At 42.9% G+C, this 71,943-nt stretch overlaps 1 protein-coding gene across 2 annotated transcripts; it reads left to right on the top strand.

Moving 5' to 3' along the window:
• Window positions 1-17,504: 17,504 nt before the first annotated feature.
• Window positions 17,505-68,905, top strand: SEC63 (SEC63 homolog, protein translocation regulator). 2 transcript variants are annotated; one of them, XM_056856538.1, is made up of 21 exons: window positions 17,505-17,652; window positions 42,207-42,306; window positions 44,640-44,754; window positions 45,859-45,971; window positions 47,240-47,301; window positions 47,904-47,962; window positions 52,432-52,482; window positions 53,751-53,859; window positions 55,908-56,002; window positions 56,081-56,213; window positions 56,723-56,815; window positions 57,376-57,530; window positions 57,882-58,029; window positions 59,177-59,259; window positions 61,051-61,110; window positions 62,041-62,199; window positions 62,830-62,985; window positions 63,718-63,819; window positions 65,615-65,713; window positions 66,895-66,999; window positions 68,506-68,905. In XM_056856538.1, the coding sequence occupies exons 1-21, from the start codon at window positions 17,529-17,531 to the stop codon at window positions 68,647-68,649; spliced, it is 2,265 nt and encodes a 754-aa protein (XP_056712516.1). In that variant the 5' UTR covers window positions 17,505-17,528; the 3' UTR covers window positions 68,650-68,905. The 2 variants fall into 2 exon arrangements, with proteins under 2 accessions (XP_056712516.1, XP_056712515.1); XM_056856537.1 differs by having other exon boundaries at window positions 62,041-62,211.
• Window positions 68,906-71,943: the final 3,038 nt, after the last annotated feature.

Below are 71,943 nucleotides of genomic sequence, written 5' to 3'. Positions count from 1 at the left end.
GACCCTCCCCACTCCCGCCGGGAAAAAAAAGAGCAGGAAGAGGTGGAATGGATTCTATTTCTTGGCACATGCTGAAAGTCCTGCTGCCTGCCCAGGCTCTGCTCGGTCCTTTCAGCTTATATTCTAACCCTGCAGTCTGTTTTTGAAAAGTCTGATACAAGACTGAGCCATATTGAAAAGCAGACTCACTAAGATACTCTTTAAAAAACCCTGCAAAACGCTTAATGAAATTCAAATAATTACAGTAGTGTCCACTCTGGTGGGATGTTATGGTATACCAATCGCCATTAATGCTCACCAAATGATTGGAATAACTGGAATCTAAGCCATTTTGGGAGTGATAAATTAGAAGGAAAATGAATTGGTTGAGTCTTGAGCAATGATCTGTTGAGTTGTAAGCTTGTAATCAGCTTGGGAAACATCTAACCCATTCTTTTGCAAACGGCCTACTTATTCTCCCCCAAATTATAAGGTCAATTTTTAACAGATACTGATAAGAGAACTTTCAGTGCTCCCTGTTTGCCTATAGCATAAGATCTATTACTCAATTTGGAAGTTACTTAAAAAGATGCTAGGGGCACTGTTCAGATGTTGGCTTAAAATTGCTAATTTAACAAACAAGGGTAACTGAGAAAAGGGGCTTTTCAGATAATCCACTTCTTCATCTTTGTTGTCCCTCCTCCTCATAATTCCCAGGGCCCCAGTTGCTAGAATTAATCACAACCCTTGTTAATTTCTAGAGATGCAGCAGTGGCCTCTCCAGCTTTCATTGTACTTATTTGCAATATTGCTGTTCTGTTCTAATTCCTCTGAAACACAGCAGTAAATCCCGCACCTCTTAAAGTGCACAACCTTATTGGAATATTAAACCCATTCTCTCTGTGAAGCTGCTCTCTTTGTGGATGAGATGGGAAGGGAAGACGAAGAGTGGGGAAGGGAAGAACCAGAGCTGCCCCTTCCCTTTCTTATGAAGCTAGAGAGAGACGTCTCTTGGAGGGGGGAAAATATAAAATGGCAACTACTGTGTAGGTTTCCAGAAGTATTCACAAAGCTCTAGGTTAGTTAAACCAGTTGCTAGTGGAGGACAAACTTCAAGGAATAATACATCACATCTTCCTATTCCACTAAGGAAGATGCTGGAGCCATCGAAAGTGACCAGAGCATTGTTAGGCTAAACAAATCCAGAATCATTTGCCTTGTCTTTGTAAGCCTTGCTGTCAAAACATGAAACCCACACTGGGCAGGAGCTACTGATGTTTACAGTGTAAATCTATGCAAATCTAAGCCCTTTGCATACTTTATCTGACGTGTGTGTGCTTGTGTGTGTTAAGTGCCGTCAAGTCACTTCCGACTCATGGCGACCCTATGATCTTGCAAACTGAGGGCTGTGGCTTCCTTTATTGAGTCTGTCCATCTCTTGTTGGGTCTTCCTCTTTTCCTGCTGCCCTCCACTTTTCCTAGCATGACTGTCTTTTCCAGTGACTCTTGTCGTCTCATGATGTGACCAAAATACGACAGCCTCAGTTTAGTCATTTTAGCTTCTAGGGTCAGTTCAGGCTTGATTTGATCTATAACCCACTGATTTGTTTTTTGGGCAGTCCACAGAATCCGTAACACTCTCCTCCAACACCACATTTCAAAGGAATCTATTTTCTTCCTATCAGCTTTCTTCACTGTCCAGCTTTCTCACCCACACATAGCAATAGGAAATATGATGGCATGAATTAATCTAGTCTTGGTGGCCCGTGACACATCCTTACACTTCAAAATCTTTTCTAGCTCCTTCATGGCTGCCCTTCCTCGTCTCAATCTCCTTCTGATTTCTTGGCTGCAATCTCCCTTTTGGTTGATGGTGAAGCCAAGGAATAGAAAGTCTTGAACAATTTCACTTTCCTCATTGTCAACCTTAAAGTTGTGTAATTCTCCTGTAGTCATTACTTTTGCATTCTTGACGTACCTGACATATAGACTACCATAAAAGAAAGCTGTATGTAACATTAAAGGTGCAAGATAAATTGAATATTGGGCACAATACTCTCCTTTCCCATCTATAATCCATGATCCAGTTTCTATAGTCAGCATATTCAATTGATAAAGCCTTTCTAGACCTGTACAACATTAAACTGGAATTGTGCATGCATTTTTTCTGTGCACAGGAGGAATTCTGTTTTAAAAAGAGGCATCAAAAGCCTGCCCTTTGACCAGCAGAATGAAGTGGTACACTCCAGGAAACCTTTGGCATGTATAGCTGATCCAGATATACCTATTTTGGACCTTTTGGTTGAAGATTATAACTGAACCATGTAAACCCACAGCCTAGGTAAACTGAAGAATAAGCATGTGCTGTCCAGGGACCACTGATTAATTGGTGACCCCAGCCATGGGGTGTTCAAGGCAAGAAATGAGCAGAGATGGGTCGCCATTGCCTTCCTCCATGTAGCAGTCTTCCTTGGTGGCCTGCCATCCAATTACTGACAATTGACCCTGCTTAACTCCCAAGCCCTGATGAGCTCAGGCCAAACTGGCCTCTGCAGGCTAGGTAAGCTGAAAGTAAACCTAATTCTGTTCAACAAGTTGGGTCCTTCCACTCCCTTGTACTACCAGAGGAGTCCTGCTCTGACTGAGGAAGTGTTCTCCTCCAGAGCAAAATGTATCACATAGAGCAGCAGTTTTCAAACTTTGTGAAGTGGAATGCATTTCTTAACTTCCTGGAACTTTTGGCACTCACTCTCAAAGTAACTCCAAGCGACTTTATCCTTCACCAAAATCAAATGCAGGAATTGCACACCCGTTAACACTTAACAAGTTTATATTTATTTTTCATGTTTTTGTGTTTATAAATGTATAGCAGCTCTGAGTAACAAGCCATATTTCATGGCCATGCCACAGATTATACAGAGGCAACCCCAACTGTGTCATCATGGAACCTCCCAGAGCATACTCTTCCAGCCCATCTTATTCCTCCTCCTCCCTCCTGGCCTTGCTGTTTGAAAAAGAAGTTGGCGCTAGTCAGCTTCTGTCAGCTGTGTTTGCTTTGCCAACTTTCTCTTGCATAGACTCAGCCCAACTGGCTACACTGCTTCATCCTTCTGTAACCTCATGGCTGGATTACTTTAAAGGGGCTGTATGTTGGGCTGTCCTTGAAGACAACCCAGGAATTGCATCTGGTTCAGAATGCAGCAGCCTAGATATTGTCAGAATCTAGCCAATGGGCCCATATCTATCTTACAATGGATGCCATTTGGCTGGTGAGTTCAATTCAAGATGCTTTACAGCCCTTCACAGCTCAGGACCCATGCATCTAAAAGACTGTCTCTTCCCCTATGTCCTAGTGTGCCAACTATGATCCTCAGGTTGCCACTTACTGGTTGTTCCTCCATTTAAGGTAGCCTGAATGGTGTCAACCAGATCATGTGTCTTTTCTATTGGCGCTTTCATCCTATGAAATAGGCTCCCTGAGAAAGTGACAAGGGCACCATCTCTAGAAATTTTGAGGTGACACTGAATGACCATTTTATTTGCTAGGGCTTTTGATGAGGTATTGGCTGCAAGCATTTTAGGGGGAGGGGGTTATTTGGGGTCGTATCACATTTTGTATGTTTAGCATTATGATTTGTAAGTCATGGGGAAAAGTTGGGGTTATAGATATTTCAATTCATAAATAAAACCACTTACCAGAGGGCCATGACAGCTTTTGGGCCCCAACACCTAGTTTGAGAATCGGTGACCTAAAGGGAGTTGTAGGATCCAATTTACTAACTTCAGCAGGATCGAAGAGGCTCACATATACATATGTCTGGCATTGGACTGTGGATTTGGTTAGTAGTTCTTCCGGTTTAACACAGGATTCAGGGGCTGCAAAGGTTAACAGAGAGATCTGTTAACTTGATCTCAAAGCTAAGTCTGGCCATTCAGATCATGTTCCAAGATTGAGGGTCCAGTTATGAATTAACATCTGGCACATGGAGAATGTCTGAAATAAGGCATTGTTTGGCAGCACAAAGCTGGGTGAGCTTCAAAAAACCGTCTCAATTAACTTAATAACACATCTTTAAGGTTGGTAAGTATTCTTACAAGGGCCACAGGCTATAATTGGCAGAGAATTCAGCTAAAGCATTACTTGATTAATCGGAGGGGGTTAATTCTGATTGGTTGGGCTGCACGTTAAGGGCACACTTGTTTACATTTTTAGGCTATTTTTGTTTCCGTTGTGTTACTGTAATAAAGAAAGAATAGGAAAATATTAGATGGCCTTTCCTTCAGAAAATGAGTGGTAGTTTACAGTTTAATAAACAAAAGTGCTATTATATTATGTTATGTTATGTTATGTTAGTGAAGAGCCCCATGGTGCAGAGTGGTAAGCTGCAGTACTGCAGAATGTCAGCCCTTGGCTTTTACTGGTCAAATAGGCATACAGTGCAAACGAATAAAATGACAGCTATGAGAGACTCACTAGCTGGGAGATAATATAAGGCTGAAAAGGCGGGAGATTACAAGCATAGGCTGAATACAGTTTCCTAGGAGCTGAGTTCCCAGGCCTAGGTATGCGACCTTGAGGGCTAGACAGTACAGCGCAGAGACAGAGGCAATAACGAAACCGAGATAGCAGCCTGACATTCTGCTCCCCTCAAGGCCCCCTCCCAGTTCGCAAGGGGGCTGGCTTATCCGGGTAAGCAATGTGAAAGGCGTTGACGAGGTCGGGGGCGGAGACATCCCGTGCGCGCACCCATTCGTCATAGGCAGGGGGGAAATGTTTCCAACGGACTAAATACTGCAGGTTGCCTTGGGGCGCGTGTCCACGTTCGCCCGATCCCTAATCCTTGCTGCAGCCGCCCTGGCTGCTTCCGCAGCTTCTCTCTCTCTTGCGACCTTAGCCGCTTCGGCGGCTTGCTGATCCGCAAGAACTTTGGCGTTCTCAAGTCTTAGGGCAGCCTCTGCCGTAATGCGCGGCAAAAGTTCTGTTTCCAGGAGTGAGAGTATGGGGTCGGGTTCCCCGCCCAGCAGAGGTTGTACTCGAACCGCCAGTGCGGGTGCCTCGGCTCCAAAAGTCGAGGTCAAAACTTGAGCCAAGGTGGCTACCGGGGTGTCCTTTGTACATTCCACAAGGAGAAGAGCGGTGCTAATAGCGACTCGCTTGGCCTCAGCCTGACAGCTGGCTGCATCCGGGATCAGGGAAAAACCCTCCGGCGGGGCTCCCGCCATGGTAGAAAGAGTTTCTCGAGAAATAAGATTATCCAAAAGTCCAGTTAATATTTGTAAATCCTCAGTTGCCAACCGGGCATCGTCCAGTAATTGATCCAAGTCTTGAAGATCTAAACGAGTATCAGTATCCTCCGACGTCAACATCCAGAGAGTTCCTTTAAGAGATTGCCACTGTTTCTGTACCAGTCCCCTCAAGCGGCAAACCTCTCGGGCAGTCCGGAAAAGTTCAGCGATTAAGTCTTGTAACAGAGTAGGATCCTCAGAGAAGGGCTCCAGGGTAGTAGATCACCTGGAGAGCTGCACAGCTCCCATCCAAGTGGCAGGCGAACCCCCCTGGGCTCCAGCCTGGCTAGTAGAATGGTGAAGTGATAGCTGTCATAATGTCAGCCCTTGGCCCACAGAACCAGAAATCACCACAAAGTCATATAGAGTCCAAACAGATGGCTTTTACTGGTCAAATAGGCATACAGTGCAAACGAATAAAATGACAGCTATGAGAGACTCACTAGCTGGGAGATAATATAAGGCTGAAAAGGCGGGAGATTACAAGCATAGGCTGAATACAGTTTCCCAGGAGCTGAGTTCCCAGGCCTAGGTATGCGACCTTGAGGGCCAGACAGTACAGCGCAGAGACAGAGGCAATAACGAAACCGAGATAGCAGCCTGACACAGTCCAAGCTCTGCTCATGACCTGAGTTTGATCCCAACGGGAGTTGGTTTCAGGTAGCCGGTTCAAGGTTGACTCAGCCATCCATCCTTCTGAGGTCAGTAAAATGAGGACCCAGCTTGCTGGGGGTAAAGGGAAGATGACTGGGGAAGGCACTGGCAAACCACCCCGTAAACAAAGTCTGCCTAGGAAACATTGGGATGTGACATCACCCCATGGGTCAGGAATGACCCGGTGCATGCACAGGGGACCTTTACCTTTTTATTATATTTGGGTATCTCAAAAAGCTAATAGGCAGACTTATTTATACTTGATTAACTACTTGATAATAATTGAAAAGCAATTTAATCAATCAGCAGCTCTCACTCTTTTCCTTTTAGAGATGGGTAACTGAAGTGGATAGTAAAATAAAACAGGTGGTACCTTAAAGACTTAACATTTATTCCAGCACAATAGTACTTTTCTAATGCTAGAGCAGGATTTGAATCCTCTAGGATGATTTCATGCAATGCAGTGAGCTTACATCCTTTTGATTCATTTTCGTCCCACTCTTTCTCCATCCAAATGAGATCAAATAAAAAGTGTGCATGAGTGGCATTTGCAGAGTGTTTCCTGAACGGAAACAGTCAGACTAGAATGGTGGCATATCCATACACAGCACAGATAGATGAAAGGGAAAGTTGCCTAATTCAAAGGGCTAACACACTCACTGTTTGAAACGTTTGTTGAGACGTTTTATTGATTCATGATCGCATCTTCCCCCCTCCCTTTGGTGGTGGAACCATTTCACTGTTGCTTAATCCATGCGGTTTCCAGAAACACTTATAAGGCGATCTTTTTCCTTTCTCCGTTTCCCAGACGGCTTCCCCTGAGATGCAGATAGCTTTAAGGCGCTGTTTATTTCCCCGCCCCTCTGCTGTCCACACCCATTGTGTAGCTCATGTCCCCTCCCCTTTCCCTCCGGTGGCCATTTTCTGAGCCTTTTTAAAAAAAATGCACTTGGAGTAACGTTGGATCATTCCTCTTCTTTTTAAAAAAGGGATCAGGATGTCAAGCATGGTGTTTAAAGCCTGCAAAGAAGCGACCCATTCTCCAGCCAGTCTCTTTTGTTTCTGTTGTTATGGAGGAGGCTGTACTTGTTGCTTTTATTCTGGCCGCAGTAGAATGATTGTTTCAGTTTCTTCTCTCCCCCTCCCCCCCGCCCCTGTTTTCCTCCCGGTGCAATATCCCCAAGGTAAGATGGGAATGATTTCCAGCTTTGAGCAGTCTTTTGTCCCTTTGAGTGTAGCTTTTAAAAAAATAAATCCTCAGACACCCGACTGTGCCTAAAGTGAACTAAAAAAAAAGTTGCAGAGAAATTTGGAGAGCAGTTATGCAAGCTCTCTGAGCAGAGATTCCTTCAGGACAGGGGCTTTGCAGACACACCAGCAACTTTGTGCAGTGTTTATTATAATTAAATGAGTTCTGTGAAGACTGTGGGACTGCAGTTTTCAAACGAAGGTGGCAGCAACGGGAGACAGTTCCTTGCTTGGTCTTGCAGTCTCCCTCGGTCAACCCTATACAAGTTCTGCTTGGCTTCTCACCCTGCTTGTCCCAATTTGTATGTGCTTGTGGACATTTTTATAGGGTCAGCAGGGGACCTGAGTGGAGATGCAGTCCCCAGGCTGCAGGCTGCCGGGGTGAAGTTTGCAAAAAATTAAAAAGGGGGAAAGGGGAGCTTGTCGCACATCCATGACATCATGAATTATGTGATGTTCCCCGGGGAAAAGTGCAGGCAGGCAGTTGTAAATACAGCGATGAATTTTGCCAAGGTGCGGGGCGGGGGGGGGGATCTGACTGCGCAGCCAAGCCACATAGTTCGACCACGCTAATAATGTGGAGTAAATTAATGGTGCAGTAAGCCTCTCAATCTCGATTGCTACTAAATCCAGAACAGTTTTGCTAGACACTAGCCCAGTGCAAATGAATCTGATGGTATTCATTCTATGAGCACCATTCCAATGAGAATTCCTCTTCCAGTCTGATAACGAGCACTTTATTTGGAATTAAGTTCTGTACCTTCTGTGGAAGCATGTTTAAGACTGCAGGCTGGGCACATCAGCTAGGTGAACTGCAGGCTGAAATCCAGAAATAAGCAGGTATTGCTTATTTCTTTTCATGTATTGAGATACAACCCTTCTGATGTTTGCAGAGAAATGCCCAGCTACTGGGGCAATTTCTCTAGTCATACTTGATATGACTAAGTTAATTTTCCTCCTAATGTCCAAAGTAATTCCATGGAGTACTGATGACAAGGCTTTACCCATTGCCATTTTCCTCAGAGAAATAAATTATTGATGCAGTTTGGACTAATACAAAGAATCCCATATAGTTGCTATGAATGGCAGAAAGGCTAAAAGAAGATGCAGAACAAAAAGAGCCTTCTACATTGTGGATGGAGAAGTCATTGCCCAGAGAAGAGCCCTGATATGCCAAAATGATCTGCATGGTGTTTCCTCTGGCTGTATTTCATCAAGTTACAGGTGCTTCTGATAGGGTCACAAAGAACTATTTTATTGCTTGGTTCCATGCCAATGAAGTTCCATGTCACATAAATCTGTTCAGGAACCCTTCTTGCTCTTCTAAATATATAAGAAGCGATAATGTTCCTTCTTGTACTCAATGTACTAAGTTGGGGCAACATGCTAAGATAGTTGCTCAGTTATTTGATTTGGATGAAATTTAAGTATTTGTCAGGTTTACAGCCAATACACCCTCCCCAATCTTTTTGACCTGTTACCAAGAGCAATGGAATAAGGATGTTAGGTTTAGTGTAGTTAGAATGCCATCTGCTGGTCACATACAGTTCCTGAAAACTCTGCTTGCAAGACTATTGATATTGTGGAAGCTGCTTCTTGGTAGTAGCAGTAAAATCAGAGCAGCAAAAACGAGTTAGGCGGAAATTGCACGTGCACTTTCAAGTGCTTTCCAGTACTTTAATAGTCACTCAAAATCATCTGCTACAGTTATGCATTTCTACAATTCACAAATAAATGTTTTTGCTGCTTTTAATGTCCCCTCGCTTCTTCCAGCTAACAAAAGATACCACCGTCCTCCAGCATCTACCCCATATGTTGGTACTATGGATGGAAATTTTCTGAAAATCAGGATGGGTGAGAAGAGTAGGCGAATCCTATTTCTAAGTGGCAGAGCACAGGGATATAATGACTCCCTGTGACTTCTGAGTTTTCAGAGATAGAGTGTCCTAGCCTAATATTTAGGGTAGCCAACCTCCAGGTGGCAGTAGGAGATCTCCTGCTATTACAACTGATCTCCAGCTGATAGAGATCTGTTCACCTGGAGAAAATGGCTGCTTTGGCAATTGGACTCTGTGGCATTGAAGTCCCTTCCCTCCCCAAACCCCACCATTCTCAGCCTCTGTCCCAAAAATCTCCCACTGGTGGCGAAGAGGGACCTGGCAGCCCTCCTAATATTGTGGATTACATGCTGCCTACACCTGCACCAAATCATCTTGAAGTACTGTAGTATTAATACGGTTGCCAACCTCCAGGTACTAGCTGGAGATCTGCTATTTCAACTGATCTCCAGCTGATAGAGATCAGTTCCCCTGGAGAAAATGGCCACTTTGGCAATTGGACTCTATGGCATTGAAGTCCTGTTGTGCCCAAGCATAAGGGTTGATACAAAATGCACACACATACACACTTTGTATTGTTTGTGGAGGTTGGCACCAAGAAACACAAGCCTCGACACACATTCAGGCTAATAGGGCCCCTCAAACGTGAAGCAAAACCGTCCTTGATTTGACAGAGGGGACTCTCTTATCTGTCGTTAGGAATGCACTTTCTGTTTTCCGCTTGCACGGTCAAGCGCTTTCTAGGAATGCCTTCAGGCTACATTATAGGCTATGCTAATTAACAGTATTCGTGTATCTAATTGTGTATTGGCTCTTTTGTCTTCTTGTTATAGGAACTGTTTCCTTGTAAGGCAATGTACCTGTCCTGATCCTAAGGTATAAAAGATCCCTCTATCTCTTTGTTCCTTTGTGGAGACTCTCTGCTTTGGTATTAGCGGATAGCCCACCCGGCTCTATTATTAAGCTAAATAAAGAACTGGCTGCTTGAATCTTAACCTCCTCCTCATTGTCGGTTTATTGGACTCTACGGGCAATTAGGCACTTCAGTCCCTCCCCTCCTCAAACCCCGCCCTCCACCCCGATAGCGAAGAGGGACCTGGCAACCTTAAGTATTAAAGATGAAGCTGAACTGGAACACTACTCAAAAGAAAGGAACTGTTTGTCTTTTTTAAATTTTTCAAGTAACCTAGGGGTGGGACATAAACTTTGGCCTGTGAATATTTGCAAAAAGAATTTTATATTCCAAGAAGCCACCTATCTTGCTCTGCACTCTCAAACATTCCTTTCCTTTCACCTTACTAGATACTACTTTTCAGAAAGTAGCAGTAAAGCAGGACTATGCTAGGTTTCAAACTTTCACTTCCTTGGCCTGGTTACTGCTCAGCTGATGGAAAGCCCAGATGAGGCCACCTGGATCCCTTAAGCTGCCTTATACTGAGTCAGACCACTGGTCTTTCAAGATCAGTACCATGTAATCCAGGTCTCCTCTATTACAACTGATCTTCAGCCAATAGAGATCAGTTCACCTGGAGAAAATGGCCGCTTTGGCCATTGAATTCCCTCCCCAAACCCTGCTCTCCTCAGGCTTTGTCCCCCCCCCCCAAATCTCCTGCTGGTGGCAAAGAGGTGTGTGTTGGCTTCCTTGGCTGGCTCATGGGCTGGATAAGAGCTCTCAAGGGGCCAAATCTGCCCCCCAGGCTGTATGTTCAACACGCCTGGTCTACTCTGGTCTACTCTGTCTGGCAATGGCTCCTCAGGGTCTCAAGCAGTGGTCTTTCACATTACCTGTCATTTGACACTTAACTGGAGATCCCAGGGATTAAATCTAGGACCTTGGCAATGCAGAATGAAGGTGAAGAAACAATTGGTGCAAGGGAAATGACACCTTAATATGTTTTGTAATTCCAACGTGTTTCGTGTAAAGCTTCTTCAGGGGGAATCTAATAAATAACAACACAAAGTATTAACATAGATATATGTGATACAGGGTTAAAAACAATATTTTTCAAAATTGTAAAGAAATTACATATAGGATAATTCATAAAGCATGAACAGAGTGCAATATCTGAATACAATTTAATATAGAAAAGTATTAATATAATACAAACAACACCGTGTTCTATACAAATTTGCAAAGAAATCATTTCTTTACATTCACATTAATTAATACTGACCTTTCAGATTCTACTTCAGTGTCTGGTGCAAGCAGTAAAGCAAATGTGAAACTGTTCCAGCTGATGCCGGCTTCTTATCTACAGCTGTGCTTGCCAAGAAATGTTCTCACTTTACTCCTTAGGGTGCAGAGTATTTAACCTCAGTATCCACTTGGCTTCTTTCCTTAACAGAATGCTCTCATCCTGTTTATCTGATTTATATTTGACCCAAAACTAGAAATCAGTGTGTTTATGTTTGTACTTTAAGACATGTTCCACCAGAGAAGCACCAACTCTTTGGCATGTTATGTTGCTCTTATGTTCAGAGAAACTTAATTGTATAGGTCATTGGTCGGCAAACTCATTAGTCAACAGAGCTAAATATCAACAGATTTCTTTTGAGAGCCAAATTTCTTAAACTATATAGGTAGGTACACTGTTTATTAACTTAATAAACTTAATAATAAACTCGCTGACTTGGATAATTCATCCCCCCCTTTCCTCAACACCTTTTAACAACCATTCATGCACGGGAGGTTTTGCCTTGGATTTGCCGCTCTCTAGGTATACATTTACCCCATCTGCATTCTCAAAACTCTGCAGGGGGCCTTATTGTTGAGTTTTGAGAATCTGGATGGGGAAAATGTGCATCTGAGTGGGAAATCCAAGGCAAAACCTCCCTTTCATAAATGGCCAATAACCCCCCATGCAGTGTTTGGAGAATTTGGCTGGGGAAAATGTGCATCTGAGTGGCAAATCCAAGGCAAAACCTCCCATTCATAGGTTCTTGTAGGATATCTGGGCTGTGTGACCGTGGTCTTGGTTTTTTCTTTCCTGACGTTTCACCAGCAGCTGTGGCAGGCATCTTCAGAGGAGTAACACTGAAGGACAGTGTCTCTCAGTGTCAAGTGTGTAGGAAGAGTAATATATAGTCAAAAAGGGGTTAGGTTTGAGCTGAATCATTGTCCTGCAAAAAGTATCAAAGGTAATGTGCTAATTATTGTCCTGTAAGTATCAAGATAATGTGCTAATGAGGGTGTGGTATGTTAATATGGAACCATTGTATCCTGAAGTGATCTGTTAATGTGTGAATCCAAAGCTAATCTGCATGGCTATTGTGGACTGTAGTCTTTGTTAGTCTGGAGGTTTTCAGGACAGGAAGCCAAGCCTTATTCATTCTTAAACTCTCTTCTTTTCTGTTAAAGTTGTGCTGATGTTTATGAATTTCAATGGCTTCTCTGTGTAATCTGACAAAATAGTTGGTAGAATTGTCCAGTCTTTCAGTGTCTTGGAATAAGACCCTGTGTCCTGTTTGTGTCAGTCCATGTTCAGCCACTGCTGATTTCTCAGGTTGGCCAAGTCTGCAGTATCTTTCATGTTCTTTTATCCTTGTTTGTATGCTGCGCAGCATACAAATGCAGCATACAAACAAGGATAAAAGAACACTGTCCTTCAGTGTTACTCCTCTGAAGATGCCGGCCACAGCTGCTGGCGAAACATCAGGAAAGAAAAAACCAAGACCACGGTCACACAGCCCGGATAACCTACAAGAACCAATGAACTCTGACCGTGAAAACCTTCGACAATACTCCCATTCATAAATGGCCAATAATCCCCTGTCCTGGGTCGCCCTCCCGCCTGGGCTCCCCGGGCGGTCAGGACCAACCCCGACCCCAGCGCCAACCCCCAGGGGAAGAGGGAAGAGCCCTCGAGCCTCCACTCACCAGGAGAGCAGTCGGGAGAGGCGGCGAACGGCAGCCGGCTAGAGCCTCCTCCCAGCGTCCGGGGGGTGGGTGGGCCAGAAGCCCCCACAACCACCGACAGGCCCGGGCGGACCGTGCCCAGCCGACGGGGTGCCTCAGTGGCTGTGACATTCCCCGGCCCCCAGGCTGACCAGCCAGCCGGGTCCCCAGGGAGAGGCCAAACAGCCCGCCCATCAGCTGGCCGGCGGAGGGGGGAGCACGCAGAGTCAAACCCCCCCATGCAGAGTTTTGAATGAAACATTGCTTCCCCCCCAGGGGCCCAACCTCATCCTCCTCGCTGCCGCCGCCTGGGCTCCTTCCTTCCTTCCCTCCCCGGCTGGCCTGCCGTCCGCCCCTCCTCAGCGCCTCGGCCTTGGCCTCCTCCGCCAGCCAAAACAAGCGCGAAAAATCCCGCCCGCTGATTGGCTGCCACCGCCTGCCTTGCCGCCGCCAGCCCTCGAGCGCCGCATTCAAAACCCGGCCACGCTGTGAGGGGAGGGAAAGGGGGGGAGGAGGAGGGGGCGGCAGCACTTTACACACCGCCCCTCTTGTGTGGGGGGGAAATAAACCCAAAATGGGGCGGTAAGGAGAGGTTTTGTGGTCGACTTTTGGTGGGGGGGGGCGCGCGCCTCCTCCTCCTCCTCAGAAACGTTTCCAGAGCCACTCAAGGGGCCAAAGAGCTGCATGCGGCTCGGGAGCCGCTGTTTGCCGACCACTGGTCTAGACCTAGCTTTAATTTCTAAGGGCTTTCCCAGTCATGTTTTGCATTCGGCTAGACTTCCCGTGCCAGGGAGGCACTTTTTTCTACTTCCTCTCCTGGTCATTGCAGTTCAGTTCTCGATCTTACCTTATTAACAATATTATTCGGAAACATTGGCATCTTCTTGAATCTGTTCCTGGATGTCATGATATTCCGGTCTGTGGCTTACGTCGCCCTCAAGCCATTAGGGATATTGTTGTTCACACAGATCTGGACTCTAATACCTCCGATTTCATTCAAGGAAATTTACCATCTGTCAGAGGCCATTTCCGTTGCAGTTCATGTTACGTATGTAACCTTTGCTTACCTGTCAAAGAATTTAGTTCAACTGATACAGGTTTTAAATTTACTCTTCAACAATTCTCCAATGGTTCCTCAAGTTAAATGGTTTACTGCATTTTTTGTTCTTGTAAACTTATGTACATGGGCAGCACCATGAGGGCTGTAAGAACTCGCATTTGTGAACACCATTCCAGGATATGTGCTGTGTTAAAAAAGCCCCACTAACTTCCCATTATTTACAAAAAGGTCACAGTGAAAATGATATTTCCTTTTGTGTTTTGTGGCAATATCGGGGTCATCCATGTGATCATCAAAATATACAGAAATTACTTCTCCAGGTAAATTCACATTTCTCTTTCAGACCTTAGCTCCTGGAGGCTTAAACACAAACCTTGATCTCTCCTGTTTCTTGTGATTTCCCTAGCTGTCCCTTTAACGCACTGTATCCCCGCGCCCACACAGGCAGCTCCGCTTTCTAATTAGATTCACCTGAGATCCTTGACTTAATGTTTCAGTTTGTACCATCATTATCTATCTTTGAGATCCTGTTGGAGAACCTTTGAGGTCGTGTATTGCTATTTATCTACTATGGATTATTTAACTTGATGCATTGCTTTAAGATTATATTGTGTTAAAAATATAGCAATAGATTTCTTTTGTATATAGCTTATGGCTGGTCCTATATTGGTAAATATTGTTATGTATAATTATTTTAGGCTGAAGAAGCCCACAGTGAATCGTGTCTAAAACGATCTAGACAACATGTGCCGATCTTCTGTTTGTTTCTGAACCTGAAGAAAAAGTTGGTTTTTTTCTGCAATCCGTGCAAGAGCACAGCAACGGAATAGCGCAACGACATTCAGTATTTCCATTCATTTATGGACGTCTATTACGGACTTTTTGTATTAACTTACCATTTATTGAGTAGTTACATTGTTTATCTCATCAGGTTTGGAACAAAGGGATTCTTTCCCTAGCTTTTTGTGCATGTATATTTCTTTCTTGTAGGTGTTGGTTTGTTCATTTTTGTTTTGTTCTTGTTGGTCTGCATTTGAATATTTGCCCAAGTGATTTATTATATTTTATGTGTATAGTTAATACTATATTGTGATTTTGGTGCTGTTTTTCCTGTTGCCTCACCTGGAGGTTAGCAACTCTAGGAAACACATGGAGATGTAGGCAAGGGAGGGGAAGCCCTGGAAGACCTTGACTGGGCATAACGCCATAGAATTCACCTTCCAAAGCAGCCATTTTTATCAGGGGAAATGATCTCTGCAGTCTGGAGATCAGTTGTAATTCCAGGGGAATCTCCTGGTCCCCCTGGAGTTGGTACTTTTATCACCACCTTCTCAGTACATTCTTTTTCCCATTTAAAACTATCTACCCTTGGCTGTCCACACAATACTCAGGTGGGTAGACTCCACCACTTGGGAAAGCTAGCTGCAGCCCTCTTTTTAAAAGTGCTAATGAAGCCCTACTCCAAGGGGAGATAGCTGGTTCAAATATCAGTTAGGTCTACTAGAAGAGCCCCGTGGTGCAGAGTGGTCAGCTGCAGTACTGCAGTCCAAGCTCTGCTCATGACCTGAGTTTGATCCCAACGGAAGTCGGTTTCAGGTAGCCGGCTCAAGGTCGACTCAGCCTTCCATCCTTCCGAGGTCGGTAAAATGAGTACCCAGCTTGCTAGGGGTGAAGGGGAGACGACTGGGGAAGGCACTGGCAAACCACCCTGTAAACAAAGTCTGCCTAGTAAACGCTGGGATGTGACGTCACCCCATGGGTCAGGAATGACCCGGTGCTTGCACAGGGGACCTCTACCTTCTAGAAAGGTTTCATGAGTTGGGGTTAGCTACTCATTCTTAATTTGTGTTTCCAGGCGGACAGACGACACAAAGTTCGCTGATGAGTCACGTCCCTTTTTAACCATCTCGGATGCAATCTTATGCCTCGAATGTAACGGGATTTACTTCTGAGTATACACAGGATTTGGGTCGAGAAGTGTTTTAGTAGAGCTGGTTCAAACTGTTCAAAGGGCCCTTTTCTGGACCGGTACTCAGAAACCCCACTAAATTCGATGTGATTTACACTAGTCATTAAGCGTGGCAAGTTTAGAACGGTGGACAAGGGTAAAAGATCCTGAAAGCTGAAAACATCAGCGACAGCCGATCTGTCACTTGATCGCTGTCCTTCGCCACACCTCCATGTTGTCAATCGTGTTTCTGCAATGATGAGAACTAGAAACTTCCTTTTCAAAAATATATAGACATAGGTTGCCCTTGTTGTGCGAGAAGTGCAGCGCAAGACTTAGAACCTTCCAGGTCCACTGGAATCAAAGGGCTTAGAAGGGTATAACTCAGTTTAGAGAGCCGCTGTGAATGGGTTACCGCACTTGTATTCCCAGCGATGTATTAAGAGTTTGAAAACGTTATAAAAAATACTGTTTGCACTTTCTATGTATTCCCAGCGATGTATGAAGAGTTTGAAAACGTTATAAAAAATACTGTTCGCGCTTTCTATGTATTCCCACCGATGTATTAAGAGTTTGAAAACGTTATAAAAAATACTGTTCGCACTTTCTATGTATTCCCACCGGTGTATTAAGAGTTTGAAAACGTTATAAAAAATACTGTTCGCACTTTCTATGTATTCCCACCGGTGTATTAAGAGTTTGAAAACGTTATAAAAAATACTGTTCGCGCTTTCTATGTATTCCCACCGATGTACTAAGAGTTTGAAAACGTTATAAAAAATACTGTTCGTGCTTTCTATGTATTCCCAGCGATGTATTAAGAGTTTGAAAACGTTATAAAAAATACTGTTCGCGCTGTCTATGTATTCCCAGCGATGTACTAACAGTTTGAAAACGTTATAAAAAATACTGTTCGCGCTTTCTATGTATTCCCACCGGTGTATTAAGAGTTTGAAAACGTTATAAAAAATACTGTTCGCGCTTTCTATGTATTCCCAGCGATGTATTAAGAGTTTGAAAACGTTATAAAAAATACTGATCGCACTTTGTTTGGCCCCTTTGAGGACGTCTTCCAACCATGAGGACGTCTTCCAACCATTTATAAGCCGTGCTATCCAAAAACCTTTTTAAAGCGATGTTTTTTATAACATTTTCAAGCTCTTAATACATCGCTGGAAATACAAAGTGCGGAGACCCTTGGACAAGACAAGAGTTTGCGCGGATTTAAGGGCGAGCGAGAATTTCGCCATCAGCCCCCTCTAGCGGCCGCTCTGTCCGCTCGCTCGCGCGCACCCTCCTCCTTAAGAGGGTGGAGGAAAGTCACCCGGCGCAGCCAATCAGGTCCCATCCCGGGCAACGAAAAGGCAGCGCGCGCGCGCGACGCCCCAACGGCCACCGAGGGTCCCTGCGCAGCGACACGTCTCTCTACGCCCCCGCGCCTGCGCTTTCCCGACGCCGAAGTCGAACAAGGGACGGGCGGGGAAGGAGGAAGCGGAAAAGGCGGGGCCGTGCCGCCGCGTCTGTTGCGGCGCCTCCTCCTGTTCTCGCGGGATCCCCGCAGAGGCCGCTGCCGGGCTGGCCGTGGAGGAGGGAGGGGGGGGGCGGGGCGTGTGAGCGACCATGGCGGGGCAGCAGTTCCAGTACGATGACAGCGGCAACACCTTCTTCTACTTCCTCACCAGCTTCGTGGCCCTCATCGTCATCCCCGCCACTTACTACCTGTGGCCTCGGGACCAGCACGCCGGTGAGTGGACCCCCCCCCTCGCCTTCCTCCGACCTAGCGTGTGAGGCGGCGGCCCCCTCTCCCTTCAGCCAGGCCTGGGGGTGGCGGTGGGGGTGGGGGCTCTCCGCCTTCTGCGCCGGTGGTTCCGCAACCGCTGGCCCCGCTCGCTCTCCGTAGCACCCCCACTCTTCTTTCCCGGTCCCCTCGGCCGCGCGCTCCTTCCCTTCTCACGCCGCCCCGCGCGCCTCTGCTGCTGCAAACGGAAGGTGGTCCTGCCACCGGCAGGACCACCTTCCGTTTGCAGCAGCAGAGGCGCGCGGGGCGGCGTGAGAAGGGAAGGAGCGCGCTCCCTCCCTGGAGCAACTCCGAGCCCTTTCCTCGGGCCTCCGTCCCCTGCTGCTCTGCGCTGCCACGTGGGACTGTCGGTCACGGACAGCTTGAAATCTTTTGCCTGCAATCTTTGTACAGTTCATGGATTGTTGATAAATGGTAATGTAGTTTTATATCGTGATCGTTTAAGGTAATTTTAAATACTGTCAGAATACTTCTCCGGAAGTTCAGCGGTGGTGGGACACTCATTTAAGGTGGGCGGTGGGACACTCATTTAAGGTGGGTGGTGGGTGTTTGGGCACTGTTTATTCTATCATATTATAATCGAAGATGTAAAACTGTAGTACAAGTGCTCTTTTTGTATTTTTGTTTTGCTTTTTAGTTATTTGTTTATGTGATTTATAATTTGTTATGTTTTTTTAATGAAAACTAATAAAAAAATCTTTTGCCTGTGCATTGGAGGCAGCGTAGGCGTTTGACTTTTAGTCTTTAAGGTGCTACTGGACTCTTGCTCTTTACTACTACTGCAGACAGACTAACACGGCTACCCACTGTGACTGATATTTCTTGTGTCGTTTGCGTGTAAACATCCAGAAACAATGGGTGTGTGGGTGTGTGTTCGTGCGTTGCTGCCTTGGGGGCAGCCGTGGTTTGGCAAGTCCTGTAAGACTTGACTGACGCGACCTACCTGGTTATAGCTGCGTACCCTGTGCTGATTTTTCCTGGGGTGGGAGGGGAGTGAATTAGAGCCTTCATTCTGAAAAGGAAGAAACTGGCCACCATTTTTCCATATTCCATTACATGCCTAGCAAAATGATCACCATCGTTAGATGACTTCAGTGATGGTACTAGATTAAAGCCTCATAGAGATCTTGAGTAATGATGTCCATTGCTTCAGTGATGAAGTGGTGGTTCTTAGGTCTGCTGGTTGTGGATGTAATCAGTGTTTGTGTGTGTTAAATGCCATCAAGTTGCTTCCAATTTAGGGTGACCCTATGAATTAAAAAGGTAAAGGTCCCCTGTGCAAGCACCAGGTCATTCCTGACCCCTGGGGTGATGTCACATCCCAATGTTTCCTAGGCAGACTTTGTTTATGGGGTGGTTTGCCAGTGCCTTCCCCAGTAATCTTCCCTCTATGCCCAGCAAGCTGGGTCCTAATTTTACCGACCTCGGAAGGATGGAAGGCTGAGTCAATCTTGATCCGTCGGGATCGAACTCAGGTCATGAATAGAGCTTGGACTGCAGTACTGCAGCTTACCACTCTGCGCCACGGGGCTCCTACCCTATGAATTAATGACCTCCAAAACATCCTATCGTTAACAGTCTTGCTCTGTTTAACCAGTCTTACTACCCTTCAAGAAAATTGTTTCAACACTGAAAAATGTGAATGTCTTTAGAACTTGATTATAAGCCACTGTCTGTAGCTCACTCAACTATGTGATAGTTTTCCTCCCAGGCCTCTGGATGCCGTTTGGAAAACTCCAAGATCGTTCTGACTTAGGGGGTTACCGTACTTTGTATTCCCAGTGATGTATTAAGAGCTTGAAAATGTTGTAAAAAACATCACTTTAAAAGGGTTTTTGGATACCACGGCTTATAAATGGTTGGAAGACGTCTTCACAGCTAAAGGGGCCAAACAAAGTGCGAACAGTATTTTTTATAACGTTTTCAAACTCTTAATACATCGCTGGGAATACAAGTGCGGTAACCCCCTTAGACTGATTGTAGTTAGTCGCTGATTTACATTTGTATCTCTCCTACTCAATATCTGTGTCTTTTGGAATCTCAAGATACTGTGTTCATCAGTGTTTTTCTGAATTGTTGTTACCATTAGCAGGATCAGCTACCACACCATCTTTTCCCACATTGTTCCATTATCTTCGAAATATTTTCTTGCAATGGGGTGCAACCAATTGACTTTCTTTCCCTGCTTGCTGTCATAATGGGAGTAAGCAACAACTTGTTGGCATATCATAGTACCTTGATTTTAATTTCCATCCACTAGCATCACCAAATACTTCTGTTGTGTAGTTTCTTGGTGATCATATTGTCATTCTAAATATGACATATGCTCACCTTGATATATCGTGGTGGAAGGAGTTGTGAAGTCGCAACTGGCTTATGGTGACACAGTAGGGTTTTCAAGGCAAGGAATGTTGCTGTTGCCTGCCTCTGTGTAGTGACCCAGAACTTTCTTGGTGGTCTCCCATCCAAGTGCTAACCAGGGTTGACCCTGCTTAGCTTCTGAGATCTGCTGAGATTGGGTTAACCTGGGGCAGGGTCCACAAAATTTGGATTTGTTTGACTAAGGTCAAGTGTAGTGCGCTATTTGTGATTGCCATTGATCTCTGATTTCTGCAAGTCTGCTCGCATGTACAGACAATTTGGGGAATGATGGGGGTTCTAAGTTTTTGTGGAGGGGTATGAGAGTTACTTGGCTGCTGCCATCTTGGAAGGTTGCCGAAGTACTTCAGTGCACCTTTCCTTCTCCAAATTAGCCATGGAGTAAAGGAGGGGTGATTTCTCTTCCTGGTTACTGGGTTGTTTTTATAGGAGGTTGTACCATCAGAGAGGCATTGCAGAGGCTTTCTACAAAGGCTTTCTCATTAGAGACACCTGTGTGGCTTTTCTTCTGCATGTTGGATTTTTGTGGGAAGTAAATGGAGAGAATTCACCCCTTCTTTCTTCCTACCAAGTTCTCGTTGTATTAAGTGGGGTCATTTCTCATCTGTGAGATAGGCTTTTGTAAAAAGTTTATTGGAGGACAAGGGGTGAGGGACCAAAAAATAGTGTGACTTCCATCCTGTCCTGCAAAGTCCCTGTGCTTGAGAGAGAAGTTGCCTTGTTCTGCAGAACTTGGCCACAAACACCACTCAGTGGGGTGAGAGAAACCACCCTTGCTTTGCTCCCCAAGTTCTTCCTGGAGGAAAGGAAGGGTAGCTTCTGTCCAGTGACCAACAAGTGACTGGGAGCACAAAGGGACACTTGCTGTCCTGGAAAGGAAAACCAGCACCAGGTGGGCAGACAAGTGATGATACAGAACTCTGGTATGGGGGATAGTCAAGTGAAGGCAAACATTGATGTAAAAGTGGGCTTTTGGGGGGAAAGCATTCAGGGAAAGGCACCACACTGCACCACTGTGGAAACAGTGTCTTGGCCAACTCAGAAAGGACAGCCAGTCTCCCCCACTTGAATGGTGAGAAAAGTAAAGTGGGGGAGAGATCGGGAGGCCAGGTCTGATGGGAAACCATTGCTGTCTGATGGGAAACCATTGCTGTCCTAAACCATAGGCCTGGCAGAACATCTTGGTCTTACAGGCCCTATTGAACTGGGTAAGATCACACAGGGCCCTGGTCCCATCTGAGAGAGAGTTCCACCAGGCCAGGGCCAAAAAAGCCCTGTCCCTGGTTGAAGACAGCAGTACACTTCTTGGACCGGGGACAACCAGTAAGTTGGCATCAGCATAATGTTCTCGGGGTGGGGAGGGGATATTGGAGAGGCGTTCTCACATATATGGAAACTGAAAGTGTATTGGCTTGTAAGGTGTATTGACTTGTAAGAGATTCTTAGAAGTGGATAGAAGCAGTCCAGTGTTCCAAAACATGGCTGGGGAACTTGTACCTTAAAGTATTATTTCCAGATGAATCTTCTTAATCTTTAACATTGATCCACTCATTTTAACACCATAGTCTCATCTTCCAGATAGCAGAGATTGTAACTTCTTAACCATTTGTTGCTGTTCAGATTTTCTTCTGAATCTCTCTCATTCGTTAGCACTTTCCTTGAAGTAGTAAGTTTATGCACTCTCCTTGAAGTAGTAAGTTTATGTAGTGTTTGGAATCCAATCATATGCAGACTTTCAAGGATAAACTTAAATCATAGCATTTGGAAGGCCTCACTTGCTTTTGGTCTTCTTGGAAACAGATGGTGGGGTTGGGCTCATGTTCACCAGAATGTAGAATTGTGTCCTGAACATGCCTGTCAGCTTCCATTCCAACCTCTCAATATGCAAAATAGCTTGCATTTTTCCTTTCCCCTCTCCCTTTGAAATCAGGTATAGAGGCAAACAGCTGTTCAGGCTTCCACTGGAGAAGTATATAGAAATGTGCATATCATATTTCATTGTGATCCCCGCCCCAAGCTTCAAATCAGGTACTACATTGCCTTTCTCTCTTTAAAACAAATGTGATGCTGATCTGCAGCACATCCTTGAAATGCAGAACATTGCCTTGCATGTGTACACCAGCTTTCATTCTGGTATCTCAGTCTTCAAAGCAGATGTTGCATTGTATCATATTTTGCATTTTCCATCCATCTTTGAAAATGGCCATGGTGATTGAAGCTTAGAATTTTGCATTGTATATATTTATTTCAATGTGGCTTACAATATGAGAAAAGCAGCAGCAACCCATCAAACAGAACAAGTCTACCTGTTATCTACATGGAAGGAGCAGAGCAGATGGCAAAAGCTCTGTCTTCAGTGGAACCTCCCCCCCCCCCCAAAAAAAAGTGCTTCCTTCCCTTTAAGCTTCCAGGGCTGGAGCAGATGGTAGCAGCTCCCCCTTCAATGGAAACAGGCTCTTTTCCCAGTGTTTACTTAATTTTGTTCTGGTTTCTAGGTATTTATCTGATTTTCCATATTATAGAGAAATGGTTACCAACAGAATGTCGAATAGGTTAGCTAATGTTCTTGCTTTGGTTACTTGTGACAAAAGTTATGCTTTATGGATTGGATTTGGCCCCTGTTGTAAATTTTCTCTCTTTAAGTAATTAATGTTGTACATTGACATGTCCCTTAAAAACAAAGCAATTACAATTGGCATTTGTAAGGCAGATTCTCCTTAGTATGCCAAACATGCTGGTCCAGAAAGTCTGCAGCCCTGAGGTTGTTGCCTAATGCTGTTGCATGTATCAAACCCTGTCTGCAGCTCATTGTCCCTTGCTGTGTTATTAGTAGGGCTTTCTGCATTACAGCAGAAGGGCTGTTTTGCTAGAAAAACCTGGTATTTTTTTATGTTTGCAAAATGTCCTGCAATCTGTGTGTTCGCCATAGCTAGAGCCAACATGGCTAAACTTCTAGATCGGGGTCCTCAGGCACCACGACACTGGCCAACACCTGTTCTGGCACCTGCCAGGTGTTTTTAGGAAGTGGGTGGGGCCAGGTAGAGCTTTTGCCCAGCAAGGCGTTTGATTGACTATTGGAAATTTGATTGGCTGTGCAGATTTTTTTTTAAAGAGCCAGCGTGTTGTAGTGGTTAAGAGCAGTGGACTCTAATCTGGAGAACTGGGTTTGTTTCCCCACTCCTCCACATGAAGCCTGCTGGGTGACCTTGGGCTAGTCACAGTTCTCTCCAAACTCGCGCAGCCTCACCTACTTCACAAGGTGCCTGTTGTGGGGAGAGGATGGAAAGGCAATTATAAGCTGGTTTGAGACTCCTTAAAAACAGAGAAAATCAGGGCATAAAAACCAACTCTTCTTCTAAATGTTGTTTTGGCAGTAGCTGCTACCACAGCACAAGGATCTACACTGTGTTATTGAAATGAAGTTGTGGCAGTCATTTTGTGGCTGGCTCTGCCTCCTGCGGCAGCCGTTTTGTGGCTGCACCCACCATGCCATGTCAGAATTCCAAATGTGCCCACAGTCGCAAAAAGGTTGGGGACCCCTTTCCTAGATGTAAAGAACTGCTTATGTTGGGTGCTGGCATGAGTTGCTTGTTTGGGTGCTGGAACAAGTTAGTGTGTATAACTCACAGTATTTGCAAAGTGTGTTTAGGGGCAACATTTTCAAGAGCTTAATGGGAGGGTTCCAAAGTGTATTGTACCACTGGTAGGACAAAACTTCATAGTGGCCTCCGTTTTTGGAATTATGATGTGACTGTGCGCTGGACCTTGCTTTGCAGGTGTGTGCATCAGCCTTTGGCCACAATAGTGCAGAATCAAGTTGTTCTTATCCAGGAAGGGACATTTCTTTTTAGATTGCTATAATTTTACCATAACAATAAAAAAGTAGCAGTGCTGATACGCTTTGTCCTTTTTTTGTACATATGGTCCTTTTGCCCATGAATTGTTAAGTACTTTTTTTCCTGCTTGTAGTGCGGAATTGCAAGCTTTGTGAAAATGTCATGAGTTGGGTTTACAGGATTATCTTGTGTTTCTTTTTTATGTACCTTTGGTTGAGGTCCTAAGAGAGACTGGGGCTCTTTCCTATTTCAGTTGTAACGTTGTGAAGCCACTCCTAGAGTTGGGACCCTTGGATGGAGAGGGGAGATACAGCTGGAAAGGGAATTGGTGGCAATTCTGATCTCACCCCTACCCCCTTTCCCGGTGTGAAAGAATGTGCTTTCTACTCGTGGAAGCAGTTTTTGTAGTACAATCTTAAATATTCTTGTGCTGTAGATTTACAATATGGTGTACATTTGATCTATGCTTATACAAGGCTTAAAGATAGCCATTCACTTATGGTGAGTAAGAATGACCTCCAGTGACCAGACAAGGAAACTTTGCAAAAGTTGGGGGGGGCAGGAGGGGAAGACCCATTTCACTAATCGAGGTTAATTGGGGCACTGGTGGGCTTGTAAATGATTATGGACTTGGCAATGCTGGATTGCAGGCTAATTCTTATAACCATAAAATTGAAGACCCAGTGAAATGACTAAAAGTTCAGTAGAAAATGTTGTCTTGGAATTCCAGATGACCAGAGATAAACAGTTGTACATGTTACAGATTGTCACTGCTTATAAATTTAATTAGGAGGTTTCTGTTCCACCTCTCTAGTGCTGCTCAGGACACCTTACAATTAAAATGATAAATTATCAGTATAAAACAACAAGCCATTAAAACAAGCCCAGGGACATAAAAAGAGAATAAAACAATTTTCACACCAGAAGACCGCCATAAACAGACGGAAAGATAAAACTTCTAATACAAACATGTTTTGGGCTGACACCTCAAAGACAGTAAAGTAGGCCCCAGGCAAGCCTCAAGGGGCAAGGCATTCTAAGGGTAGAGTGGTACCACGGGCAGTGCCATGTCTCTAGTCACCACTTGCCTCACCTCTGCAGTCAGGGGACTGAACAGGGCTTGAGAGGCAGATCTTAATTGGTGGGCTGGATAATACCAGAGAAGGAGGGCTTTAAGATACTCTGGTCCCAGCCATTAAGGGTCTTCAAACTAAGAAATTTGAATTGTGCAGGCGAACTGATGGCTAGCCAGTTCAGGTCTTTCAGAGCAGGGGTGATATGATCTCTGTAATCAGTCCTCGACAGTACCCTGGCCAACACATTTTGCACCAATTGAAGTTTCCAAAACATTTTTGAAGGCAGTGCCACATACAGCTCATTACAGTAATCTAACCTGAATGTGATTCAGATCATGAATCACTGTGGCTAGATTAAGCTTTCTGAGGAATAGTCATAGCTGGTTGTTGCAGAATGGTCCAGTGACCAATCAGTCATCCATTGTGTGTGCATTAAATGTCGTCAAGTCCTTTCCGACTCATGGCGACCCTATGAATCAATGTCCTCCAAAATGTCCTATCTTTGACAGTCATCCATTACCTTGAGTCTTTGTCCAGGCTGTCTGTCCTTTGCTAGCTCCATGTGGAAATGACAGCCATCAAGATGGAGCCTAGGTGTGAGAGCTCCTTCCTACAAGATATTCCCAGATGGAATCAGCCAAAATGGACCTTGTTTTCCTCGTGTCATGGGAATTTATCTCCTCTGTTTGCCTGCCTCTCCTTGGGTCAGTCTTTCTCTTCCTGTTCTTCCCAGAAAAAATACAGGCTAGCGTCTCTGTCCCTCCTAGGTGTCCCATTTCTGCTAGGGTGTGAGATGGCCTTTTGATCTCTGTTGGTTTAGAAGCATTTGCATAACTTGTGAAAGCCACTGCCCTGGATGGGGAATGCTTGAGAGCAATTAACTTATCTCCTGCTTCCTGTCCCTTTCCAACAGATAAACCTTTTGGAATGGATGTGTTTGTTTGTTTTTGCAGTTCTCAACCTCCCAGTACTGTAGTGTAGCCTGAAGTGGAGGACATTTCTCCACACTAGCATATCAGCAGAAGCTGATAAAAGGTGCTGCATGCCACAGAGGAGACCTGAGTTTCCAAGCATAGGGCACGATCCAACAGCACCCTCAGACTATGAAAGTGTTTCTTCAGGGTGTGTGGGACCCTTCCTGGACAGGCTCACTGTACAGTCCCTGAGCAGCTTCTCCATTGACCATTAACTCCATGTAGGTGTTAAACAGAGATGAGTATGGAATGTTAGTCCTTTTTGCCTTTGAAATATTGTTGTTAGGGTGATAATAGAATCAGCCTCTTGAATGCAACTACTTCTTAAAGCACAGAGTACTTTGGGTTCTAGTATGTGTTTTAAGGCATTTGGTGTTGGGACAAGTCAGTTTATCTCACTTGTATCTGACAAAACAGCTGGAATAATTTTTGTGGAATGGATGGTGGTGAGACATCTAGTATAATATATGAAAGAATTAGTTTGCAGTTCTTCTTAAGTAACATTAGAAGCAGAAGGACAGCTTTCTTCTTTGCTTTAACAGTTTAAGTTGTGCAGGATGTTAGACTTTTTTGTGGGTGATGGCTGCGGCTGGGACTAAACACCATATTTCCAGAGAGCTGCCTTGGTGTTCAGCAGTGATTGTTGATCAGGCTGCTCAATGCAGGTCTGATTATTTGAAAACCAGCATTCAACTGGTGTTACCTTGATGTTGCCTTCTGAAATCTAAAACACTTGAGAAACAATCGTTACCATGTACACTGGAAAACCATTTGGTTATGACAAGTGGTGTCTGATTAACCTTGACTTGTTCCCTTTAAATGTAAAATGATCATGAATTTGTGTGTTTGGGAGAGGAAGAAGGGAGAGAGGAAGGCATGTTGAGAGTTGAATTCAAAAGCAGGTGTAAAGATAATACAAGTTTATTTCTACTTTGATCTGCTTCTCGGTATGTATCTGTATCACCTTTCACACTCCTGGCTGAAGGAGGATGTCTGGAAAGAGTAAACTTGATACTTGATTTTATCCATTTATTATTGACGGATAGCTCATCTACCTTGAAGGCTCATGGTAGGTAGTAATTTGAAGACACTGCATAATTCCACAGAGCTAAAGTTTACCATATTGCAGTATCATTCAAAGCCCCACTTCCTTCCAGCTTATGCTGCTTCACACTGGGGTGGGAGCAGGCACCCTCTGCAGTAGAAGAAGCTGTGAATGGAGTGGGCAATGTGGCATCCACATGACCTCTCTCTGTGTCACTTACTCCTGATGCCGCCTCCTCTCTTTTGCTCCATTGCATTGACGTGACAGCGATTGTGTGGCTCCTCCTTTACCTGGTAACCCTATTTTCCCTTCCCAGCTAAGTCAGGGTGCAAAGAGGTACTGGGGTTCAGCTGTGAAATAAAGGCTATTAATGGACTAGATGGGGGGAGATGTAAGGCTGAGCTCAGCCTGTTTAGGCTGCGGGTGGAGTGTCCACATGCATTCGTCAATGTGAAGGAAAGGAATTTGGAATTATGTGAAGGTAGTGTGGTGTGCTATTTATTTGATGCTTTCACTGTCCCCTTCTCTAATTGATTAAAATTAGTGGCTTCTAAAGGTATTTATTGGAGCCCTGTGGCGCAGAGTGGTAAGCTGCAGTACTGCAGTCCAAGCTCTGTCTTGCCCACCACAACTGGTATTCCTGCACAGGAATTAAGACCACACCTAGAATTCACCTAACACTCCTAAACAGGTACACACTCTAGTGTACCTGTCTAGGAGTGTTAGGTGAATTCTAGGTGTGGTCTTGATTCCTGTGCAGCTATGGCGAGGGCAAGTAGACGTGGCTGGTGCCCTGTATGAACTCATCCATGAGTAGGGGTTCCATGGCAGGTGTACAGAGGACTCTTTGGAGCACAGGTCTATACAAAAGGGGTCTTCTAAAGATAGGGAACTTGAAAACCTATGCAAATGGATTAGGTAGTTGGGAGTACATAGAAGGCTTAATTTTCATTATCAGGAGAGCCTATATACAATCCATTAGAAGCCCTGTGGCGCAGAGTGGTAAACTGCAGTACTGCAGTCCAAAGCTCTGCTCACGACCTGAGTTCAATCCCAGGGAAGTTGATTTCAGGTTGCCGGCTCAAGGTTGACTTCTGAGGTCGGTAAAATGAGTACCCATGTTGCTGGGGGTAAAGGGAAGATGACTGGGGAAGGCACTGGCAAACCACCCCGTAAACAAAGTCTGCCTAGGAAACGTTGGGATGTGACGTCACCCCATGGGTCAGGAATGACCTGGTGCTTGCACAGGGGACTTTTACCTTTAAAAGTATTTATGCTGGTATATGTGAAGAAACCTTCAAAGGTTTGTTTAATTATTCTACCAGTTATCAACTGTACTGAATTTAGGGTGCTTATCACCCTAAGTTATGGTTTTGGAAAAGACCTTGTCCACCCTTTAACCATACATGTCAAGAGGTTGGCACAATTTATATATGAAGCTTATTTCCTCCTTTGAACGTGCTTAAAAGATTTTTTGCAAAGAGGATTGAAACCAGTTACAGTTGTATCATTGAGCTTACACTGCGTAGAGTCAACTAGGAAAATGACACACTTAACATGTTACGTGTTTAGAGGCAGAGGACAACTATTAGCCAGACTTACAGACTTTCATTGTAATCCTTCAGTAGTTCTTCTGGTCCACTCTTCAAGAGATGTACATTCCCCAGATTCTGAATTAGAACTCCCGGTGACCTTTGAACAGATACCTAGTCTCTTTAATTTTACCATAAATATAGAATAAGTTTTAAGTACGAGCCCCTCCCAGCAGGCACAATTCATTAGCCTCCTTCCTCAGAAGCTAGACTCTGTGACCTCAGGTTTCCTAAACTAGCACCTCTGGCAGTCCATCCCTGTCTGACTGAAAATAGCAATTTAACAAAATTTTCCTGTCAACTCTTCCTTTCAGCTCAGTCGCTCCTGAGTTCTTTGGGCCTCGATTTGCTGTTAGGTTCTCTTCACACACTTGTGCCAGGCATAAAGGCTGTGTATAGAAAGGGACAGGACCTTAGCCTATCCATCATAGCTGCCTGCAACCCAACCACACTAGCCCCAGGAAGCCTGCGTGTCATGCATGAAAAGAGGCCGACATTGTACACCCCCTCCCAAAACAGCAGCAGCATCCAGCTGACAAACTGGGGATAAATCCCCATTTGGAGGCATCCTTAATGAGGTCCCAAAGCCCACCTGATCTTGCAGTGCTTTTGAAGCTTTTAGGGTTTCCCCCCAGTTCATTTTCAGTCTTATGTGCAGCCCCACATTTGGGACTGCACCTCAGGCCTCTAGCTGGGATGCCTCTCCCCTAGGGCAGGCGGGCCGGCTTCCCACCAAACCACTACGTGCTCCTGGGCGGGGCATCCCCTCCCTCCTCAGTTCCTTCTTTGCCGCCGCCAAGAGTGGAATGTAATTAAACTTCCTCAGCGCTGTTTTCTTCAAAAGTTGTCAGAACTGTTTGTGAGTTTTCGGGCTGCCGCTCAGGGCTTCCTGACCAGCCCCATCTTCTCCGCTCTGCGGAACGATTTCTGTGAGCCCAGTCCCCCAGGCCGAGGGCCGTAATGGCCTCCAAATCCCCTTTCAAGCGTTGTCCCAAGTAAAATACCAAGATCCCGCACACGGACATTCACGACCTCTGCCTAGGCGAAGGCCATAACGTCACCACATGCAAGATATGCCAGAAATTCTCTACCCATGCACGCAACATGCGAGCTGCCCGCTTGAATGCCGAACTATGGAAAAAAGCCCTTATGGCCCCGTCCCCATCGGTCGGATCCAGGACACTCAGAAGGCTCAGTCGGTTCACTCCCTGGCAACTGCCCCGACAGCAGGATCCACGTCAGATCCAAAAGGGTCGGATCTGGGACAAACCCTCTCGGATTCGTCCCACTCTAAGCGTGAGCGAGAGAGAGCGAAGTCGGAGGGCCCTTCGACTAAGAAACATAAGAGCAAGACAAAGCACTGAGAGAAATCCATCGGCTCGTGCCCCTCGAAGCCTCTCCCGTCTCCATCTGTACAACCGACTCCGTCCTTGCGATCGAGATCTCCATCGCACTCTCTCTCTGAAGTGGAATTTGACCTATCTGGGGAACCCTTCCAGTTGCCGGATCTGAATATGTTGGACCCGATAGTCGAACCCCCCCGTGGACACGGATCCGACTCCGAGACCTAACATTCCCCCAGCCCTTATGCAAGACTGGGCTGACTTTTGCAGACTCAAAACAGCTCACACTACAGGGCAAACCAATGGCGCAGGGATCTGCCCACCAGTTACCACTCCCATCCACATCCTACTCCCAGCATGGTTCGATGTGGGGTTCTGATGTTGAGAAATTAGACACCTTAACATCAGCAGCCATCCCAGAGGGTACTTCTGACCTCTCTCCTGATGAACAGGTAGGGGACACGGAGGCCATATCCCCCTCTGAGGATCTACGGCTCCGTAGTGAACAAATGCTACGGAAGCACTGGAGTTGAACATCACCACTTCAGATAACAGACCAAAAGACAAAATCCTCAGTCACCTGTATCCCGACTCCCCGGGCATTGTGGCATTCCCTGTCTTGGAGGGCCTGACAGAGATGGGCAGATCAGTCTGGAAGAAGCCGACCTCCACCCCGGCCTCTACCAAGAAAATAGAGAACCTCTATAGAGTCAAACCGGAATCCACCGAATTTTTGACCATCCTCCCTCCCCCCTCCTCTATCGTCACAGGCGAAATGCAAGCTTGCCAGAGACAGGGCCACCACTCCACCCCTGCCGACAAAGAGAGCAGAAGATTGGATTATTTGGGCAGGAAGTCATACACCTCTGCAGCCCTCAGCTTCAGAATCACTAACTACCAGACCATCATGGGAGGCTATCAACTTTTCCTCTGGGAGAAAGCCACCCCTCACCTGGAGCTTTTACCTGAAGAGTCAAGAGCTGCCATTGGTCTGATTCAAGCTGAAGCGACTCGCCTTTTGAAGCAGGAGATAACCGCAGCAAGCATGTGGCAGAAATCGCCGCATGCTCCATGGCCACAGCAGTGACACTGTGCCGCCATTCCTGGTTACACAACACTGCCTTGCAACCAGATACCAGGTCACAAGTAGAAGACCTACCCTTTGAGGAAGACTCCCTGTTTGCATCAAATACGACAGAATTCCTCACTAACATCAAGAAGGACCGTCAGAGGGCCAGATCCCTAATAACCCTCCGCAAAGGGAGAGATTTCAACCACACCAACAAGGTTTCAGTACGTCCTTCTACAGAGGACAGAGGCATCAGAGATACCAGCCGTATCCTCAACAAAGGCAATTCCCCCAACAGTTTCACCAGAAGTACCACCAGAGCCAAGCTGGAAGGCGTAGGCCTAGTAACAGGCAGAGTCCCACCAACAGTCCACAACCTAAGGACCAACAGCATCCCTCCCAGAGGTTCTGACTGTCGCAGCAGGCCATCCAAGAGAACCTACCATTTCTTGAGAGACTGGCAAAATTCGCCGACGCCTGGCATTCTATCTGTTCAGATTCCTGGGTCTACAAGGTTGTTTCAGAAGGCTACCGCCTAGGGTTCAAATAGCTCCTAAGTGTTTTTCCTCTAGTTTGGCAAGGGACAACCCTTTCCCAGAGTTTGCCCCACAGTTGCAGGAGCTCCTGCTGAAGGGTGCCGTTCAAAGAGTTCCAACAGTTTGTTTTGGTTTGTTCTCCAGGATTTTTATGGTAGAGAAAAATGACTGGGGTTCTAGGCCTATATGATTTCCTTACCTTCTGTGATGGAACTCATTACTCCAAACACTTGGTTTGTTGTCCTGGACTTAAAGGACGCTTATTTTCATGTGTCAATCCACCCCTCACACAGAAAATATCTTATGTTTCGCTATGGAGAGGAGGTGTTCCACTACACCGTCCTCCCCTTTGGTCTGGCTACAACTTCACGAGTTTTTACAAAATGCATGGCGGTTGTCATGTCTCACCTCAGAGCCAAGGGATGCAGCATTTTCCCATACCTTGACGATTGGCTCATAACAGCAGACAATCCCGAGACACTGTCCTCCCATCTGGAGGACTCCACCTGCGCTAACCTAGGCCTTATGGTCAGTTGGAAGAAATCAAAATTGACACCCTCATTGAAAGCCCAATTTATAGGTGCTGTACTAGATTCCAGTAAGGGGAAGGCCTTCCTTCCCCTTGAAAGGGTAATAGCCATTAAACCCCTGATTGAACACTTCACTGGCTGATGTCTGCAGCGCATGATCTCCATTCAAAGACTGCTGGGCCTAATGGCCTCCATGACAGCAGTGACCCCCTTTGCCAGGCTTCAGATGCGAGTCCTGCAGAACTGATTTCCAGCTTCCATATGTCTCAGGAACTGGTACTTCTGGTTTTCCCCCCCGAACCCGACCTCTCCAGCTGAGAAGACCCTTCATACGTTAGACATCAGAAGGGCCATTTTGTATTACATAGATAGGACTAGACATTTCAGGAAGTCCAAGACTCTCTTTATTTGTCACCAAGGCCCCCAAAAGGGGAGACCAGCTTCAGCACAATCCATTGCTAGATGGGTGGTATCAGCAGTTAGAACTGCTTACAAGGAAGTGGGCAAGACTTTCCCGCTGGACATTAGGGCCCATTTGACCAGGGCCCAGGGTTCGTCAGCCGCTCTCCACAGAAAGGTTCCTCTCCGTGACATCTGTAAGGCAGCAACGTGGTCAAGCGAGGACACATTCATCAGACATTACGCCCTAGACCTGTGGGCAAGAAAAGATGCAGAAGTGGGAAAGGCCGTCCTCCAATCCTTGTTTCACTAACTCGACACCCATCTCCAAATGTGAGTAGCTTGTCAAAATCCCAAATGTGGGGCTGCACCAAAGACTGAAAATGAAAACAGAATTGCACTTACCTGTGACTGCTGTTCATTGATGTCTTCTGTGCAGACACACATTCCCTCCCACCAACCCCACTGTCGACCTAAAAAAAAACAAAAAAAAAACAGAACCAGATAACTCAAAGTTAGGAGGGTAAAGAATCTTGAGCTCTCTTGAGGTCGGCGCCGGGCAAGGAACTGAGGAGGGAGGGGATGCCCCGCCCAGGAGCACGTGATGGTTTGGCGGGAAGCCTGCCCAGCTGCCCTAGGGGAGGGGCATCCCAGCTAGAGGCCTGAGGCTAGTAAAAGCTTCCGGTGGCAGGCCTGCATGCAGGCGCAGTCTGCACAGAGGACTTCAATGAACAGCAGTTAGAGGTAAGTGCAACTCTGTTTTTCTTCTCACAGCTGGCATTTGAAGAGATAAATGGGAAGAGCATGTTCTTTCTTGTCATTGCAAAATGCTATAATACAGCTACATTGGGCCCAAATTATTATGATGTGTTATGGTTTAGAGAACAGATAATTAATGAGAAGGGCATAGTGCAGTGGTTTAATATAATTTAAACTGTAAAACCTAAAACATTAATGTTCAGGATGACTGTCAGGAAGATAGGGGTCCCCCTGACTCTCAGTAGAAGCAGAGCTGAGCCGGGGGGGGGGCAGTTGGCCATCCCACTTAGCTTGTAATGTTCCACCCATTGTGGGAACTCCATTGGCTATTTGACCAGGGACCAACAATACATATATGGCCCAGCAGCAGAATCAAGAGGGCAGTTGTGGGGTTAAAATAGGGAGCTATGGCCCTGGAGAAACCATTCAGTCAACACTCCAGCCCTTGGGGGAACATCCACACTCATGTGAGACTCAGGAAGCTGTGGATGGATCTCCCTGTTCTTTAGGCTGGCCTTTATAAGCCAGAGAGGCTGATAGCCACAGACCTGTCTGGGCTCCAGGCAGCGGGGTGGATTTCATTTATGTTTATCACTTCCCGACTCTCCTGTGCTTTCTTACTTGGAAGTAATTCCCACTGATTCCAGAAGAATCTGTGTGCTGCTAATCATGTTTAAGGCTGCAACCTTAAAATCCTATGAATGCTTCTTATTTGTTTTTATTTATAGTTCCCCTTTCTCGATGAGACTAAGGATGGATTACCTAGTGCAAGTCAATGCAATCAGTAGCATGATACATCTAATAAGTGATTTCCGTGGAATCCGTGTTTGATTTTCCTCCCCATATTTGAGAAAGTGAGCTGTGACTCACGAAGCTCATACAGGTTGAATATCCCTTATCTGAAAATCGGGTATCCAAAATCTAAAACTTTTTGAGCACCCACAAAGGGTAATAAAATGGCATGTGTGAAGGCTGATTATGCCAATGGCAAGTTCTCCACGATGCCCCATATGCACAAAATTATTTAAAATATTGTATAAAATTATCTTCAAGCTATGTGTATAAGGTGTACATAAAACATAAATGAATTACGTGTTTAGACCCGGGTCCCTCCGATCCCATATCTCATGTGTATGCAGGTATTCCAAAATTCAAAAAAATCCCAAACACTTCTGGTCCCAAGCACTTCGTATAAGGAATACTCAACCTGTATTGAAATAAATGATAAACTTTAAGGTGCCACTTCTCTTTTATTTTGCTCTAATGACTACCTCTTAGCAATCATAGTGGAATCCAGGCAATCTTGGCTGTGAGAAGCTTCCATTTGGTACTGCGACCAGCCTCAGTGTTAGTCTACTGAGATATTTGTGTTTTTTCAAAGAAAGCATTAAAGTGCATTTAAGTTTTGTGTGATTGGTATGCAAAAGTAGGAAACAACGCAGAATCAAATGTTGTTGGCAGATTTGGGCCAGGAGCACGAAATGAAGCAGGAGAACGCCTTGTAGAATTCTGTGAAGACAACAATCTGTTCATTGCAAACATGTTTCAGGCAACCACATAGATAATTGTATACATGGACATCACCAGACGGCTGGTATAGAAATCAAATAGATTATATAATTGGAAGCAGAAGATGGAGAAGCTCTATTCTCTCGGCCAAAACAAGACCAGGAGCAGACTGTGGTACAGATCATGAATTGTTAATATCGAAAATCAGGATAAAGCTTAAGAAAAACACCAAAACGTTCATAGCACCAAAATACAATCTAAGCAATATTCCAGAAGAGTTTAAAGATCATGTAAGGAACAGATTTGCATTACTGAGTTCAAGTGAATGTAAACCTGAAGAACTGTGGGTGGAAACTAGAGATAATATCAAGGAAGAATGTGCAAAGACTATTCCTGTAGCCAAAAAAACCCACAGAAAAACCTCGATGGATGTCTGAGGAAACTCTTAAAATTGCCAGAGATAGACGAGAAGCAAAAGTAGAAGGTGACAAAAATAGAATCAAAAGTCTAAGTGCAATGTGCACGTAGAGACAGAGACCTTATTATAATAACCAGTGTAAAGAAATAGAACAACAAAAAAGGAAGAACAAGAGATCTGTTCCACAAGATCCAAGAAACCAAAGGGAAATTTAAAGCATGGTTAGGGATGCTGAAAGATCAGCATGGAAATATATTAACTGAACAGGACAAAATAAAGAAAAGGTGGGAACAATACACTGAAGAACTATACAGAAGAGATGAAAGGATAAAAGATTCCAAGAAGAATCTTTTGAAGAAGAACCTACAGTTTTAGAAAGTGAAGTGAAAGCTGCATTGAGAGCAGTCGGGAGAAACAAATCACCAGGAGCAGATGTGATATCAATAGAGCTATTCCAAGCCACAGAAACGGAGTCCATTAAAATCTTGACAAGAATATGCCAACAGATATGGAAAACAAAACAATGGCCCACTGACTGGAAACGATCCATTTACATTCCAATTCCCAAGAAAGGAAACATCAAAGATTGCAGCAACTATTGGATCATCGCATTAATTTCTCATGCAAGTAAAGTGATGCTCAAAATCTTACAGCAAAGGCTGTTACCATATATGGAAAGAGAAATGCCTGATGTTCAAGCTGGTTTCAGAAAAGGAAGAGGCACTAGAGATCGTATTTCAAATATATGCTGGTTACTGGAGCATACGAGAGAATTTCAGAAGAAAATCAGCTTGTGTTTCATAGATTACAGCAAAGCTTTTGACTGTGTGGATCACGAAAAGCTATGGCTGGTTTTAAAGGAAATGGGTGTGCCACTACATCTGATCGTTTTAATGCGCAACCTGTACTCTGGACAAGAGGCCATGGTTAGAACAGAATATGGAGAAACGGAATGGTTTCCAATTGGCAAAAGTGTCAGACAAGGATGTATTTTATCTCCCTATCTCTTCGATCTATATGCAGAACATATAATTAGGAAAGTTGGATTAGATTTAGATGAAGGTGGAGTGAAAATTGGAGGGAGGAACATTAATAATTTGAGATATGCTGATGACACTACATTATTGGCAGAAAATAGTGAAGATTTGAAACGACTACTGCTGAAAGTTAAAAGAGAAAGTGCCAAAGCAGGACTACAGCTGAACCTCAAGAAAACAAAAGTAATGACTACAGGAGAATTACACAACTTTAAGGTTGATAATGAGGAAATTGAAATTGTTCAAGACTTTCTATTCCTTGGCTCAACCATCAACCAAAAGGGAGACTGCAGCCAAGAAATCAGAAGGAGATTGAGACTGGGAAGGGCAGCCATGAAGGAGCAAAAAAATATTTTGAAGTGTAAGGATGTGTCACTGGCCACCAAGACTAGATTAATTCATGCCATCATATTCCCTATTACTATGTATGGGTGTGAAAGCTGGACAGTGAAGAAAGCTGATAGGAAGAAAATAGATTCCTTTGAAATGTGTTGGAGAAGAGTGTTACGGATTCTGTGGACTGCCAAAAAAAAACAAATCAGTGGGTTATAGATCAAATCACGCCTGAACTGACCCTAGAAGCTAAAATGACTAAACTGAAGCTATCGTATTTTGGTCACGTCATGAGATGACAAGAGTCACTGGAAAAGACAGTCATGCTAGGAAAAGTTGAGGGCAGCAGGAAAAGAGGAAGACCCAACAAGAGATGGATTGACTCAATAAAGGAAGCCACAGCCTTCAGTTTGCAAGATCTGAGCAAGGCTGTCAAGGATAAGACATTTTGGAGGACTTTCATTCATAGGGTCGCCATGAGTCGGAGGCGACTTGACGGCACTTAACACACACAAGTTTTGTGTGTGAAAGTATGCTAATTTAATGGGTCTTTTAAAAATGCTTGAACAAATTCACTCATCACTTTATGGGTACCTTAAAAAAACTGTTCCTGAGCCTGTGGGATGTGATTATTGTAATTTTCTTCGAGAACATTTAGTTGATGATGGCAAGAAGCAGCTGCTACAGTTAGCAACAAACTCTTAAGAATGTACACACAATAAGATTGGATGATCTCAGCAAAATAGCTCTGTATTGCTGTGTACTTGTAACCATATAACTGACATTTTGATTTCAGAAAAACAGTGTGGAACTAGAATGCTGCTGTGCAGCCTGGCATGCAGAATTATTACTCTGGGACTTCTTCCTGATATACCTGGTCTAAGTGATTGTAGCTTAAACCATTTTAGGTTAACTGAGTTGCTCAAATGACTTTCCATGAATTGGGTGCAAGGGACAAACCTGAACACCAAATTGTGTGCTTTTTATGTAGTAGGTCCTGGGTTGGATCCAGCAGAAAAGCTAGCAGAAGGAATTAGTGGAATGGATCTTTCTCTGCTTTACATTTGTCCCATAAATTCTTCTGGAGAGTCAAGAGAACCTCAGTAACAAATGCACCATGGTAGGAGGGTGCCATAGTGAAGAGGCGAAATCAGATAAAATCTGGGGATGCAAGCTGCTGATGGAACATGGAGGAGGCGGTTTTATGCGAGTCCCGCTTTCTGCTGCAGCATCCAGTATCCTGGGGCATTTGTATGTAAGGCTTTCCTGACCCTCAGAAAGAATTTATGAGACAAACAGCAGGGTGCTTGGGGAAGGCAAGGAAAAACCTGCTCTGCTTACTCAAATTTCAGCAAGTTTCCCCACTGAATCCAACCAGTATTAAAATCACATCGTTGATATGTGCTATAACGTTTCCTCTTAAATGTTAAATAGCAAGTTGAGTAGCAGTTTTACAATGCCTAATGTTGGAATGTTAGCTGCTTCAGTGTGCTTTGCTCATTTTAAAGTTGCTGCTTTTTTGTTTTGCTTGGTTGTGGTCTTAAAAATCATGCTACTGAAACTGGAAGGATTGCAGAGAGTCATGATGGTATGTGCGGGACAGAGCACAGTGAGAATTAAAATTATGGATTGGATCCAGACAAAACTTTCCTCTCATGCAAGGCACTTTTGTCAGAGTGTTCCTTTCTCCCCCTTCCTACTGCAGCCCACTGGTCTTCCCAAAATGCTACTCATTAAGGGTGTGGGACCCCCGGGAACCACATGAGAAGCAAATGAGGGTTCTGTAGCAGGAGGATGGGATTAGTGATAATTACCCCCACCCCTTTCCACTAGTGGAAAAGTTGGTCTAGATCTGCTCCGTGCCTTCCCTGGTTTGTCTACTGCAGGTAGCTGTTCCTGGCAGCTGATGATAGTGATATGGAGGTGTATAATGAGGATTGCTGTTGCTGTTCACTCCTCCTGTTCTACGTGGAAACTACATATGCAGTGCTGCTTCTGTAGGGTACAACAGTGGTACATAAACCAGCCCTGCAATGCCCTGTGCCTCTTCAGTGGAATTGAATGGTGAACACCCCATAGCACAATGAACTAGAGTACTTTTGTACCGCTGTGGGTGGTCAAGTGAACAAAGCCAAACTGAGTTGGCGTACCATCCTAAATTATAATCGAGCAATTTTGCGTTCTATAATTTGGTGTATAGAACACTCCTGCAAGCATGATGCAGGAGCTTGCATGAAGGAGGAATATTGCTTTGCAGTTCCTTGCAGTAATTTGGGAGCCATTGCCCGTTCTCTGTCAAGAGGACACCATACAGTTAATTCATTTGGCTTGCTGAACTATTGGAGCAAAAGTTTCCTTTTCCAAATAATGTCTAATATTATACATTATAGCAAGTTGATGCAAATTTCATATTACAATTTCCTAGTGTTCAAGTAAGATTAATGTTCCATGTTACCATTTGGTAGTCCACAAATTAAGTGTATCGGGCAGTTTTTGTTCCAGTGAAAGATTACATAATAATGAATAGGAGTCTGCCTTACTGTGATGGAGCAATTTGAAGTCATAGTTGGATGATCTTAATCTCAGGGCAGGAGCCAGGCAAGGAAGTATCCAAGAAACTGTGGGTTGAATTAAGATGGCAGCTAGGTGCAGTTCTGCAAACAATTGTGCAAGAGTTCATGCAGTGTTAGAACAGGTCAGTTTTATAGCATCCCATGTTTCTACTTGTGGGAGTGGAAAAGATACCCTTAAATTTGATTATTTTCTGTATTCTACTGTGGTTCAGTAAAAAGAGCCATTCCCTGTAAGGGTACCACTGGAAATGCTCTAGTATATGTATAGCACTCCCAGAAGAAACCTGTTTGTAGTGTTCTTAAATTCTTCAAAGCGGGGTGGATAAAAATCAGTGATTTAAAAAGATTGGATTTTTAAAATTTAAATCATATTTTTAAAAATAAAATGCTTTTTGAGGAAAAATCTATCTAAAGATAGTTTGCTATTTAAGCTGCATTATAGTCCAAAGGCTATTCATCATGAAATAAGGATTAGTTTTTAATTATATAGCATGAAGCCGTATATTCATGCAATATTTACATTTTTTATTAAATGAATTTCATTAATCCATTCACAATGTCTTGCTCTTCCAGAGGTTTCTATCTAGAGGATATTATCACAGATGCTTGTTTTTGCTGTTCTCAAAACTGAATTTATGTCTGCAAAGATGACATGCCTCTTCTTAACAGCAAAAACGTTATAAAACAAATGTACAGAGTTGAGAAAAAGACCTTAATCCCATCATTCTATCATATTTATTTGTGTTTTACACTCCACTAATATCGTTAGAATTTTCTTAAGATGAACTAGCTTCAGCTTCTCAGTAATCTACTTCTGTTGGTGTTTATATTCCATCCGAAGCCGGGCTCAGAGCGGCTAACAATCATAAAAATATAATACACAATTGAAAACATCATACATATAAATTAAAAGCTATATCAAATACAATAAAACTATTAATAAATTAGTTGGCACTCTCATTCATCACAGGAACCTATGGCGAGCCCAGAGAAAAGCAATCTGAGTCCCCAGTTGAAACAGTGTAGAAGGAAATTAAAGTGGAGGGGGAGAGTGAAGCCAGCTATGATGGACACGGTTGCTGTCCTCAACCATAGGCCTGGTGGAACATCTCAGTCTTACAGGCCCTGTGCAATTGCGCAAGATCCCACAGGGCCCTGGTCTCACTAGACAGAGAGTTCTACCAGGCTGGACTGAAAAAGCCCTGGCTGAGGACAGCTGGACATTTTTCGGGCCGAGGACTACCAGTAAGTTGGTATTTGCAGAGGGTAATGCTCTCTGGGGGGCGTACCAGGGGAGACGGTCTCGAAGACCATTGTTACTGGCTCTAATAGTTTTCTAGTGCAGTAGATCCTCCTGTCAAGATCTATGTTAGGTTCTTATAGCCGTAAAAATTTCTGTTCACACTGGTTTTGTAAGAACACGTGTAGTTTCTCAGGTTACTGAATAAAATTTAGGAAATTAAGAAGAAACATTGAATTAAAAATTTAAGATTCCATTGTCAGGTACTCCCATATTAAAGCCACATCTGCTCTCTTTGGTTTTAATGTATTCTTTGCTGCAGTCTAATCCACAGTATTACACTGGAAAGAGAGAACAAACAGTCATCAACTATTACATTAACCAGTGACACACACCGATAATAATTGAACTGAGAAGATAAACATTTTTCTTGCGGCTTGGTTTAGCTCAGCAAACTTGCATGCATTTGAAACCAGGATTAATAGCAGTGTGTTACAACTCTTGAAATTACTGAAGAGGAAAATGCAGTTTTAAGTGTAGACTCTTGAATTTGTTCCACTTCGAAAATTAACAGAATCTCATCTATGATACGTCATGGCAGGGTGATTGAGAAAGAGGCTATCTTGATCTGGCTTTTAAAAGTAACATTAATATTTTCAGTTGGAAGACAAGGTGTAGAATTCAGTGCAGTCCCTTCTGCAGTCACTAAAGAAAGCAAAGTTGACTGCAAACATAATTTTCAATCCAATGTGTGTGTTAAATGCAGGATACTTAGTTGAGGTCAAATGGAGGTTTCACGACACCATATAATATATCCTAATGTTATAGCTTCTTAAGACAGGTGATTTAGCAGGCCTCTAACTAGGGTTGAAAGGGATGAGAACATCAGACCACAACTTTCCTCAGACATAATGCCAAGTTTGGGTAAAGGGTTAGTAGAGAGGATTTGTACACAAGAACATTGTCAGTAGCCAGCTTTAGCTGTAACCAAACTGGTGTTAACATGTTCATCAGCCCTCAGTTCGAAGGCTCTGAATGCATGTAATTAGAAACAAGTCATATTTAAATACTTGAATAGTGTTGTACATATGTATATTTAGGGCTGGAATGTCACTATTATATATATTGGGACCTGAAGGACACAGGTATAATTTTATTGTAGTAGTCTGGGAAGCAAGACTCTTTTGATGGCTGCATTTACTAGGTTAATAAGGATGTTTGCCTTTCATTAAAATGCAAAGACATTTGCATTTAAGGAATGAAAGGAATTGGTTCTAAATACTTTGTCCAGAAAATTGCAGTTCACAATACTTTCCTTAGATTAGGTAATACAGTTTAATCTTTAAAGTCGGATATGATTATCCCTAGTTCACATATGCCAAGGTTGTATTGTGACAGTTATCTAATACGACCCTCCCTTTGCATATAATTATAAGAAAACTGAGTCCATGCATAGCATAAGTATCCAGTTTTTTGCAATATGCAAATATGAACACAGTTTTTAGGTCTGGAGGTCATGTTTCAGCTGATAATCCTTCAGTATCAAATTTTTTGTTTTATTCAACCTAATACATGTCTGTTGTGTTTGCATTCATGATTATGACTTTTGATCATGCTCTTCCCTTTCTGAGAGGCAAATGGTTGTTGCAGAGAGAAAAATATTTAATTGTATATTACACATGTCAACCTGCACCATCTTCTCTGCAAGGCTGTTATTAAAGTTGACATTCTTGGATGACATTTTGATATTCATAGTCAGCATGACAAAGGGTTTTTTAAAGGTTTGATCTAGAAACAATGCAGATTTGAGATGTTTTGCTGCTACCAAATTTTAAAACTCTCTTTCTTTCAGAGCAAATTCGCTTAAAGAATCTAAGAAAAGTCTATGGAAGATGCCTGTGGTATCGTTTGCGATTATTAAAACCTCAGCAGAATATAATTCCCACTATAAAGTAAGTATACATAATTTAGTTTTGTTTCTTTTCTTGATGTATTTTAAAAGAACCATTTAATCATAACTGGAAATGTAATTTAACGTTCAGTAGTCTAATTGCCAGATTATATTCTTTTTCCCCATAACCTAAATTGGAATGCCCATCAAAAAGCAGTGTCCAACAAAATTAAACCTGGGGTTGGTGCTATTGTCAACTTTTTTCACACCAAAGGTGGCAAATATATTCCAGGGGCTATTCAGGTTTTTAATCTGAAAATTACCCCAATTATCCTCTTTGGTGTTGCCATCTGGATAACAGTCATCAATGAATCTATAGATCGTCCACTGCTTCAGTTCTTTCAAAAACTCCTAAATGCCCCTCGATGTGTTGCTGGCATTACTCTTCGTTCCAAGTTTGGCCAAATGTCACTTGAAGCTAGGGCGTGGTTGGCCGCCTTTAAACTACACCTTAAACTGTGCTTTAGCACTCAGGGGTTCCTAGCTTCTCTGAAGCATGACCCTTTTAAATCCTCATGGCAAAAAATCTTAGATGAGAAACTGTCGTTGTTGGGCTTCTCGCAGGATATGTTATTAGATCTTGGGAAAACTGAAGCTTTTATCAAAATTAAAAAGCGCATTAAAGAGCTTGATCATAACAGCACTACTTTTCGTGCTGTTCATCCCAGTTCTTTGGAACAACCCCCTCCACGTGGTCTGCCTGCCTATACATATTATCTGACAACTCCTCGTCTTTGTAGAGCTTTTTGCTTGGCTAGATCGAATGCTAACCCTTCTATGGTAATGCAGGGCAGAATCCTGAATATACCATACTCAGACAGGATCTGCCCTTGCTCTTCTGGCTCTATTGACTCATTAGCTCATGCCCTTTTGGAATGCCGCTTTTACGAGGAACTTCGATTGCACTGTATTTCCCCCCTTTTAACATACAAATCCAATGCCCCTGTGACTGACATAATGCCTTTTTACCTAAGCGATAGGGACCCCAAGGCTACATTGTCAGTGGCAAGATTTGTTTCAGTCCTTATATCCCTCCAACACTAGATATATGCTGCTCAAGATCAATTGATCAAGGAGCTTCTAAGGGGTAAAAGGAAAGGAAATTGCCAGATTATTTTACAGGGTACACTGGTAGGTCCTGGTAGATTTGTAGAGCTCATACATAGCTGTAGAGGAACTGATGACCTCCAGTAAAGGGTTCAGCACCATATAATTAAGCAATAACGTTGGTGAGTATCCCAAGTTCTACTAAGCAGTTGTTTTCATGATTGGTTTTAAAGCAGTGTCATTCAAATTGTATTTTAAAGACCCTAGGGTCATCCAACAAAGACAGTAATAACAGACAAGTTTTCCAAAAAGACATCTTGCCCACCACAACTGGTATTCCTTTGGAGTGTGTACCTGTCTAGAAGTGTTAGGTGAATTCTAGGCTGTGGTCTTGATTCCTGTGCAGCTATGGCGAGGGCAAGTAGACGTGGCTGGTGCCCTGTATGAACTCATCCATGAGTAGGGGTTCCATGGCAGGTGTACAGAGGACTCTTTGGAGCACAGGTCTATACAAAAGGGGTCTTCTAAAGATAGGGAAATTGAAAACCTATGCAAATGGATTAGGTAGTTGGGAGTACATAGAAGGCAGATTAATGCATTGGCTTAATCTTCATTATCAGGAGAGCCTATATACAATCCATTAGAAGCCCCGTGGCGCAGAGTGGTAAACTGCAGTACTGCAGTCAAAAACTCTGCTCACAACCTGAGTTCAATCCCGAGGGAAGTTGATTTCAGGTAGCCGGCTCAAGGTTGACTCAGCCTTCCATCCTTTTGAGGTCGGTAAAATGAGTACCCAGCTTGCTGGGGGTAAAGGGAAGATGACTGGGGAAGGCACTGGCAAACCACCCCGTAAACAAAGTCTGCCTAGTAAACGTCGGGATGTGATGTCACCCCATGGGTCAGGTATGACCCGGTGCTTGCACAGGGGACCTTTACCTTTTTACCTATATACAAACATCCTCTTGGTCACTGGTTTCAGAACTCTGGGCCATGCCATTCCACACATACCCTATTTACTGGTTAAGTTGTATCATCCTATCTTATGCCACAGAGGAGCAAATAATTTACCTTGCGTCAGAGGTTCCTGCACAATTGAAGAAATACATTTTTAGATATCAGCACCAATATTGTCAACATGCATTGGTAATCACATGCAACCTCCATTTAGTATGACACTGTTCCCTGTGGCACTCAAATTCCTTCAAATGCCAGTATGCAGGTGTTGCATAAATTATTTCCAGATTCTTAAATGTTGGGAAATACTTTCTTATCTTTCAACTTCAACAGGAAAGTAATTTTGCTTGCTGGATGGGCACTCCTTTTGTTTCTTGCTTACAAAGTTTCCAAAACAGACAGAGAATATCAAGAATACAACCCATATGAAGTATTAAATTTAGACCCGGTAAGTAACATTATTAACTATTTAATATTTTGTTTGACATAAATTGACACATACTTGTACACAATAATGGGAGAGATGGAAGGAGATGTGAAGGTATAAAATATAGCAACAAGTAATATATAGTTGGGTTTTTTACTCTACTGAATTGAGCAGAGTAAATTTGGGATGTGCAGCATTTCATACTTTCAGAGTAGCATTTGTGTAATGTAAAGCACAGCCATGAAAAAGCTAATATGTAATGTTACTCTCCTATATAATGCAGATTTTTTTTAGAAGTTATTCTAAATTAAGACCACGAAGGTCCCATTAAGATTCATGAGGGGGATCCCATCTCCCCCCTTCACTCCCGGTTGTTTCTACAGGCTTTTCCTCTCTTATGGCTTGCAGGCCCCCCCATTGCCCAGAGCTGGCCAGATGGTGGTTTGTCACCTCCCCAGTCCATTGTTTACTGCTTCCTCCTGGTGGTTATGGCCATCACCATCAGGATGGCTTCTGCATTTTTGTGCGCCATTTTTTTGGGGGGGGGGTTGCATTTTGTGTGTGTGCACGCGCGCTCGAGAGAGAGAGAAATCTGCATGTTTAACCCCCCTCCCCAGTTTTGGTTAAACTAAGATTTTCCTGTATGCTGGGGTTGGGGCGGGTTCCCCCCAGCTTGCAGACCCTGTTGTATGGATTTGCCTAGCCACAGGGGGGCAGCTCTTGGCTATTAGTTATAGAGATTTGGGGAAAATATGTGTTGCTTCTTGAGTTGTGCGAAGAAAGCATTCTTATACTAAGGTAATTTGAGTCCCATTCTAAAGCTTTAAAAGGATCAGTTCCTTATTTGTCGAAAATGTATATGGAGCAGTGGCATAACCTACAATGCATTCAACAACTGTAACAATTGAAAAGAAACACTGTCCCTCTTTTGTTGTGTTTGATCAAATCAAACTTTAGCGAAGTAGAGCTTTTTTTTAGTGTGCAGCGCAGTGCTTTGGTGAACTCTTAAGGCAGATGGTGATGTTTAAACCACAGCTCCTGCAAAGCTCGGGGGTGGGGGGGAATGGTATGGTAGAACATGTCACAGTGTACTTGTTATAACTAATATGAAAGTTTATTTTGTAGGGAGCAACTGTGTCAGAAATTAAAAAACAATACCGTTTGCTATCGCTGAAATACCATCCAGATAAAGGAGGCGATGAAGTTATGTTCATGAGGATTGCTAAGGCTTATGCCGCGTAAGTGCTTGGCACCAGAAGCAAAACTGGTGGTTGGTGGAACAAAAAGTCACCTCTAAAGGCCAACATCCTGATCTTAAGCCTTTGAGCTGTTTGGTATACTACTAAGTTTTTGTCTGTGCTTTTGGTATATTTCATCGTAAACTAGTATGAGATGCTATTGCAAGACTTAAGAGTAGGCTGCTAAGCAGTTTGTAAACTATAATATTCTCATCTTCTGGCAGATCTAATAGCTAGATAAAGGCTCCCCTCCTCCCGAGATCATAAAGACCATTTACAGTCAAAGACAAAACATGGACTTCCAGAAGTGTATTTTGTCATATATATAAAGGGCCCTTCAATTGGTTTTAGCCAAGCATATTTTTCTAGTAGTATAAGACATTTGAGAAGCTGTAACAGTGGTGCCGTCATTGCACACAAATGAGGATTAAACTGTGCTTTAGAATCCCAATTTGTGTAGATGGAAAACATTCCAGTGAGTCCAGAGACTTCATAACACACTGGGATTGGAATGAAGACTTCCAAAATCAGGGCTTTACTCGCATCCCAAGTTCTAGGGGAGGAGGGAGGGAGAGCTGGAGCTTGACAGAGCAGGGTGTTTGCCTGTGACAAACAGACACTGGATATCAGAAAATGGCCATAATAATAACATGCCTAAAGCTGTGGAAGCTTTAGAGAGTGTTCCATGCAGCGCATGTCTTTATTTCACTGATGCTGTGTTCATCTCTCCCCTCCTTCCTTTCTAACACTGCAGTCTTCAGTAATATCAACAATTTTGTAAAACCCCGAACAATATTCAGGACAAATGATATATATTGGCCTGATTTCTATAAATTGGTTGGCGAACTTTGAACTGTGTAATAAATTTCATCAGCCTAATTCTTTACTGGTAAGCCTCTTCTTGGTTTGATAAGAATGGCCATCTGGAAAGCCATGGAAGCTTTTTGGCTCATGGTCAAGAAAGATTATTTGAGGCTCATATGTAGTCTCAATGATGAACATAAAATCTGTAATTTTAAATTGTGTGCTCGCCATTTTGATTGTCATCATTGGCCAGCAGAGGTCACTATTAGCCCAATGTAATTTCAGGAGCTTGATGAAAAGCCTGCACCCTGATTCTGAGCTTTGCTCTATCTGCTGGCAGTGCTGTTCCAAGATCCTGCTCCATCTTGAGGACTTATTTTTTGGTATAGCAAGCAGCAGAATCAGATATAGAAGAGAAATAAGTGATGGGATTTCTAATGTTCTTTCCCCCCCTCTCTTGTTAGTTTAACTGATGAAGAATCTCGAAAAAACTGGGAAGATTACGGCAATCCCGACGGGCCACAAGGTTGTCTTTTAATGATATAACTTACTGTGTCTATTATGGAGTACTCAGATCTTGTCCTGGTTTTTGCAGTGTTAATTTTGTATTTGAATAATTGTAAACTTGATAAGTGCAATGTATTTATGTTTACAACAACTCTTTGAGGTCGTTTAAGATTGGGAAATAGCAACATGGACAGTTAGTTTGTATCATCTTCAAAGTGGGGATCACATAACCCAAACCAGCAATTGTTCCATTTTGTTACAATGGGCTCAGTAATAAATTTCCTCAAACTTTGGTTTATGGATTGGTTCAGTTGAATGCACTTTCATACACAGCTAAATTTCAGTAAGTTAAATTAGACTAAGTTAAATTAGTTAAATTAAAAATGACTGGGGAAGGCACTGGCAAACCACCCTGCAAACAAAGTCTGCCTAGAAAATGTCGGGATGTGACGTCACCTGGTGCTTGCACAGGGGACCTTTACCTTTAAATTAGAGCTAAAAGAACTTAAATTTCAAAAAGTAGCAGGAAAAAAAATCCACAATATGTACCGTTTCTTTAACTACATGAATTAATGTGAACTTAACTGTCTTGCCGTTTCATGACCTTTCTGTTCTTTGCAGCTACAAGCTTTGGGATTGCATTGCCAGCTTGGATTGTGGATCAGAAGAATTCTATTTTGGTAAGTAACACAGTGTTCGCTGCCAAACTGGCTGTCAGGCTGAATGCTGCAGTGCAGATTGTGCTTGACAATGTGGGGCTTAGTCACTCATTGAAAGGAGATGACTTGTGCATACCAAAAGTGAAGGTGGTCCTTTCCCTTTATGTAGCCAAGCTGTGAGAAGTGCATGAACTTGGCCCAGTTGGAATCATAGCCATTCTGTAAACAGATAATACATGCTGGTTGGTTTGCTTCCACCTAGAATGGTGCATTCTAATCTGCCTGTGATTCGTCCATAATGACTTATAGGTGCTGTTTAATGGCACTGAAGTTAGAAGCATTGATGGGTGGCCCATTATTCCAAGTTGCGTTATGCCTGGGACTGAAGAAAATGACCTCTGGGCTCCTAGCCAGTTTGACACGGAGTTAGGAAATTCTCTCCTAATAGTCTGCTTCCATTTGTGTGTGTCATCCCCTGCGCCTAGGGATTAACTATAACCCCCTTTATACTGGTCCCAGAATGCCAACAGCCCACAGCAAGAACAAGATGGGTGTTTCTGGTGCAGGCGCCAGCCTGCTTGAAGAAATAGTATCAGATTTTTAACATAATGAAGTTGTAAATCTTGGCTTCGGAATATTGTCGAAGGCTTTCACGGTCAGAGTTCATTGGTTCTTGTAGGTTATTCGGGCTGTGTAACCGTGGTCTTGGAATTTTCTTTCCTGACGTTTCGCCAGCAACTGTGGCAGGCATCTTCAGAGTAGTAACACTGAAGGACAGTGTCTCTCAGTGTCAAGGGTGTAGAAAGAGTAATATATAGTCAGAAAGGGGTTGGGTTTGAGCTGAGTATTGTCCTGCAAAAGTATTGTCCTGTAAGTATCAAGATAATGTGCTAATGAGGGTATGGTATGTTAATATGGAACCATTGTATCCTGAAGTGATCTGTTAATGTGTGTAATCCAAAACTAATCTGTATGGCTATTGTTGAATGTTGTCTTTGTCTGGAGGTGTTTCAGGGCAGGAAGCCAAGCCTTATTCATTCTTAAACTCTCCTCTTTTCTGTTAAAGTTGTGCTGATGTTTGTGAATTTCAATGGCTTCTCTGTGCAATCTGACAAAATAGTTGGTAGAATTGTCCAGTCTTTCAGTGTCTTGGAATAAGACCCTGTGTCCTGTTTGTGTCAGTCCATGTTCAGCCACTGCTGATTTCTCAGGTTGGCCAAGTCTGCAGTATCTTTCATGTTCTTTTATCCTTGTTTGTATGCTGCGTTTTGTGGTCCCGATGTAAACTTCTCCACAGCTGCAAGGTATACGATATACTCCTGCAGAGGTGAGGGGGTCTCTTTTGTCTTTTGCTGATCGTAGCATTTGTTGTATTTTCTTGGTGGGTTTAAACACTGTTTGTAGGTTATGTTTTTTCAAAAGTTTCTCCATCCTATCAGTGACTCCTTTAATAAATGGCAAGAATACCTTTCCTATGGGAGACTGTTTTTCTTGAGTTTTCTGATTTTTGTTTGGTTCAATGGCCCTTCTGATTTCATTCTTGGAGTAGCCGTTTGCTAGCAGTGCGTGATTTAGATGGTTAGTTTCTTCCTTGAGAAACTGTGGTTCACAGATCCGTCTTGCACGGTCCATTAATGTTTTGATTATTCCTCTTTTCTGTCGGGGGTGGTGGTTGGAGTTTTTGTGTAAGTAGCGATCTGTGTGAGTTGGTTTCCGGTAGATCTTGTGACCTAACTGAAGGTTTGATTTACGGATGACAAGGGTATCAAGAAATGGGAGTTTACCCTCAATTTCCTTTTCCATGGTAAACTGAATGTTTGGATGGATATTATTAAGATGGTTTAGAAAGTCCATTAATTTTTCTTCACCATGGCTCCAAATGGTAAATGTATCATCTACGAACCTGAACCAGACTGTAGGTTTGTAAGGTGCTGATTCTAATGCTGTCTTTTCAAAATATTCCATGTAAAAGTTTGCTATTACTGGACTGAGTGGACTTCCCATAGCTACTCCATCAATCTGTTCATAAAATTCTTGATCCCATAGGATCAAGAATTTTATGAACAGATTGATGGAGTAGCTATGGGAAGTCCACTCAGTCCAGTAATAGCAAACTTTTACATGGAATATTTTGAAAAGACAGCATTAGAATCAGCACCTTACAAACCTACAGTCTGGTTCAGGTTCGTAGATGATACATTTACCATTTGGAGCCATGGTGAAGAAAAATTAATGGACTTTCTAAACCATCTTAATAATATCCATCCAAACATTCAGTTTACCATGGAAAAGGAAATTGAGGGTAAACTCCCATTTCTTGATACCCTTGTCATCCGTAAATCAAACCTTCAGTTAGGTCACAAGATCTACCGGAAACCAACTCACACAGATCGCTACTTACACAAAAACTCCAACCACCACCCCCGACAGAAAAGAGGAATAATCAAAACATTAATGGACCGTGCAAGACGGATCTGTGAACCACAGTTTCTCAAGGAAGAAACTAACCATCTAAATCACGCACTGCTAGCAAACGGCTACTCCAAGAATGAAATCAGAAGGGCCATTGAACCAAACAAAAATCAGAAAACTCAAGAAAAACAGTCTCCCATAGGAAAGGTATTCTTGCCATTTATTAAAGGAGTCACTGATAGGATGGAGAAACTTTTGAAAAAACATAACCTACAAACAGTGTTTAAACCCACCAAGAAAATACAACAAATGCTACGATCAGCAAAAGACAAAAGAGACCCCCTCACCTCTGCAGGAGTATATCGTATACCTTGCAGCTGTGGAGAAGTTTACATCGGGACCACAAAACGCAGCATACAAACAAGGATAAAAGAACATGAAAGATACTGCAGACTTGGCCAACCTGAGAAATCAGCAGTGGCTGAACATGGACTGACACAAACAGGACACAGGGTCTTATTCCAAGACACTGAAAGACTGGACAATTCTACCAACTATTTTGTCAGATTGCACAGAGAAGCCATTGAAATTCACAAACATCAGCACAACTTTAACAGAAAAGAGGAGAGTTTAAGAATGAATAAGGCTTGGCTTCCTGCCCTGAAACACCTCCAGACAAAGACAACATTCAACAATAGCCATACAGATTAGTTTTGGATTACACACATTAACAGATCACTTCAGGATACAATGGTTCCATATTAACATACCATACCCTCATTAGCACATTATCTTGATACTTACAGGACAATACTTTTGCAGGACAATACTCAGCTCAAACCCAACCCCTTTCTGACTATATATTACTCTTTCTACACCCTTGACACTGAGAGACACTGTCCTTCAGTGTTACTACTCTGAAGATGCCTGCCACAGTTGCTGGCGAAACGTCAGGAAAGAAAATTCCAAGACCACGGTTACACAGCCCGAATAACCTACAAGAACTTGGCTTCGGAGTTGCTGCTATAGAATACTTGTTTTCATCCATGTTTGCTGCTTCATATACGCTTATGAAACTCAGCTTTTAATAAATTTAGCTTAATTGTTATACTTAGCAAACAAAAACAGCAACAAACTGCAAACAATACTTATTTATGCTTCACAAAGCAAGTAACGATACAACCAGTATCTAATACAATAATGGACAATGTCCAAAATGCCATATATGATCACAAAACGAAGATAATATAATCCTAGAATAATAACTAGGAAAGTTTCCTTCTCTCCAAGAGGTAAGGTGATGAAACAATGCTACAGAATTCCGGTTTTCTTTCTGTTTCGGCTTAAGATGACAGCCTTCCGCGTTGGCCTGAGGAAGGCTGTCATCTTAAGCCGAAACAGAAAGAAAACCGGAATTCTGTAGCATTGTTTCATCATCTTACCTCTTGGAGAGAAGGAAACGTTCCTAGTTATTATTCTAGGATTATATTATCTTCATTTTGTGACCATATATGGCATTTTGGACATTGTCCATTATTGTATTAGATACTGGTTGTATCTTTACTTGCTTTGTGAAGCATAAATATTGTTTGCAGTTTGTTGCTGTTTTTGTTTGCTAATTGTCTTACAGCACGCTAACGTTAGTTTACCATAATTGTTATACTTAGCAACAATATGTTTTACTCCTTCCTTTGCTTCCCTCATCTTCCAGTTTTAAAAAAAAGCAATACAGGAATCTACATACAGGCAAACTCGCAGGAGATTATTGGTTATAAAGTAAAATTGAAGTGGCAAATGAGGGCCCTTTGCTGCTCTATGTGTTAAGTAAATAGTGATCTTGTTCAGTAACAAAATGGAAGGGCTCATAGATGTACAATATATGGTAGTTTTCAGTAATCATTAATTCATACTTGATTGTGGCAGGTTTCTGGGATTGTTCTTTGCTGTTTATTAGTTGTACCCTTCAAACATCCTAACAGATGGCTGTAATGATGATGACTTTGATAACTAGACATGTTTAATATTTTGTAACTTTGTCTGGACACTTCTGAGATTTTCTTTCCATTCCATCTGTCTAGGTTTTGCTGGTATATGGATTAGCATTTATGGTTATTCTTCCAGTGGTTGTAGTAAGTATTGCTTTCAGTGTGGTTTGGTAAAACAACCTGAGCTCTCGGCCATTTTTTCCTTGTAGGCCCTAGAAACAGTCGTTATCTTTGATTTTAATACATGCATGTCGGGTAAAGTCACTTCCTTATGAATACACCAACCTTGTAGCTATTTAGTTCATTCAGAATCCACTAGTCACAGCTTTGCTATATGAGATTTGGTTTTTATTTCAGAAAACAGCTGAAACCTGAAGGACATTCATGAAGCCACCCTGCTTAGGAATGCTTAGGAATTTGTTACAGCCATCAGTAATGTTACTCAGCCCTTCATGCCTGCGCATGACTAAAAGTAAAAGTAAAAAGGGAATGGCTTTCAGAGTCTTCCTAAATCTCTGTGTGCTGAGGCTTTCTGCAGCACGGACCAGGTTACTGATGTATAAGACTGCTTACAGGATTTGAATTGGTCCCTCTAGAGACCTTTAGCCTTTATATAGAAGGCAAGAGAGAGGCTAAAACTGGAAAACTTGAAATGGCAATAGGCCCCTGACTTGCCCCTTTATTCCTGCGCTTGACTGAAATTAAAAAGGAATGGCCCTTTTAATGAAGTGTCTGCATCAAATTAACCATTTCTGCCCCGTGGCGCAGTGGTAAGCTGCAGTACTGCAGTCCAAGCTCTACAGTCCAAGCTCTGCTCACGACCTGAGTTCGATCCCAAAGGAAGTTGGTTTCAGGTAGCTGGCTCAAGGTTGACTCAGCCTTCCATCCTTCTGAGGTCAGTAAAATGAGGACCCAGCTTGCTGGGGGTAACATGAGGATGATGACTGGGGAAGGCACTGGCAAACCACCCCGTAAACAAAGTCTGCCTAGGAAATGTCGGGATGTGACGTCACTCCATGGGTCAGGAATGACCCTGTGCTTGCCCAGGGGACCTTTACTTTTAGGGAGTACAGAGTGAGGCACACGATGCCTTCCAGTAGAATTCTAGTATTCCCATTCGCAGTATTTCTCCCATTCCTTGTATGTTGGCATCCTACATCTCCAGTTTATACAGTTTAGAAGGACCCTTTTCTGAAGTGTAAAGTTATAAGAACTTAAGGTCTTGATCCTGTGAAGCTACTGGGGGCTTTAATAAAACGGTCAGTGTTTCTGTGACCTGATCAGGCCTCCACAAACGTAATATCTTTTGATTTGTCTCATTTTGTGTGTACATTTTCTTTGGTGTTGGAACTTATTCGGTTGCGTTCGGATGACATTAACTGCTGCCTTTTTGCCCTTCCTAAATATTTTAGGGCTCCTGGTGGTATCGATCAATACGCTACAGTGGAGACCAGATTCTCATTCGTACAACTCAAATCTATACCTATTTTGTTTATAAAACCAGAAACATGGATATGAAAAGTAAGTTTTTTCAGTTGTCAGTTATTTACACAAGGCTGGAAGTGTTGTACTTTATATTAATTTAAGTTGATTTTAGTGACTGTGCAGTATGTGTGAGCTCTTCGTGACCTATGGATTTGATTAGGCTCAAACTTTATATTGGGATTTCAAGGTGTACTGCCTGACTCCTTAGAGAGAAAATGCTTGGAACTTGGACCTAATTCTTGAGGTTGTAAACATGAGACTGGGCTGTGCACTGCACGTGGGGGCTCACATGACCGAATGCTTCCTCATACAAACATTTGTTTTGTACAGATCTGGGGGGGATACAGATCTGGGGGGGGCAGCTGCCACAGGCAGAAGGGGGCACCACCATGGCAGATATAGAAGAGAAATAAGTGATGGGATTTCTAATGTTCTCCCCCCCCCTCTTGTTAGTTTAAATCTGGCAACCCCCACTGTAATATGCAGGCTGAAATAATTCAACAGGTGACGAACCAGCCTCTCATCGATTCCAATGGTGCATTTCTTCAGAAGCGGCTCAATAAATTGCTCACGAGGGTGGGATTCAAGTTCACAGTGGAGCAGGACATGTGTTACAGATTCCACTTGTTTGGCAGAACATGAGCATAGTCTCTTATCACATGGAAGCTTTGCATATCTGCCCCTAGTCATTGCCGTGGGGAGTAGGTTGAATTGGGCCAGCATAAAATCACTCCTCAGTTGGGAAGTCAGCATGGAGAAATAGCTAGGGAGGGAACTTGGAGAGGGGTAGATGCCAAAAACTAAAGGTGAGCAGATTGTGTGTGCCCTGGCAAGGAGCAGCTGTCTTTCGGACGCCATGATTTTTTGCTTTATAACTCTGAGGGCCTGGGTCTCCTCGAGGAGAAGGAGTGATTCAAAGGTGATTCCGAGAGATTTTCTTAACTATGGCTTTATCCCAGGGGGGACATTTGCAAATAACTGTTCACAATTGGAGTACAAGCAATACAAAACAAATTGTGGCAGCTTCTGTTGACAATAGATGTCTGTGACATCATACAGAATGGAAACCAGTACGCTACGTATAGTGTTTTGCAAAACTTGCAAGGTTTGCATAAAAATGAAAAGATTTGATGTCCTTTAAAAATGGATTCACGTATTTCATCTGAAGGACCAAGTGGCCATGTTAGGAGGCATGTGTATCTGCAGATATTTCTTCTGTCTAGACTGGGAGATTGTATCCTAGAGGGTCAGTGGGATGTAGTGATTAGTGTTGGACTAGGATCTGGGAGACCCAAGCTCAAATCGCCACGCTGCCCTGGAAGCTTTCTGGGTGACTCTGGGCCAGTCAGACCCTCTAAACCTAACCAACCTCATAGGGTTGTTGTGAGGATAAAAAGGAGGTAAGAATGATGTAAGCCACTTTGGGTCCCCATAGGGGAGAAAGATGGGGTTTTAAGTGAAGTAAATAAGTGATTCCTGTCATATCAATCTGCAGCATTTTGTTAGCCATTGAGAACTGGCTACAAGACCTTAATAATGAGGCCAATGCTGCCATATATGGCAACTAGTTTCCAGTGGAATAATGGCTTACTAGAGTGTGAACTTGTTGTAACTATGATTATAAGGAAGAGGCATTGTAGATTAAATTACAGCATTCTAAAATTGGTTTCTGGTGTTGAAGAGTGAAGAGTTTGATGCATGTCTTGTATGGAGAGACAATGTCTGCTGAGATGATGAATGAAAGTACTAATGATGGATGAATCAGTTCTACTAGGCCCTTTCTTTTTCCTTGCTGTTGCTACCTCATTCAGGACCTTAAAGTAGCCACCCCCTTTCCCTTTCTCTATGAATGTGCTTGTACTTGGGACAGGAGTGTCTTTGTTGTTTTTGCAAATGTAACTAATGGCCATTTGCTTCTTTGTTTTGGGTGTTGATGGTAAAGAAGAGCCTTGCTGAGCCAGGGTTTGAGAATTCCTGGAATAAGATGTTAAGCCTCTTAATTTACAGCTGTTGAAGTTTCTGGTGTGCTTGCTTTGCATTTATCCTCTGTTCGGTTTTTTTTTCTTTTTTTCTTTTTTTTGCAGGGCTTATAATGGTTTTAGCAGGAGCCTCTGAATTTGACCCTCAGTATAATAAAGATGCCACAAGCAGACCTGTAGATAACATTCAAATACCACAGGTTAGTTACTCAGAGATGTCTTGTATGCATTGGAGCAAAAATGTGTGTTTTGGTAACCTCTTTACCTTATTTTTTTAGCTCATCAGAGAGATTGGCAGCATTAATTTAAAGAAGAACGAACCTCCTCTTACCTGCCCGTACAGCTTGAAAGCCAGAGTGCTCTTACTAGCTCACCTTGCCAGAATGAAAGTTCCTGATACACTTGAACAAGGTAGTTCTTAGCAGTTTTAGCAATGTGATCTTGATCCGGAGCTCCTCAAGTTGTAAGCCATTCTGACTTAAGAAAATAAGAAGGAAAAAATGTTTGTTTTTTAAAAAACGCATACCGAGATCAAAAATCTGTGCCAAGAGAAACGGAATTCTGTGATGTGAAATTATGCAAATTAAACCCATTGCTTTCCTTCGCATGGCATGTTGGAAGAGCAGGATGGAACCCATGCAGACATATAAAACAAATCATGTGATATAAAGGGCTATATTAATAGCCAGGCAACAAATAGAAAAAAGACGAAGCAATGAAGACTGTTGTCATGGGTTGTATTGAGATCCACAAAACTGTTCAGATCCACAAAACTGTTCAGATGGAGGAAAGGTGTTTGGTTTTTTTTTTAATTATTTGGTTTTAGTTTGTAATGGTTTAATTATTACTTGTAAGTTGCCTTGAGCCAATAGGGAAAGGCAGGCTATAAATATTTTAATAAATAACTCCCTATCTTGCAGATCAGCAGTTTATCCTGAAGAAATGTCCTGCTTTGCTTCAAGAAATGGTTAATGTAATCTGTCAGCTAATAATAATGGCACGTAGCCGTGAAGGTAAGGAATAAATCTTATTCTAGGGCCACTAGTAAAATTATTCCTCTGTTTGGATCCTGCAAAATGTGCAGAATTAAGTCTTTCCAAGTGTTTCTGGTTGCCACAGACCGTTACTATGAAAATAAATTGCTCATGGATGGAAAATAGCCAATGCTCCATAAGAAGAAAGGAATCTTAAAATGACTTTCGCACCTGCATTTTCTGCATGTGCTTCTGGTTCAAAGACTGCTTTCTAGCAAACTGCAGAAGGGATGATACTGGAATCCTTTTGTTATGTCAGATCTATATCTAAACATTTTGAGTAGTGTGACAAGGTGTATTTAAATGGAGCTTAAATTATGCTATATTAATACACTTTAGCATGCAGCGTAATGGGAGGCTTTCTTGCAGAACAGTATTAAAATATCTTTGCCTTTTATAGCACTAAAGTATAGACGATTGCATTAGAATAATCAGAGAATTGGTTTCTTTAGGGTTCTTTCACAAAGCTTTTCCTATTCCATTGTGTTTCACACTAACAATTAGTCTTAAAGTCTCATCCTCCTCTTCCCCTTACCCAGAAAGAGAATTTCGTGCTCCTTCATTGGGCTCCTTGGAAAACTGCATGAAGCTTTCACAGATGACTGTCCAAGGTCTTCAGCAGTTTAAATCTCCACTTTTGCAAGTCCCCCATATTGAAGAAGACAATCTCAGGCGGGTTTCTAATCATAAAAAGGTAAAATGATTGTGGATAATCATGTCATCTTGCAATTAACTTTTCAGTTAACTGTACCCACAATTGAGAAAGTTCTTTTTGAGAGCTGCTAGTTTCTGTCTTAAAGGCCGTGAGGTAGAGGGCGGAGCCACTGTCATAGGCTGCGCTTGCTTGCATAATACTTAAAACAGATTTACCATTATGTGTACAACACTTGTGTACCTTTTAATATCAGTAGTGCTTTGCATAAAATATTTGTTCAATTTTGGAATAACGTCCTTGATATTTCTTAGTGTGAAAGCATTCTAGGTTTAAATTAGCAGTGCATACACAAAAAAATATCCATTTTCTGGTTTTGTGTGTTTAACACAGTACAAAATTAAAACTATTCAAGATTTGGTGAGTTTAAAAGCATTAGATCGTCGCAATTTACTGCACTTCCTTGAAGATGAGAAATACGAAGAAGTTATGGCTGTCCTGGGAAGTTTTCCGCATATCACGATGGATATAAAATCCCAAGGTAAGAAATGATATTGCTGTAAGTATCTCAGGATTGAATCCAAAGTCCCTCCTTTCAAGCTTTAACTTGTTCAAGGAACAGGACCGTCTCTGTCAATTTCTCCATATTATATAAGTTGAGGGTCTGTGAGAATTGCAGGAAGAAAAAACAATGTGGAAATTTCATCTCCTCAGAAATCCCTCCTGTAGGATTCTCTAAGCTGTCGGGGGCTTGAGCAGATTCTCACCACTCCCCTGGACATTCAGCTGTTCTCTGCATTTGGTCACAGCTCTGGTCACTCTTCTAGAGACCAAATGCTCCACATGGTGGTTTATACCTCCACATGGTAGTTTTGGTTTTTTTTTTTTTCCTGGTTAGGTTAATTTTAAAAAGTTATTTATGCCTGAGGAGTACTTTGGAGACCGCTACATTGTCTTTGAGTGACCCATTTTGTAGCTTTGTCGGCTGCATAGGGGCCAGTCATTTTACTCTTGGATGCAATGATTTATGCCCTGCTTTTCAGGCATGTCCCAGGGCAGCTCACATCAGTCTAGGCACTCGCCCCTTCTCTCAGGCTTATCAGTTCAAGCGACAAGACATATCAGAGAAGAAGAGAGGTGGGAAAATGTAGAGGGCAGTGAGCTTCACAGTGTGAGAACGAAGTGAGCTCTATATCCGTCCGTGGTCAAACCAGCCTTCCTTACTGATCTTCTTGAGAAGATCAGTCCTTCCTCTTTCTATTGTCAGTCCCCATTATACCACTCTCAGAAGCTATTTTGCGGGTCAGAGTTGTCTTGGTGTCTGCCTTATCATTTCCTTTGGGTGTAATTATCTTAATTCCCTCATGATGCTGAAAGATTATTGGATCACCTGTCCTACTACGTTCAGCTTGTGGTCCTGACTTGGACTAATCACAGTTCTAGATCATGATGGGTAGCCATTATTTTAGTCTGTCTGTAGCAGCAGTAGAAAGGAGCAAGAAATTTTGTTAGTCCTTAGGGTGCTACTGGACTTTTCCCTTTTCTGCCACCACTTAGTAAGCAAGCATATTCTCAGCAAGACTACATCCACATCCTTCACAGTTTAGTAACTTAGTGATGTAAGCTACATAATTGGGAAACTAATGTGGTAAACTGGAATTGTCATTTCTTCTCCGATATTATCTCAGTTCTGGATGATGAAGACAGCAACAACATCACAGTAGGATCCTTGGTCACAGTTCTGGTCACTCTAACAAGACAGACCATGGCAGTAAGTATCCATTGTTCTTAACACTTCTTATTTGTGCTAACTGTTCTTGAGATTATTTAGTGTTATTAACTTGTTAAATGCTTCTTAAGTGAAAGCCCAGATTTTCCATCCAACAGCATGTTTGGTTTCTTTGAGAAGGTGCAACATTCCAAGCACGACTCCTAGATATTTACCGTATTTTTCCGTGTATAAGACGACATTTTTCTTTAAAAATTTGGTCCAAAATTGGGGGTTGTCTTATACATGGACAGTTGTTGGGTGGGGCGGGTGGCGACTGGTTTGACCCCCGGACGCCGGTCAGCCAGGGCAACTGGCCTCTTTCGCCGCTCGCTCTCTTCGGCGGGGAAGAGAGCGAGCGGTGAAAGAGGCCCGTCGCCCTGGCTGGCATTCAAACCAGTTGCCGCCTGCCCCTCCCAACAGCTGACTGGTGGTGACCGGTTGGACGCCGGCTGGCCAGGGCAACAGGCCTCTTTCGCCACTCGCAAGCACCTGGGTTTCTTCTCACAGAAAGAGCCCCCATGTATAAGACGACCCCTATTTTTTTAACTCAAAATTAAGAAATCAATATTGATTTCTTAATTTTGGGTTAAAAAAACGGGTTGTTTTATACATGGGGGTGTCACGGAAAAATATGGTACTAATATCTGTTTCCTTGGCTTTGTACACTCAAACAAAATAATCTTTGCTGCCTTAATACAGACTTTATGTGACTAGAAAGCCTGTGTTTAGCCTGAAGAGGAAAAGACTGAGAGGGGACATGATAACCATCTTCAAGTACTTGAAGGGCTGTCATATAGTGGAGGGTGCCAAGTTGTTTTCTGTTGCCCCAGAAGGTGGGACCAGAACCAATGGGGAAATTAAATCAAAAGAGTTTCCATCTAGACATAAGGAAGAAATTTCTAACAGTTAGAGCAGTTCCTCAGTGGAACAGGCTTCTTTGGGAGGTGATAAGTGCTCCTTCCCTGGAGGTTTTTAAGCAGAGACTAGATGGCCATCTGTCAGCAATGCTGATTCTATGAACTTAGGCAGTTCATGAGAGGGAGGGCATCTTGGCCATCTTCTGGGCATGGAGTAGGGGTCACTGGGTGTGTGTGGGGGAGGTAGTTGTGAAATTCTTGCATTGGGCAGGGGGTTGGACTAGATGACCCTGGTGGTCCCTTCCACCTCTATTATTCTAAATTTGTCTAAGTTGCCCAAGTCCCTCCCCTCCTGCCTTGACAGGATATCGTGGCCAGGATTTCTTCTCGTGTGTTGCATGTTTGTTAAAGGTTGAACAAAAAAGTGAGGTGTGCTTATAGTAGCTGATGAAGGTCAAACTGTTGCTGTCTTATAGTGACCCAAAAGAGTTTGAACATGAGGCCTTTCTTCATGAATACAGCTTTAATGCAATCCTGAATGGATAGAGAATAGGAGGTAGAAATGGAGGTCCCAGTGAAACAAACACCAGGCTGTACTGAGTCAGGATTTCATACAGGTCACCATGTGCGTGGACTACGATGCTCATTCTACTATGTGCAGTCACTGCTGTTTTAGATCCAAGTAGCCAGTGTGCTATTTAGAACTTTGGGTGTTTAATGTATGTATTTTAACGATATATAGAAATCTCTCAGTGAGAGGCTGCTGTAACATTTTTTTCTGAAGTGTTATTTCTGATTGGGTGTGTGGTCTTGAATAATTGTTAAATTTAAATGTTTAAAAAACATGTGAGGCTTGAATAACATTTACTTCTAATATGTGTTTCGTTGTCATTGTTGGTTCAGGGAAACTAACTATGTTTGCTTCCCTGTTTAGGAAGTCTTTGAAAAGGAACAGTCTACCTGCTCAGCCGAAGAGCAGCCTGCAGAAGACGGGGTAAGTCAAGAACTGGTGGTCCTTAGATCTTAACAAAATCATATGGAAACTGGCATGTGTAAGAGGACACACTGCTGTACCTTACCAAGAGCACCATAGAACTCCATGGCACAGTCCAAAGGTCAGCCCCTGAGTTGCCGGGGTGGGTGGGTAGGTAATCCCTCGTGCAACCATCACCGCTAACAGAAACCAGGGATTTTGTGAATCCCATGGATTCATCCTGCTAGCAGAGAACCTCCACTAGCAGAACTGATCAGTGGGATTTGACCCATTGTATCATTACATTGAAGCCACAGCCCTCAATTTGCAAGACCTGAGCAAGGCTGTCAAAGATAGGACATTTTGGAGGACATTGATTCATAGGGTCACCACGAGTCAGAAGCAACTCGACGGCACTTAACACACACACACATCATTACATTGCCCATTGTAATGCCGATTGCCACTTTGGGGTCAGGAAGCAATTTTCCTCCAGGCCAGATTGACCAGGTATCCTTGAGGTTTTTTGACTTCTTCAGGGCATGGAGTAGGGGTCACTTGGGGGTGTGGAAGGGGAGGTAGTTAGGAATTTCCTGTGCAGGGGGTTGGACTAGATGACCCTTGAGGTACCTTCTGATTCTGTGATTCTAGGTTTCTTCAGTCTTGCTTTCACAATGGCTTGACTCCTTCTCCTCTGTTGGGGTTATCTTCTGACTTCACCAGCTGGCAAGTAGGGGGTCAGGTAGCCTCTTGCCAGGCCTCCCCAGCATCCTGCTTTTCGCCAGGCTGAAATGGTGCTCAGAGACTCAAGCACAGTTCTTGCTGTTTGCCCTTGCTTGCAGATTGGTGGGGCTGCTTGTAAGGCTTTGTTGAGATCTTAAGGATCTTCCTCTGACCTATGGAGCATTTGAGTAGCCGTTCTAACATTAACCTTGCTTGTTGTGTCTGCAGCAAGGTGATGCTAACAAGGTTAAGAACAAAGGATGGCAGCAAAAGAATAAAGGCACCAAGAAGGCTTCAAAGTCAAAGAAAAGGAAACTTTTGAAGAAGAAACCTGCTCCAGCACCTCTGCAGCAAACAAAGCAGCAGAAGCAAAAGCAAGCAAATGGGGTAGTTGGGAGTGTATGTCAACTCAAATGCATGAAGGGGGTGGTGGTGGTGCTGCAGCAACACGTAGTAGGAAGTGCAGTGCAAAGTGCTAGATTATGCCCCTGGGAAAAGAGTCAATTTGAACTTACCCTCCTCCAAAGAGTTAACAGAAATTAAAGATCCGCAATGAAATGGCATGCTTTTCGAAATATGTAATATCTAAATCTCTTCAGTTACGAAAGACCAAAGTGCCTTTCTTTCCAGGACTAATACTGGCAAGACAGCCTTGGAAGGGGTGGATTGGTTGCTGGGCACACTTATTAGTTCTAAGGAATAATGAGGGTTCAGCAAACTTCCTCTAGCCCTTTTGTCTGGCACCACGATAGACAAAGTCCTTTCCATTTCAATGACACCATTATTAATAATGTGGCTTCTTTCTTTGTCTGATTTGTAGATTTAAACTGCCACTAATGTATAGCATATTCTCTAAATGCATGCAAGAGACCATTTGTAAGGTTACAGGAATCCATGAAGCAAATTGTAGCCTACCAAAGTACAATTTCAACTTCAACTGTCAATCAGCTGGGAAGCTCTTTAATTCTGCCATTTGTCTAAAACTGAAGGAACTACATGTGGGTTTTCTTCCTTCAGGAAGTTGTAAAGGAAGAGGATGATGAAGCTTCTGATAAAGGAAGTGAATCTGATGAAGACGACACTAACAGAGATTCTCTAAGTGACAAAGACGAAGGAAGCGACAGAGATTCTGACAGAGAGCCCGATGAGAAACAAAGCAAGGACGATGAAGCTGTAAGCGGCACATCCCATTGCATGGTGTCACTGCTGTGGGGCTGCAGAAAAAACATCATGTGCAGCATGTGTGTGCCTTGTGTCACCAGGAAAACTCTTCTCTGCCCTCGGTCAGAGTACCTATTGGCAGAAGGAGGGGGAGAATGCAGTTTTCTCTGAATAGTAATCTATAACACAGAGACTGTTCAAAAGGTGTAGCGAGTGCAGTTGGCTAGTGAATGGGCTTGCTGTAAAACTCCCCATATGAAATCTCTGCTTGTAGTTGTGATGGCACAACAGAACACAGTGTTGTATAGATCTGCATACACTTGGTCATAGAACTAGAGTCCTAAAGAGCTAGGCACCAGTCCTTCCGACATTGCTTGTTTTATTACAACTGAGTTCTGAGAAAATTGATGAATGCCTTCAGGTAATCGCAATGAAATTTACTAGAGAAAATCCTCACTTAGGTTGTAGAATGCAGCAATGCAGCAGGTTATTTCTTATTGTAGCATAGAGGGGTATTGAGGATATGTTGAGAGCATTTAATTATATAGTTGCCTTTATCAGTTTAAGGGAAATGTATCACTCTTTCCATTTTTCCTGCTCTTTCATACATGTCACCAATAGTCAGATGTATGTGGCATCCCACCTGTTCTTGTTCTCATGCTGGGACAGCGTGCTTTTTAAAGGGGGTGTGAATGAGGAGGTGGGATTCAATTGTGTTCAGTTGTACTTTTTTGTCTTCATCAGGAGTGGCAGGAATTGCAGCAGAGCATACAGCGAAAGGAACGAGCCCTTTTGGAAACCAAATCGAAAATAACCCATCCTGTTTACAATCTCTACTTTCCTGAGGTCAGCCAATAGATAACTGTCATAACAACGAAACTTATACAGTATGTCACGAAATGATTCTCATTTTGTCCAGTTATGGCACTGTTTCTAGGTATCAAAACACTTTGTTTCTTAAATGGTTTTCCCTGTATACTCTTTGAAAGATTAGTTCCTTAAATGGGGTGGGCCCACAGGGCTTTACAACAGCAGAGCAGGATGCTGTCAGCTTGATATCTATCCTCCTTACCTTCGAGTAAAGTATGCCTGTTGTGTATTTCCCAGATGTCATGTGGGAGACCTTCCAAGTGGGTTAAGATCATAGGCTTGTATGGGAAATTGCCTTGCTGCAATCTGCTTCAGTTACCATTGATCCCTCCATCTTCAGATTTTCTCCTCCTTTCTCATTGGAGCATGGTTGCCTGTGTTTTGCTGAGGCACTCTCTTATCTCCTGGTTACCCAGCTAAATGAGTGCTGTTTTTCCGAGACGTGGATCTAGGGACTGAACAGATTGTGGTTTTGACATTTTTCTGTGGAAGCTTGCCCTCAGATTCAAACTCAGATTCAGACTCAACACACACACTGATTCCCTGGCATGCTTATATTTGCCATCCATCTGTTTAAAAGGAACATTGCCCACTCAGCAGATAGCATGCCAGCTTTAACCAGATATGTGCCCTAGATTGCAGCCAATGATTTACTTACATTGTAATTTTTTAGATGAGAAATCTACATCCTCAGTATCAAGTAGTGCCAAACAGAGGCCCACATTTTTAGATCTGTCTGACACATGGGTCCCAGCTATGAATTTCTTCAAATTTGTGTCGTAATAGTCTCGTTAATCTTGGCTTGCCAGTGAACAGTTTACTCTTCACCCATCTGCCATAGTTGGGTGCAGAAGACTATAACTGGCCATTGTGATCAATATTTTAATGACACAACAGCCTTTATTTTTGTAAACAATTGCCCTGTTTAATCCCTCTTTTTGGAGAATGTTTGTACCATTTAAGAATTCAAATAAAGATATGTTACCTTTAACAAGACCTGTTTGGCTGAGATAGGAAGCCTAGGGTGTTCTCTTCTCAGATGAAACCAGGCATAACAAAACAGACACCGGTGAAATGGCCTTAAAGTTGGGCTGAGCTGATTTTAAAGAGTTCTGGAAGAGAAACAGCCAAAATAAGAAAAGAGGCAGGGTACATTAAGAAAAGTTGTCTGTTCTTGCTTATGTATTTATGCAAGTATATGCTAATTAAGCATTTTGGTATCTTTTTCACTGATCTTGTAGCAAAAAATTGCAGAGCACACTAAAATTAACCATGTGAAGCTTAATAGTTTGCTCTGTTTCATTCCAGTAGCATATGTCTAAATGCTTCTTCCCTTGTTATACATTAGTGGCTATTAGTTTTCTTAAAGTGAATTCAGTTTTACAAGTATACATTTTTTTTAAAGTAACGAGGCTGGTTAAAACGGTTACTTGGTTAACTTCATAGAACACATTGGCCTTTTTAACACCTCTTCAGGAATACATTTATTTGATACAAGTTTGAGGCTCCCCTTTCTGTGGTCTTCCTTCTGCCTAGAGGATTACCCTTTGACCCCCTGACCTCTGAGGCTGTGCAGTATGTGAGGGAGGCAAGAATACTGCCTTGTACATCTCTCCTTCCACGCAGCTGGCCAGCTCAGCTAGACCCCTTCAGGTGCCTGCTGAGATGCACAATCTAAGAACTGTGACACTCCAAATCTAGCCTGCTTGACAATGCGACCATAAGTATTTCTAGCTTTCTTTAATTCTCATTTGTTTCCCTTCTTCCACAGGAAAAGCAAGAATGGTGGTGGCTATATATTGCAGATAGGAAAGAACAAACATTAATATCTATGCCATATCATGTGTGTACACTAAAAGACAGAGAAGAGGTGAAGTATCTTGTCAGTTTCTTCTGTTCATTTAAGTAGTTGTAAAGGATTTTAAAGGTTATGCTCTGGCTAGACTGGAATACTCTGTACTGAGCTCAGTATATAATGTTAGTGATGACACTGACAGGTTCAAAACACATGTGATTTATAAATTACTTCAACCTTTTCGGTTTGGGTGGTGATGGCCCCTTGCCTACCTTTACGGGGGGGGGGGGGGAGAAACATTTTGCTGCTGTTAAACTGATTTTTAAGCTTGGAGTGTCTTCTAAATGAATACCACCTCCAGGAGAAAACCTCCCTCTTTTCTGTTGGAAGCTATACCCTTGTTCAAAGTTTACATGTATCCTTAATAAAAGGAAACCAGTTGTTGCTTGTAGTTTCCCTACAATGCTCTTGTGGTTGTGTTGGAGCAATGTGGGCATCATGTGCCTTATTTGGAAGAGCCTGTCCATTTATTTCACTGAAGGATGCATTATACCAGGGTAAATTTTGTGTAGTCAGGAGCTTACAAGATCACAGTTCTTGCTTTCTCTGTACTCTGACATCTCCCTCTTCCAAAGTCCCCACTCCACTGGATTTACTGCTTCCTCCTTCCACATCCTTTCCAAACCACAATTTCCAGCCAGGGCTTGGTCCATCCTTGAGCATCTTGAGGAAGCCTCTGCTTGGAGTCTGTTCCACAACCTCTTCAGCCAACACTGTGTCCTGACCTGTGAAGGGCTAGTAGAGGATATGGAAGGTTAGCATGGGAATCACATTAGAACTGTCCATAGGCCAGGTATAGCCAATGATTCTCAGGCTAGCTTCTTGGAAACAACCATTTAGCAAAGAAGATCTAGCATTAGAAGTAGAAATGAGAAGTGCATATTAAGGGAAATTGGGGGAGGGGTAATGTAAAACTCTGGTGCAATAATCCACAATACATGGCTGCAGTTGCAAAACCTGATTTTCATGTAGATGAAGTCAGGTTCAGTTCTTGTTAAATGGATCTTAGTGTGTAGGCCTGGGAAAGATCTCTACTTAAGATCTGGTCATAACATATTACTCACTAAATGTTGTAAATACATGGAAAAAAAACAAAATAATGTATTTCTTTAGACTTTTTTTTAAACAGAAGCTGTTTTATAGCTGTTTTGAAAATGCCTGTTAATAACATCATGCAACAAATGATTTTTTTCTAGGTAGAACTAAAGTTTCCTGCACCTGGCAAACCCGGAAACTACCAATATACACTTTACCTAAGATCAGATTCCTATATGGGCTTGGACCAGATTAAACCATTGAAGGTAGCCTTTCTAGCATCTGGGGGCGGGGGGGGGGGTGTCTTTGTAATTTTATTTTGTTGGCATTCTTTGCTCCAGATCCATCTACGTTCAAGGTGACTATCGCTATGTAGAAGTGAATTGCGCACAGTTCTGTGTAATGTTTCCACACATTATAGTCATCAATGCTGGATTTCCCATGTGATCAAAGTCTGTTAACTATTTATTAACCTGTTTTGTCTCACCTTCAAGGGGGCTAATAGTCTGGATTCTTATTAATAGTTATTGAACAAACAGAAGTATTAACAATATAAAACCAGTATAAATATTTGTCCTACAATTCCCTCACTGTAAGTTGAGAAAATACTGTGTTGCATCCCCTCAGAGAATTTATTTCAAAGTTTTGGGTCAACTTGTAGAAGGCTATGCATCTACCCACCACTGACTCCAGTTTTATTGGAGAAGAGGCTTGGTTACTGATCCTTAAAACCCCATCCTCTTCCCCATGTCTAAGTTTACTCAGGAGCCTTTGGTGAGGGACTTTGTCAAAAGGTGTTTTGGAAGTCCAAGTATATAACGCCAGTCAGTTCTCCCCTGTACAGCCTTTTCTTCTGGGTACAGTCCTGTCTGTCCCAGCCACTCTTCTTGCTTTGATGCAAGAACTCCAGGATATATCACTTCTGCGGAGCCACTTCAGCCTGGCCTTATTTATATTGATATCGACCAGAGATGTAGAAATAACCTCTAGTTCTCAGAGTAGTAGTCTTTTGTAACGGTACTTAATAGTGCAATCCATAAACCAATTAAATGAGCTAGGTTTCATTGACTGGCTGCTGGAGGAGTCCCTTTAAAGGTGATCAGTAATAAGAGGACTGGGTTGTTAGTGAGCCATGCCTAATGCTGTGTTTTCCTCATGCAGTTAGTTTGTTTATTCAACATTAAGGGTGTGCACCATACCCTCCCCCAACTGGTATTTTTGGGGTTCAGGTTTAACAGACCCAGAAATCTTTGAAAAATCTGAAAAAAGCCGAATCCTCATATGGGTATGGGTTTGTTTGTTTTTTTGTTGGCTTTTTTCACATGTTTAAATTTTTTAGGGTTTATTAAAACCGAACCTGAAAAATTCCAGCCACCTCCAAACTCCATGTGGGTCTTGGAGGCCGCAGGTGGTGCAGAGCTGAATTCTGGGCTCAGCTGGGGGATCCCCCCCCCGTGTTTTTAAATGGTTGCAGGGCCAAAACTGCTCGAATAATGCTGAAAAATTGGCATTATTTGGGATCTGCTTTTTGGCTCCTTTAAATAGCAACCATTTGAGGGGGGGATAACCCCCCCGAAAGATACTGATAAGGTATTTTTTAAGGGGGGGTTGGTTTGGTTTTGCCGAATGCACGCCCCTACACAGCATACATTATCATAAACATTTCACAGTGCATCTTCACAATCCTGTCTTGTGTAAAAATGGATCTTTTGAAAATGTCTGTGTTCTTCCTCCATCCTTTTATGGATAATCACTCTAAACTCTGTTTACAGTTGGAAGTTCATGAAGCAAAACCAGTGCCAGAGACTCATCCACAGTGGGAGACGGCAATAGAGGGAGATGAGGACCAGGAAGACAGTGAGGGTTTCGAAGACAGTTTTGAGGAAGAAGAGGAAGAGGAGGAGGACGACGACTAAATGTACTATGAACTAATGGCGTTACTTGGGACATCTCTGCAAACTGGGATTGGATAAACAGAAACAATGCAGGAGTATTGACAGAGGATTTTTTAGTTTCTCTTTACCAATTATGAGTGCTTTATGTAACTTCCCAGTGGAAGTCTGTCGATCATTTGGCATAACCTGGAAGATGCTTATGGCTCTCTACAGCCTCAAAGTACAGGACAGTGCATTTATTTCAACTGATAAAAAATAAAAACTTTTTTATTCTAAATGTCCAGAAGTGTGGGCTATGTTGTCTGATCAACTTTTGGTCCAGTATATTAAGAGATACTGTTATTACACAGAAGCAGTCTTTAAACAATTTCTAAAATAAACCTCCTAGTGTGAAAAGTTGATTTAAAGTCTCCATTTGCATTTAACAAACTCCCAAGTTTCTGTCATGGTAAAATCCAAGAGGTCTTTTGCAGTGCTACATGAACATTGCTGAAGCTGATATTATTCTTTGCTTCAAGCTTTGGACATCAGAAATGGGCATCCTGCCCTTTGTAGGGAACATTCCATTTTGTCATGAGGGCTGCTTTTCAGGACTTACCTACCCTTCTGGGTACTGGGGAGGGGGGGATCCCTGCCAGGACTCCTGTGCAGATAAGTATTTCTTGACTAAGAAACCTATTCTCAATTACTTAAAACATGTTTAAGCATCTAATATTGGCAAATCATACAGAATTTATTTCTTTGGATAAAACTGTATGTATGAATGAACCATGGGACCATATGTTACACACATGTACAGCAGTGGCTTTTGTAGAAGATACTTTTTTTGTAAAAGGTAAAAGCTGAAATTCTGTCTTTTAATCTACTTTTCCCTTTCCACAAGCCTTTAACTCAGCCACACACAGACATGCTGGTATGTTTTTTTGTATTTATTGAATAATTCAAAATAAACTAGACTAAATTTGATAGAACTTTTGCATTATAAAAGTGATTTTTTCCCTCTCTCTGGAGGGCTGAACAAGGATTTTAGCATGATGAGCCAGGCTAGATTCCCACTAATTGCTTTTGATTTTCAAAGTATTTAGGTGGGGTTTTCTGTAAAGGATGAGCAGTATCTTACAGTAAAATCCATTTTTTCTTCCCACATGTAAAGGCAGTGGCTATTGATGTGGAAGCTATAGACATCCAATGCCAATCATTTAGTAAGATTTCTGTCACTAAGTGGTAAGGGAAATACAAGGCTGAAATACGTTGTGACAAAACTTTTCCTGTGAAGGAAAAGGTCCATATAATGGAAAACACCCAAAATCCAAAAGAGCTGCTCACTAATTTGTGACCTTGTTTATTAAATAGAGGATTGTCACTTCAAATAAACCCTTTCATTGATATTTCTTTGTAATTGCAATAGTTGCAAATAAAATTTGGAAAATGCCCTAATTGTGAAAATGGCTTCATTTAAAATGCTCCTTTATTAAGATGCTTGAACTCTAAATTGCGGTGATTTCAGTCTAGAAGAGGATGCATGCCACATGTATGTATCACATTGGTATTTGAGGTCAGTTTCCTAATTTTTTGCATACTGCGCCTTAGGTACCCAGAGTGGAATGGAACACTCAAGTTAATGGTACAAAACAGCTTGGGGGCAGCAAGTGGATCCTCTTTCACTTCCAATTAAACAAACTAGTTTGGATCCTAAGGACCATGAATGGGAGTTCTGCTCATGAAATGGATCTTCCTGCCTCCTCTATTTTCTGCAGGCCCCAAACCCCTTGCAAAGCAACTCCTGAAAAGGTGGGGAACCTTCAGGAAGGACATGGGATGCCATGGAGGAGGTGGAGTTCAAGTGGGATATCCACAGAAAGTGCAAACTCTCCTTGCACGAATGGAAGAGCTTTCTGCTTACATAAGGGCCCCTTTTCAAGCCAAAGTTTCCAGGTGGCTTCGCATCCAAGCTGCTTATAGGGTTGTAACGTGTCTAGTTATATCTTTCTGCAGATAGTTAAAGCCCTGTACTGGCTACCTGACAAGTACACCTGTATGAGAAACATGTTTTCAAACCCGTTTGTCATATTTGTACTTCTAGGTGTACAGCTGCAAAAATGTTAGGTGTGCTCCTCAAAAAGGATACATGAAGAGGCCCTATGCCAACCTTAAACAAGTTTTTAAGGATTAGTTTCCCAGTTCTTGTTTTATGGAGGGCTCTAGATGGATCATGGCCCATCCTTCATTTCATACTAAGGAAACAAAAAAGTTTACCATAAGTATCTTGGCTTGATTTCAACCCCATGTCAGACACGGGAGCCACTGCTGTGGTCTGGTTTCTCTCCTTTCTCCTCCCTCTTGCCTGAGTGGCCAAGGCAGCATACATATTCTCTCCTTAGCCAACTTTTGCACACTTCTAACATGCATTTTGTGGTAACAGAATGCCTACTGATCCAGGCATGCTTTATATTCAAGGTACTTGGTGGTGACAACAGAGAATGGGTTATTGTTAGCTGATAATTCAAAAGAAGCAGCGAAGCTTCTCTTGAGTAATTTTTATTGCAGTTCCTCATCACTTTCCAGCAGGGGAGGCAATTGCACAGGGAAGGAAAACGTTAGCTCAAGAGAATAAGTGTAGTGGTTTTAAAAGGTTCTCAGCTCTCCCTTCAAAAGGAAAAGTCAGTATGTTGGAATTTATATCCTGTTAACCTTGGTCATTTTTTTTTGTATAGTCATAAATCTAAACTTGTATTCTAACCTTTTGCTGTGATGTAGGCTAGACTAGTGTATCCAGTTTCCATGAAATATTTTGGAAAGAGACCTGTATTAAAGCCCTGCATTAAAATAGTAACTGGGCTGCAGCATTGTATGGAGATATGGCTCTGTTATAGATAACTGCAGGCATATGTAATGGGAGTCTGACTGTCATACAGCCGTGCCTGGACGCTGGGAGCCTGCTGCCGATATGGTTCGCATGTTTTCAAAATATCTCCGTAATGAGGGATAGAAAACTGCATTATTACATTTGAGAGTAGAGTTATTGGAATCCAGAATCTTCCATGGAAATCTGAGAAACTGTTGATGGAGAACCCCAGATATTTACAATCTTACATAAGAGTTTTTAATAACTTGTCCGCACACAGTTCATTTATAGATATCAAAATAAGCAATGGCTGACAGTAGTCAAAAGCTTCAATATTCAGTGATGCTCAGCTTACATTTTGTGCTCCATCTGATGGCAGAAAGAGTTGAGCTGATTACAAACCTGTAAAGTTGCTCACCTGCTAAGTGGTGAGTCCTGTACACCCATGACCCAGTGGCAGCTCAACCAGT

The sequence above is a fragment of the Euleptes europaea genome, chromosome 10 (assembly GCF_029931775.1).
Source record: "Euleptes europaea isolate rEulEur1 chromosome 10, rEulEur1.hap1, whole genome shotgun sequence".
In the NCBI taxonomy this organism is placed as follows: Eukaryota; Metazoa; Chordata; class Lepidosauria; order Squamata; family Sphaerodactylidae; genus Euleptes; species Euleptes europaea.
The sequence above is the reverse complement of the archived record's forward strand: the minus strand, read 5'-3'. Positions and strand labels throughout refer to the sequence as shown.

What these genes read in the sequence shown, in the direction of transcription:
- SEC63 (XM_056856537.1), top strand. Translation starts at nt 17,529, where the DNA reads ATGGCGGGGCAGCAGTTCCAGTACGATGACAGCGGCAACACCTTCTTC. An exon ending in TTATTCTTCCAGTGGTTGTA is followed by an intron (nt 52,483 to 53,750) that starts GTAAGTATTGCT and finishes TAAATATTTTAG; the next exon opens with GGCTCCTGGTGGTATCGATC. An exon ending in AAAGCAAGGACGATGAAGCT is followed by an intron (nt 62,986 to 63,717) that starts GTAAGCGGCACA and finishes TGTCTTCATCAG; the next exon opens with GAGTGGCAGGAATTGCAGCA.